Raw genomic sequence first — 72089 nt, 5'->3', positions numbered from 1 at the left:
AAAAGTAGACTGCTTTGCTATTTTTGGACCAGATCGGGAAGGGCCCCTAATTATGGGTCCCTAATTTTATCAATAACTCCTCAGCTATGTTTGACAAAAGCATACTCTACTTATTCCACCATTTTCAGCAGTGAAAAGTTTATCTTTTGTCCATAATTAATGTCCATAATTAATTTACTGCGAACTGAAAAAAAAATGGCACAAACACAGATCTCAGGGAACAACAAATTACGGCTCATCTTGTCATATGACTAAACCCAGAAAACAGCTAAGATTTGAATGATCATTGGCCCTTTAAAAATAGCCTCGGTTCGCTTGGTGAAAGGAAAAGAAAAACAATTAAAAGTAATTCTACTGTCTTAAGTTAACTTAATAATTTACAGTTACTTATTGCAGTGGAGGGCTTAAAAGAAAAATAGCTTTTTTTCCCCGATTCCGCGGTTGAGGCCTCTACAAGACGGTCGTCAGTGTGCTATTGACTTCGTGTAATCTGATCAAGCAGATGTTTTACTGCCGACTAGCTCAGACATTGCCGCCGTAAACCCGTCTGTAAAATTGTTTTTATGCAAATTTGCAGCGGATCTGCATAAATAAAGTTCCAATTAATACCTTTCTGCAAACCTCTGCACTTGTTTTGCACCGCGCTCTTAATTGTGTACAAGCAGGTTAAACAACAAAATCAATGTCGACTTTAAATGAATTTAGGTACTCTATGGCACTTTTAGTATATATTTGTTTGAGCTACAAATAAACCGCATTTAGTCATATTTTATGGATTTTGAAAACACAATGCGTGGTTGAGAGAAAGCTTTTCTCGAATACACATTTTGACAAGCCAACACGGCTAACTATTGACGTATCTTTAATTAAGAATGAGCTACAAACAATTTCAATCAGGGGTAACATTCATGTAAAAGTCGCAGCGGGCAGCGTTTTTCGGTTACAGGGGAAATAAAAGCAAATCTGCTGCTACCGGTTGATTGGGAACTACTGAAGAGTAAAGTTTCTTGCGAGAACATTAAGGCGGCTTTATAGATCCCTTTGTTGTGAGGGTGCCAATGGAAGCTCATTAATTTCCCCAGGCTTTTTAATGGGGGAGCGCTGAACATGTGGCAAGAGTTGTCTTGCTGGGACCCTTATGTGTTGCACACCTCGGCAGTTGGGAGTCAGCGCGCTGCCTTTCAGTTGTAAAACCCTTGTCCCTTTTGCAAGCTAATCAAACGCTTACCAGCACCAATTGATTTATGTGTGATTCTAATTAGGCCGGTTTTAAAATTCCATTTATGCCTGCCACTGCTCTGTGCAGTCCACTGAGAATTGCCTGCTTTTAGGTGTAAACCAGCCAGTATAAATAATTATTTGCCAGCATTTTGGGATGATGTCTGAGTTGGCGCTACTTTGCTCAAAGTGTCCTGGTGTCCTTGGCTTTCCAAATGTAAGAACTTAAGCTCATTTTCAATTAGTACAAATTACCATGGTTGTGAAGAAAGACTTGTAAACCGTGCAAGATTAAAGGATGAACATGAAGCCTGAATCACGTTTAGGAAATAATGGAAATAGAAGTAAATCAGTTCCGGGGTCAAATTGTAGCCATCCTTGAACCTTATTTTGATGGTTGTCGGCAACCTCTTATTCTTTTCTTAAATGTCATAGATTCATTTCTTATTTTTGGTGCATTCTTGTACTAATGTTGTAGAGAGTGACCTCTTGAACCTCTCACCACTTGAACAATTATTTAGAACATGCCAGAATAAATTTCCATAACAACAATGCGTAGCTCAATTGGCCATCAGAGAGCAGGCTAATCTGTGAGTTAAATCATAAAAGATGTGACCCAATAAAAAAATAAAAAAATAAAAAAATCTGTGAGCAGCCTTGGACACAAAGTCTGACCTTTGGTATTTTGGGGGTTCCTACCATAAATTTCAGACTATAAACCACACCGTAATATAAGATTCACTGTTGATATTTCACAGGAAATGTATTTATTTATCATGTATAGACCGGAATATAAGCCACAGGTTGTACCAGATATTCAGATATAACATCAGAAAGATGGAACATGCTTGTTTTTAAAGTGTATGTTTTTATTTAAAACTTTTTTCCTAACCGCTGGTTACAGCAACATTATGCCCTTAACACAGGCTGAACATGACTGCATGTTCATAAATAAGTGCAGCTGTAACATATTTTCAAAATAACACTAATACACTTAGATTGTTAGAATACTGCGCCCACACAACAGTAACATGCTTAGTTGTGTTTATTAGTGAGAGGAGGGAATCATTTTCCTGTAAAAGGTTAATGTTTCTGTCCACTGAGGGCCACAGTATTGATAAAAAATGTCATCAAGCAAACTAATTGTATTGCAAAAATACATGGGCAAATATTAGTTTTATTTTTAAAGCTTGTCATTCAAAATGCATTGAGGATTGTTATTATTATTAGTATTATAATTATACTTTTTTTCTGAATTTTCGGAAGTCCAAACATATCCAACCAGGTGAAAACATTGGTAGGTTACAGTTCTCAAAAACAAATGAAAACAAAATTTTCAATAGCAACACCTTGAGTCAAAAAAAAAAAAAGGTGGTCCCTGCCAAGACATAAAAAAAAATTCATTTTGAGACATCCAAAAAAAAAGTCATTTTGACCAATCCACTGGTTGTATGTAATATGACCTATGAATTTTTGAAAGTCCAAATTTGGCCCATTTTTTTAAATTTTCAGATTGCAGATTCACATGGGCCAAGGTCCATGTGCTGGAGGCTCTCCAAGTGCAAAATATTTTATTGCATATTTTACACACATACAGGTTTTCTCCAATATGTATTGCTGCATTATTTCTTTCATCAGCTTGCAAACATGTAGCAACTTTCTACCTAATGAATTTAGCAGCTACGCAGCCTCAACACAGTCCATCCGAGCTGCCATCCCGTAAATTAAATTATGTCTATAAGCATTAAAGCTTTGACGCTGTATTTGGGCAGCCCACATGCATCCATTTGCTAAATTCTATCTAACAAAATTAAAAAATAAAAAAAGCATAGACACCTATGGAAAATGGGCTTGGCGGCAGCACTTAAAGGCAACCACTCCAAACAGTCTGCTGACTAATGCATTTCTAATCATTCTTCTGATCAATGTTAGCTGCCGTACAATAAGATTAATCAGCCGTATGCAAAGCAAGGATCACCTTGAACAAGAAGTATCTTTATTATGCGTAAGTGCGCAGGAAAAAAGAAATGTGCACCTGCATTATTCCTGTTCTTTGCCGTCGTGGGTCATGTTGACGACGTTTCAGCTCCCCTCAGCTGTGTTTGGGCATCTGTGTACAGCTATCCCACTGCTGAATGCCAGTCTGATTATTCCAAGTAGAACAGAATATTCAAACAAGGCCGCTAATTCATTCGTCCGGACGATTCTCCAGAGCTCCGGCAGCTGTTGAGCAGACCGACAGATTTCTCATTACAAGCCATGGGCGGTGTTAAAAACTCTGAAAAGTTGTGCAAATGACAAGTTTTTTTTGTTTTTTTAATTTTTAGCACATACATTTTAAACTCCAAAGAAATTTACATTTTCAGTAGTGTACTTGTTCATATGTTTTATTTAAGTGCCTAATCTGTCACCAAAACCAAGACTGCCATTCAAAATGAGTCAGAAATTGGGACTTATCAAACCTATGTAAGAGATGTTTTTGTAAAAATGATTCCAGCACAAAAATGCCCCCTCCCCCCGAAAAAAAAAAAAAAAAACTTAAGCATCCGAAAATTCAGAAAAAAATATAATAATAATACTAATAATAATAACAATCCTCAATGCATTTTGAATGGCAAGCTTTAAAAAAAACTAATATTTGCCCATGTATTTTTGCAATAGAATTAGTTTGCTTGATGACATTTTTTATCAATACTGTGGCCCTCAGTGGACAGAAACATTACCCTTTTTAACAGGAAAATGATTCCCTACTCTCACTAATAAACACAACCAAGCATGTTACTGTTGTGTGGGTGCTGTATTCTAACAATCAAAGTGTGTTAGTGTTATTTTGAAAATATCTTACTGCTGCATTTATTTATAAACATGCCTGTGTTAAGGGCATAATGTTTTAACTTGACTGTTGGTTTGTCAGTTGTGGCTCTTGCATCGTTATCACTACGACATCATCAAAGGTAAAAATACATACAATACCTTACGTCACCAGTCATTTAGTCTGTTTCAACTTGTAAAGCATTGTACTCCTACTTAGCTTTCTGCGAGAGTGGCTAAATTAAAAGCCGTCATCTTTGCGGACAACATTGAGGATCCTTTTTACGTTAATCACATCAATCAGAGAGCACCACTGGAATCAGGCGGAATCCTCATGTCTCTAAAATCAACTCCCAAAAATCACATTGCATTGCAATCCGAAAGAGAGCAAGATATTTTAAATACCTCAAACTGATCAATAATTCATACAAAAAAATAAATAATATGTAACGACCATCTGGATTGACCGATATTACAGATTAAAAAAATAATAATAATTTCACCAAAATGTGATTGATTTGAAAGGAGGAAAAAACTAAAGTACTTTGTATGAAAATAGTTTAGCAAAATTCTTAAAACAGTTTTTTGTTGTTGTTGTTTTTTTGGGTTGCAATGCTCTTACAAAGAAATAAAATCATTCATCAATGGACATGTGTTGCAAAGATAATCAAGATTATACTGACACGAGGTCCTCTTGGTGGCCAACAGAGGCAAACATGCAGTAAACATCTTACCAGGAATGAAATAACAAAACAAAAATGTAAAGCTTTGTGAATACACAATTAATCCAAAGTATTATCGGAAGAATATTTCAGTCCAACACCGTTTACTGCAACCCAAGAATGTTGAAGCTGAGTCTCATCTACACTTGTGCACCTTTAAGGGACATTTGTAGCATTTGATGATCTAATCCAAGTCACTAAATCCACTTTATATTATTATTTGCATTTTTGAGCCATGATGCTAGCATCAATGCTAACATTAGCGAATGCTTTGTGGAGGTATTGAACAATTGATGTAACACTTTCTTAAAACCAAAAGATGTAAAAGAAACATTTGACTTATTTTTCATTGAATGTTAGCATTTGTTATGTTTTTATTTGAAATGTCATGTCACGAAGTTGAGCAATTTTATGTTTTAAACTTACCGTGCCCAATGTGAACCAAACCACGTCGCTGTCGTTTTTTTAAGCTAAATCATCTGCCGTAGTGAAAAGACTGGATAAGTAAAGGTAGACAAAATACGGTAAAACTTTCAGTAACGTTGTTACAATCAGATTACAATAAGCTGTGAGACCAAATGATACATGGGCACTGACAAGAGCATGTCAGAGATCAGCTCGTCCGGCAGAAGAATTCCTCCGGGCCGACGTGAACAATGGCCAGGTTTGTCCGTCAAGGGTACACCTGTGAGGGCAATTACTCCATCGCACAAGACACAGCACTGTCAACTTCAAACGGGCTACATTCCTGAGGCAGATTAGAGCAAAATGATGTTTTATTATTTAGGGGGCGGGGGGGTTATGAATTGGAACTCGTCTTTGTGGTGAAATCCAAGACAGTTTGAGATGGTGGCGGCACGTTTGGAGTTTTTATGAAAGGCCAGCAGGGAGGATCAGATTAGAAGGCCAACAGCGAGTGGCGCTATCATCTCTCGTCTTCTTGTCCGAGCCTGTAGAGAGCTTAAATTAAATGGCTGTAATAAATGTTGTGGAATGGCTGCCCATCAAAGGGAAAAATGCCGCAGAGAAAGAGCAACACAGTGGAAGATCACAAGGAGCGATCAAAATGGTCTTGTTTTCATTTCAAGCTCAATTATAATGCTGCACCCCAGAAACAATTATATTGATGAATGTTGCCTAAGTTACTGTAATTAAATTATTCCATTTAATTAAGGAATTATAGGGGATTTCTCCCCTGAGAGCCTTCCATAGCCTCATCTGCTGTTTCCCAAACAGGAGAGGGCTAATGTTGTATGCTATGGAAATGATGCCTAATGAAAGAGAGGCACGTCGGATAAGTATGCTGCACGCTGCTTGTAACACAGCCAAAAGACAGATTAAATAAAAGTAGGCGAAACATATTGATTCATATTTTTCAAGGGCAAAAGCATCTAAAAACTCAACTTGATTGCAACTCAACATGAAAGAGTAGCACTTAGGGATTTGAAAAGTTATATTTTTAGAATAAGCTTGTGAATACAAAAACGTTTTTCAGTAATAATAATAATAATAATAATAATAACAACAATAATAATAATAATAATAATAATAATAATTATAATAATAATAATTATAATAATAATAATAATAATAATAATGAAGCCTCACTATCTGAACGTTGTAATACAGCAACAACATACCAACAGGAAACAATTAACTGTATAAAGTAGTATCATATAGCTGAGCATATACAAGCTAATGATAAAATCACCAAAGTGGAACATATTGACTTTGTTACTTGGATAATGGAGTTGTGCAAAACAGAGGTTGTACGTAAAGGACGCCGCAAAAAAGATGAACTGTAGCTGACTATTGCTCTCTAGTGGTGATGTCTGGTAAATGCTGATTGTAACAATACAGTACTTGATCCATGCGGTTCATGTCAAATATTTATAGTTCCCTGTATACATTTTCGGCACGCCATTAAATATTAAAATATACAAATAGATAAAGGATTCAAAATAGTCTAAATACGGTATCAACATATCAGAGTCATATATTTTTATAACGATATGGTAAAAAAATTAAATAGAATAAATACAACTATATATCTTTTGGTTTAAAGGTATCAACAAATAAATAAATACATTTTGTCATTACAGTAGTTAAAATAAAAGCAACAAATACACAACTTAAAAAATTCTTAAATACATAATACATTATGTATGCCATTACTCAACAAAACATGGAAAATTGGAAACATTTTGTTTCCTTATTAATCAAACAAGCAAATTTTATCACTCTATTATTCTAAAAGACTCCTTATGACACAAATTCCATTACCGATACATTGATTTCAAAATCACACAGCTGGTCGTATAAAATACAATGCCGTCCAAATTTTAAATGCATCGTCCACTTTTAGCAATTTTCAGCAATAAAAAGTTATTTCATCTAAAATTAATTTGACTGCTAAATTATTTGTCATGTACAGTATAGTTAATACTTTTAAAGATACTTTTTAATACTTTTTGAAACCGACTCAGAAAATGATTTATCACAGGTCAGCTTGTGAATGTCACATGATCAACTAGTAAGCCGTAATTGTTTGTTTCCCAAGCCTACAGCACAGATAGTCATTTTCAGATTTTAATTTATTACCTGTTCCTGAAAAATAATTTCGCTATAAAATAAATTATAGACCAAATATTAACTTTTTCAGATTTTCAGATTTCAGAAGTACATTCTTCAGGCATGTTTCCATTTGTATTTAATTAATTCATTCATTCATTCGTTAAAGACAAAATATTAAGTTTTAACAGCTGAAAATGGCTAATTACCGTAATTCCCCAAATATAACAGACACCTCTAAAGATGCTTCCTCAATGTTGGGGTCAAAATCTGTTATTTTCCATTTTACTGTGCATAAGAAGCACCAACCCTTTGGCGACAATGTTAAGACTATAACAAAACAGAAAAAAAATATCATCTTGTGTAAACTCTCCAACTACACGTTCAGACACAACCAGCAAATGCAACTCAAAAGTGTGTTGTTTAAACACAATCGGCTTCATTACATTACCGCTTATCACTCTTTATGCAGCCACCGAAAACACAAATGTGATTCCGCCTGAATACAGGTGCTCAGGGTTTAAGATGATATGCACTCTTCCTCATGGGAAATGTAGTCTTCCTTCTGGCAAACCTCCGCTTTTGTCCATGTGGTATGTTAACCAGTCTCAACTGTAGTTTGCTGGGAAAGGCTCAAAAAAATCGATGAATGGATAACTGAATTATTTCATGGTTTACTTCACTTTATAGTTCCTTGGCAGTTAATATTGTTCAAATTTAATTTAAAACACTGACGGTACAGTTAGTAGCCTGGAACAAATATATTCCATGGATATTTTTTTGCTATGGGAAATTTGGTTTGGAAGTCAACCAGCATCACAGGAAATGGATTGTTTTCCACTTTGGAGATTCAGCTTTATGAGATAATTCCATTTGGATGACATGTTCAGTCAAGTCAGCTTTGCAGTGGTTACTCGATACCCTTGTACTGTATAACGTGTGTGGGAACCAAACAAAAAGCCTGACAAGTCAAGTCTATTGTATTTAGCTGATCTTTAAAGCTGCTGTCACTGTGATCTTAAGAGTGCTGCAAGGTTGGATTAGTTCTCAACTTTTTATTGCTGAGGCAGGACTATAAGAAGAACAAGGCAAAAGTACCAAGTGAGCGTGTGTCAAAGTTTATGCAAGAAGTTGTCGACTCTATACAGTAAATGTGAGCTTTTCATTTTTATTTTTATTTTTACTCATTAATACACTGGAGAAGGCCCTGCAAAATCTTACAATTGAGAATAAATGGGGATACATTATCAAAAAAAAAAAATCATCATCTTAAACCTAACAACTTTTTCTATGTACTATATTACACACTATACCAGTAAATTCAAAATATGAACATGAACAAAAAAAAAAACCCACAAGATGAGCGAATGAGACAAGACAGGATTTTGGCAAACATTTCCAAAACAATGGCCAGTGTAAATCTTCCAGGTTTCAAAGATTTCTTTTAATTGAGAAGATGCAAATATACACATAAATGTACACATTAACAGGCCTGTCTCTTTTGTTACAAGCTTCAAGTACTGTATTTCAGTATTCAGATAAAATAAATTTTATATATATATATATATATATATATATATATACATGTAAGTATATCATCTCATGCTGTGCAGTGACGAGAAAGCTTGTGATGTTTTAATTTTGCGATATCTCGCCATACGTGTTTTACTGGTATGGGGGGGTGGGGGAGGGACAGTAAATGAGCTAACAATAAACACCTACATTATTCTATACAAAATGCACTTAGCATACTGGTACATCCAGAGTCAACTCCCTCCGACACTACAACATTCCTTGCAGTGAACGGCTACTTACACAAACATGTGCCACAGATACATAGCATCTGTCCAAATATAGACACAGAGTCATTTGAGCATCTGCTGGTTGCTTTATGGGCTTTGTCGTCATGGGTCATCAACGCTTCACATTCTGCCATCAAAAGAAAACAAAAAGGTTTTTTTTTTTTTTTTTTGCAAATCACAGAAATTGAAAGGTTTGCAAATACGCTTTGCTGTATTGGGCATCACGTTTTATGCATGCCTCTGATGGACCAATTTTGTACAGATATGGTGTACTGAAATATTTAAGAGTGTTTGAGCATATGGAAAGTTGTCCACGTACTTGTATTGATGGTGCTTTACCTTCTGGACAGACCACCCGGCTCTCACTGCCCTTTTTTTTTTTAAATACATTTCCAAATCCTTACTAATTCAGGCTCCAATAACGTTAAATAAAGGCTTATCATATTTCGCTCATTTAATTTCTTGTGAATGTTGTTAAATATAATCTGTCCATTTATTTTTTATGGAGCACATCATGTACCAACATCATAGGTATTTTTTTCAGACAGGCTCCAAACAAGATGAAAGTTATCATTTCCTTGATTTGTCTTCAAAAAAGCAATTTCAAAGTGTTTGTTTTCCCTCCACTTAGGACCTGGCAGCATGAACATCTGCCAGACGTTTTTAGTGTCTTCAAGCTTTTTTTTTTTTTTTCAAAGTGGCTTTTATGTATTTATTATTTTGAATTAATTAATACAAACACCAAATAAAGCCATTTCCCAGTGGGAGGATGTTTTTTTATTGGTTACTTTCCTCAACAAAACTCACTTCTGTTGTGTTGCCGATACAATAGTTGTTTTTGTAATGTTTTATATCATGTATATACCATCATTTATGTAGATTTGCAATCATACCTGTCATGGATTTTGGGTTGTGGGTTTATTTTGAGGGGTTCTGTTCCTTTGTTTCCGTATATAGTTCCTGTTCCCGCTCCGGTTGCGTCTTTCTGCGTTTAGTTTTGATGTAGTCCACCTGTCCGTGTTACCCGCCCCTCGTGTCCTCCAATCCGCTCCCTTTGCCTGTTGTCCCTGCCCAGCTGCCGTGTGTTTGTTTGATTAGAGCTGTATGTATTTAAACCTGGTTTTCGTTACAGCCCGCGTCGGAACATTGTCTCTGTCACGTCATGTCATATTGTCTCTGTCGTGTCAGGTCATTGTCGTCTTGTAGTCCCGTCTCGTCTCGCCCATCAGTTTCGTGTATTCCTGCCAGCCTGCCCGTAGTGTTTGTTTTCTGTTTTTCCAGCTTGCCTGCGCCCTTAGTTTTTGCCGTCCTGTTTTTCCCGCTTTTTGTTCCCGTTCGTTGTATTAATAAACATGGATTTCATCAACCCCCTGTCCCGACGCTCCCCTGCTTTTGGGTCCTCCTCCTCTGCAACCATACCGGCCTCCTCAACCGCCGTACTCCCCCGTGACAGAATGATCCGACCAACGCAGGACCCAGCGGGAAGCCCGCGGCGGCGGACACGACGCCGCCGCCCCGCCCGCATCCGTTCTCAGCCCGCCGGTCAGCCCCGTTCCCCCAGTGTGAGACCTCTTGTTTTTTCTTCCGTGTTTCTCCCCTCCGAGTCCGCGTCTGTCCCCGCTTCTGATCCGCCCCCCGCGTCTGTTACTTCCGCGTTTCCCTCGTGTTCCTCCGACCTCCCATACGACACGATTCTGTCCCCGCACGTTTTTTGTAGTTCCGATTTTTCTGATTTGCGTAGTTCACCTTCTGTCCGCACACCCGATCACCCTTCCTCTCCTGTTCGCGCACCTTACTGTACGTTGGACTCAGATTTTTCCGATATCGAGGATTGCCCTCCTTTCGTCACGTTTCGTTCCAGTACCGGTCCGGATTTTGTTTACCCGCGTCCCTCTTCCTTCGACACTTTTTATCATATTCCGTATTCGAGCCCGTGCACCTCTTATGATTTTGATTCAGATTTTGATTTTCCGTCCAGCCAGTCATTTTACAGTCCGTCCGAAGACTCAGATTCAGAGCCCCCATTTGACCGTGACCTTTTCGTGGGCTCCCGGTTGGCATTTCGTGGCCGCCGGTGGAGGGGCCCGCGAAAAGGCCACCGCCCCAGTTACCACCAGAACCCATCTGTTCAGTCTCCTGTCAGTTCCGATCCGTTCCCTCCTGTCTCTGTGTCCCCCTCTTGCCGCGCCCTGCCTACTTCCTCCTGTCCTGTACCACCCTCTTCTTGCACCCTATCCCAAGCTCCTGTCGCGTCTGTACCACCTGTCTCTGTTCCCCAACCTTCCTGCCGGCGGGCTGAAGCGGCACCTGCCCCTGTCCCTGCGCCAAGACGGCTACCCACCCCTGTCCCTGCGCCAAGGCGGCTACCCGCCCCTGTCCCTGCGCCAAGGCGGCTACCTGTCCCTGCGAGCCGGCGCCCGGCCTCTGTGAACCCTGCGAGCCGGCGCCCAGCCTCTGTGAACCCTGCGAGCCGGACCCCGGCCTCTGTGACCCCTGCGTGCCGGACCCCGGCCTCTGTGACCCCTGCGAGCCGGACCCCGGCCTCTGTGACCCCTGCGAGCCGGGCCCCGGCCTCTGTGACCCCTGCGAGCCGGGCCCCGGCCTCTGTGACCCCTGCGAGCCGGGCCCCGGTCTCTGTGACCCCTGCGAGCCGGGCCCCGGTCTCTGTGACCCCTGCGAGCCGGGCCCCGGCCTCTGTGACCCCTGCGAGCCGGGCCCCGGCCTCTGTGACCCCTGCGAGCCGGTCCCCGGCCCCTGTGACCCCTGCGAGCCGGTCCCCGGCCTCTGTGAACCCTGCGAGCCGGTCCCCGGCCTCTGTGAACCCTGCGAGCCGGTCCCCGGCCTCTGTGAACCCTGCCCGTCTGCCTCCCAAGCCAGTCGCCCGTCTGCCTCCCAAGCCAGTCGCCCGTCTGCCTCCCAAGCCAGTCGCCCGTCTGCCTCCCGAGCCAGTCGCCCGTCGGCCTCCCGAGCCAGTCGCCCGTCTGCCTCAGTCATCCCAAGTCAGTCTCCTGGCATCCCCGCCGTTTCTGATTGGGCCCCCAGTGTCTGTCTCTGTCCAGCCGGCCGTTCCCTGTGCTGCCAGCCACGGCGCCGCAGCCTCAGCCTGTTGAGCCACCAGCCACGGCGCCTCAGCCTCCTGAGCCGCCAGCCTCTGCGCCGCTGCCACAGCCTCCTGAGCCGCCAGCCTCGGCGCGGCAGCCGCAGTCGCCTGGGCTGTCAGCCATGCCACCATTGCCGCAGACGACAGAGATGCCAGACGGTTCCCCGTGGTCGCCCCTGTCCCAGGTCAGTCTCGTGCTCTCACTCGTGTCTGTGGCCTGCACCCAGTGGCTGTTCCCTGATGGCACCCCGACGACGCCTCCGCACCGGCCTGACGGCGTCCAGCCGACGCCTCCGCACCGGCCTGACGGCGTCCAGCCGACGCCTCCGCACCGGCCTGACGGCGTCCAGCCGACGCCTCCGCTCGGGCCTGACTGCGTCCAGCCGACGCCTCCGCTCTGGCCTGACTGCGTCCAGCCGACGCCTCCGCTCTGGCCTGACGGCGTCCAGCCGACGCCTCCGCTCTCGCCTGACGCCGCCCTGCTGACGCCTCCGCTCTCGCCTGACGCCCCGCCTGCCGATCTTCAGGGGCAACCGGGATACAAGCCTACCTGGGGTGGCTTGCTGTTCGCCATCGGGCGCCCAGGTCGCCCGCCTGACTCGGCCCGCCGGGCACATCTGCTCTGGCTTCCTGGCCGCCCGCCTGATTCGCCTCGCCGGGCGCCTCTTGTCTGGCGTCCGGGCCGCCCACCTGACTCGCCCCGCAGGGCACCTCCCGCCTGGCGACCGGGCCGCCCGCCTGACTCGCCCCGCAGGGCACCTTTCGTCTGGCGACCGGGTCGCCCGCCTGACTCGCTCTGGCGACCGGGTCGCCCTCTGGACTTTCCCCCTCGGGTGCATCCCGTTTGGCACCAGGGGTGCCTTTGGACTGTTTTTGTTTTTCTCCTGTGCCCTCCTCCGGTCCCCCTTCCGCCCACCCTGCCTCGGTTTTGTTTGCTTGTCGGTTTGTTTTTGGGACGTCTGGGATCCGTCCCTTGGGAGGGGGGTTCTGTCATGGATTTTGGGTTGTGGGTTTATTTTGAGGGGTTCTGTTCCTTTGTTTCCGTATATAGTTCCTGTTCCCGCTCCGGTTGCGTCTTTCTGCGTTTAGTTTTGATGTAGTCCACCTGTCCGTGTTACCCGCCCCTCGTGTCCTCCAATCCGCTCCCTTTGCCTGTTGTCCCTGCCCAGCTGCCGTGTGTTTGTTTGATTAGAGCTGTATGTATTTAAACCTGGTTTTCGTTACAGCCCGCGTCGGAACATTGTCTCTGTCACGTCATGTCATATTGTCTCTGTCGTGTCAGGTCATTGTCGTCTTGTAGTCCCGTCTCGTCTCGCCCATCAGTTTCGTGTATTCCTGCCAGCCTGCCCGTAGTGTTTGTTTTCTGTTTTTCCAGCTTGCCTGCGCCCTTAGTTTTTGCCGTCCTGTTTTTCCCGCTTTTTGTTCCCGTTCGTTGTATTAATAAACATGGATTTCATCAACCCCCTGTCCCGACGCTCCCCTGCTTTTGGGTCCTCCGCAACCACGCCGGCGTTCACACCCGCCGTGCACTCCCGTGACAATACCAAAGATTTGGGCCAAATGCCACTATATTGTCTGAGATTATCACATCCGTTGTTGATGCTGAGTTTTCAGGTCCAACTGACAAACTAAGAATGAGCACATAAAAAATATTAATAACAAAGGTCAAGTCAGCCAGATTTATTGAATGTGGATATAATGTATTTTTATTATTTTTGATGGACTATTTTTTACCTCTTGTGATTTGTCACAAGCCAGTGGAAGAACAATAAGGAATGTTTACTTTTCCTTTGACACCCACCCCCCCACACACACACCAAAAATTGAAATCAAATAAATCATAAAATTGTTGAATTTCGCACAAGGTTAGCTGATGGATAAGTAGATCTTATTTCAACATTGTCAGCAGTGATAAGTTAATATTTTGTCTGCATAATTTGATGACTGAGTTATTTCGCATGTACAATGGATACATTTTCCGCTTACATCACGTACTTAAGCCTCATGTAGGGACCAATCACGGCTCACCTGTTTGCTGGTTCCATCATGTGACGTTGGCAAGCTGAGCTACGACTGGTCGTTCCCCAAGCCTTGAGCACATGTGATTTCATTTTCAGTCGACCGCAAAGGGTAAAATCTGATATAAGTATTAACTTTATATGAAAACCAATTTCGCTAGCAAATTACTTACAGACAAAATATTACGTTTTAAAGTCAGTGTTGATTTTTTAGAACAGAGGGACATTTTTTTAATTGGAAAACTATAGGCGCAATCAAATTTTGAGTTTTGCCTCCTAAAGAAAAACATCATTTTACACAAGTGTTACATATAAAATGCAATTTTATTAACCTTCATGCCTTCATTCATATTAATATACATTTATATGTTTCAACATATTTAAATTTCACAGCTCCAACCAAATGAAAAAAGAAATACAGAAGTAGAAGCCAAAGCACAGACAAGATAGGCTACTTAAAACAACTCTGAGAAAGAAACAAAGAATAACACAAAAAACGGGCACCATGTTTTCAAAAATTTGACCCCACCGCCTCCCCGACAAAATCAAATGAAAAAATATACAGTTGTGTTGTTATTCCGTGAGCAAAATCTCCCTTTTGAAGCGGTTTGCTGAGCGAGATCACATTTTCATTACTCGAGATCGGAAAAAGGAGATCAAAAGCTATTTATTTACACTACACTCACTTTACATAAATACAAGGACAACCATTTACTGTACGAAATATCTGCAAATCGAAACATAGCCGCCGGCTTCAATTCTCTTCCAAACCACAAAATCAAAAAGGACATTGAAAGTAAAGTAGATATAGAACTGATAGACTCAGTCATTAAAAAGAAGAAGGCATCGATCTACATTGAGAAGGATTTCTCATTGTGTGTGTGTGTGTGTGTGTGTGTGTGTGTGTGTGTGTGTGTGTGTGTTTCTTGCAGGATCATAAAATAAATTTGAGTCAAATAGTTTTTGTACGAAAATGTGCAATGAACAGTGTGATGTTGGTGATTGGATGCGACAAACGTGTCCAATCATCTCGTAAAAAACTCACTGTCATTTAAACATCAGAGGTCTGATGTACAATATCTGTCTGTCTGTGCTTTTTTTTTCCCTCGATTGTTGCTTTGTGACGTAACAACGATTACATCAAATCATGCTGCATGGAGCAGTAATATGACGAGAGGCACTATTCATTAACATGATTATTAGTATTGTTATTATTGCATAACTTTGACCCTGGTTACCGTTACAAAATTATGCTTTATAAAGATGTTGAAGAGAAAATATAATACACCCTTTCTGGTCAAGTTACTATTTTTTTCAAAACACTGCTTAGATGAAACAAATTCATATACTGATTGGCAATTTTGTTGATATGTGCACCTGTGTATACAAAGAGATCATTGCAAACACTTTTTAATCCTCCCCAAAAGATTTGATTGAAAATAACAAAGGAGAATTTACCAACAATAACAGCTGTATGTCAACCACACACGCTTCATGTTACGAATTGATCAAAATAATACCTTTACCCAATTCACTTTTTTATGTTCATGGTTTGTCATCTTGCAAAATACTGTTTCAATTTGTAGGCTGAATTTGAAATTGGCTCAACATTTAAAAAAAAAAAAAAAAAAGTCTTACAGTTGCGCATGTCGGGCAGCCTGACATTTTCTGAATGCAATTGTGTGTGTATGAAAAATAACAAAAACAACTTTGTACAACGTTGTACATGATTGAAGATGACTTCTGAAACAATGCAAAAACTACTGACTAATTTTGGACATGTGGTTAAACTGTTTTTCAACGTTTCAGTTTTTCCTTTTTCTTTATTATTCTTTTTCACTTTAGGTTGACAAATGTATCATTAGAGCCATTTAGTTGTGTTGAACTGGTAAAATATTTAAGATGGTGAAAAATATATGACTTTTTTTTGTTGTTGATCGAACAGCAAAATTTAGCAAATGGCGAAAAATGTTTGCAAACTGTTTTGTAAACAGTGATTAACTTGGTCATTTTTGATATTGGAATGGTGTGGTTGACAAACAAATAATTGGGATAATGGATAAACTTGAAGAAATATAACTGTTGAACCAAAGGAAAAGGAAAAAATAATGATACTAAATAGTGAAACCTCTTATTATTTTTGGTGAAGTAAGAAAAAAAAAAGAAATTATATGGACCACTTTGTCACAAAGTTGTTGATTTTTCTCTCAGCGTAAACATTGCAATGAAATATCAAACAGCAGTTGTGTGGCACAGTTGAACAAAAATATCGGGTGAAGTCAACATTTTATTATTTTGTGTAACCACTAATCCAAACCAGTGAATTTGAACAGCATTTAGTCCAATATCTGACTGTGTACAACAAATTAATCTGAATGACATTCTCTGAAAAAAGACTTATGTATAAATCCTGCACCTCGAATCAAAGAGCCCTCTTTAGCCAACGTATATACAGTGTACTGTATATTATATATATCCGTGTCTTAAAAACATCATCACATATATTACAAAAGCTTTTTGTACACAAAGAAAAGCAATATAATTGTGTTGAAGCAACCTTCAATCATAAAATGTCGTATATATATATATATATATATATATATATATATATATATATATATATATATATATATATATATATATATCATATGAATCATAAAATATGATAATGATGATTATTGTTGTTTATAAATTGACATCTTCAATAAAAATCATTTGACAAAATTATATGAACAATAATAAACAAACAAGGTGCTGATATTCTGTTACTAACAAAACATTGATATGTGCACAAATTATATACAGTACATAAATAAAGCGAACATATACATTTTATACATGGGAGGTTAATACGGATGTGAGGATGGGTGTTTATGAGTGTTGAGCTTGTTCAAGGTGCTAATATATATATATATATATATATATATATATATATATATATATATATATATATATATATATATATATATACATATACATATACATATATATATATATATATATATATATATATATATATATATATATATATATATATATATATATATATATATATATATATATATATATATATATATATATATATATATATATACACACATATGTATATATGTACACACACACACACACACACACACACACACACACATACACAAAAAGGTCACTGGTTCATTTACTGGCTTGCTCCAACAAATGCATTGACTATCAAAGACTATAACACTGCAGGCATAACAAGTGCATCTCTGTATTTCACGTTGGGAAAAAAACAGGTTCATTAATTTTACTTAAAGTAAGGTAATTAAGGTAAGGTTAGGTAAGTCATGTGGTATGGACAAACAAATTGGGGTGGATTGGCTCATACAATGGAACGTCCAATTTTGGAACATTAAAACAATTTTTAAAGAATAAAAGAAAGAAAAAAGAAGAAAAATTGAGAGATTCTACAAGTTTGCAGCAAATCTTGCTAGACTTCTGGAGAGCTCTTTTCAGTGAACACGCCTTTAATGATTAAATGCAAGCTTTTGGCTGTGTCTTTGGCTTTTAATTGGTTCTTTCACACCCAAACTTCTCAAGGTTTAAATTTGTGAATATTATTTAAACAAAAGCCTATTGTTGCCACCATAGAAATGGTATCTATATTAATATATTACATTTTACTTCAAATTTAATGTTTGCATTTTTACATTTTAATTATTAATTTGTTCCGTTTCATGGCTCGAATCGAACATTTTTAACTTTACAGCGACTTTCAGAGATGGCGATGAATTATTGCTAATTTGTTGCTATTTCCATTTTCAACTGTTGACAGTGATCATTATTAACATTCAATACAAATGTAATTTCATATGTTTTTATAGTAGTCTGACCAACATTTTCATCTCAAACTCTTAATTCATCTACTATTACTCTTTTACTACATTTGTGATATATAGACCCAATGGTTTTGTCCGTATCATGTATGCAAATGAGAGCAATGTTAAAAGAAAATGTCAACTAACTGTAGTTGTCTTTACAATCCAAACAGGTTTATAGTTGATGACATTCAAGGCAGCTAAACTTTGTGCACAGTCAGGAGCAAAAAAAGAATTGACATCAATCACCGAGACAAGCTCTATTCACAATATATTGCTCTTTCGTGTGTGTGTGCATTTGCTGCTAACTGTGTAACACTTCAGCCATTTTAAAGTCAAGTGCTGCTGTGCAAAAAAAAAAAAAAATCCAAAAACCAGCTGAAAGAAGAAAAGAAAGCAGAGTCAGTGTCGTGATTGTTGTAAAGGTCTCCACGATGTTGCTGAAGCCATTTAAAGCAAGTGAAGAAATGAGACGAAAAAACGACCCCCCCCCCCAAAAAAAATAAATCCCAAAACATTTAACCCACAAAAGTTAGTAATACATTATAATTACAAACATTTGTCCGTTGGTTTTTCTTTACACAAATTTAGTGAGGACTTAAAAGGCCCCAATAGGAAAAAGATGATTTAAAGAACGTGATATATATATATATATATATATATATATATATATATATATATATATATATATATATATATATATATATATATATATATATATATATATACTGTATATATATATATATATATATATATATATATATATATATATATATATATATATATATATATATATATATATATATATACCGTTGTAATCATTAGGATTGCACTTGATCTGATTGCTTCATCACAGCACAGAAATCCAACAAAGAGGCTCCTTTGTTTTGTTTTTTAGTTTGTTTGTTTTTAATGTTGTTTTTGGGGGGTGAGCCCCTTGCCCCCCTAAAAAAAATGGCTTTTGTGTCAATGAGTTTGCGGTGGTGCATTCAAAGTCCATATGACATTATCGGCTATCATATGGCGCCCCCTGCTGCCAATCCGGATGTGCTTCGAGAGAGCCAGCACCATTTTTAAAAAAGGGGACTTGGGGGGGCATCCACACTCTGGGGTCTTTCACATTATAAAGACAAAAACTATCTCGCCATCCAATTAGAGAGTCCTTGTTAAAAACTTCCAAGCAGTGCTGTAAAAGACAATAAAAGATCCTGACTGTTCCTTCCGAGAGGATCCCCATTGACCCTGTTTTCTGTCTTTTCCCGACATCTTCCTCCCATGTGTCCAGGCCAGCTGAAGAACATTTCCCAGGGAGATCCGGCTCCCCCGTGCGTGTTGGTTCCCTCCTTCCCGGCTGATCATTTCTCTTGTCTCACACTAGCATGTGTCGACGCCGGTGCAGGGCTAAGTGGTCCGAGCGGGAGAAGCTGCGGTCGCAGTCCGCGCACTTGAAGGGCTTGACGCCCGTGTGCTTCCGGTAGTGGCGGGTCAGCTCATCTGAGCGGGCGAACTTCCACGTGCAGCCGTCCCACGTGCATTTGTAAGGCTTTTCTCCTAAGGAGAAAGGAACAAAAACAAAAACACACAACTTAGCACCTTAGAGCAGTCGTTCTCAACCTTTTTTTCAGTGATGTACCCCCTGTAAAATATGTTGTCAGCCAAGTACCCCTTAACCAGTGCGAAGCAATTCCGGGTTAAAAAAAAAAAACAAAAAAAAAACATGCCTCTAATTTGTTAAACTTTAGATCCTTTCAAAACGTCATTTGTATTAGTCCACAAAAAAGTGTCTGCTTTTGGATCATAGAAGAACTATGAAATACAAAAGGAATAACTTAATTCTTAATAAATATTTGTCACTAAAAAATAATCAGTATAAAGTGTCAGACCTGTCCCACCAAAAAAAATATGTATAAATAAAATTGTATTCACAGATAAATATTAAACATAAAGCATCCTGTTTTGAGATTACAATAGAGATATGGTCACAAAAATAAATCATTTGCTTAATTATTAATAAACATTTGTCCACAAAAAGAATCAATACTAAGTATCAGAACTGCTCTCAAAAAGAAATAATTATAAATAAATATTTGTCCACAGAAAAATATTCAACATAAAATCCCCTGTTTTGGGATCACAGTAGAAATCTCTTCACAAAAACACATCACGAACAATGATGAATAAATTTTTGTCTATTTTTTTTTTACTATCATGAAATTGAATAACTTACTGAACTTAAAATTTGTTTTTATAAACGTATATTGTCCTGAAACAACTAATTAATTTAATAATTATTTTTAAAGATTTTTTGCATATGTGTTTGTTTGTTTTATTTAAAATCTTGAGTACACCCTGAAGTTCCTTCAAGAACCCGGTCCTCAATCCTTGAAAGCAGCAAGCCTTTATTGCATATACAAAAATAAATAAATCAATAGAAATATGTCCAGGCTGGTAGACAAATGATCGCAGAAAAAATTGTATATATTTTGGTGATGACCTATACTGTTAATTTAGTGTAACATATTTTTGTTTGTGTTTCCGCTAATTTTAGCTTGTTTGCATCAAAATACTCAACATGTCTGCTGTCTTCGGTTTGTGTGCTATATTCTCCCATGCCCAACAAAAGTGTTTACAAAAAATATCATTAGCTCATTTATTACTTTGCCTGTCTAATTATGGAATGAAAAGAGCAAAATGTAGCCTAATGCTGCAAAATGTTCCCTTCCAAGCAATTAAGGTCACAACTAATGTTAGCGGTAGTGCTAACAGCAACAAGCGATACTGTCAATCAAGTCACAAAATGATGTTGCAAACAAACAAGTTCTTAAGTTCTACGACACTGGAATAAAATAGCTTCAGTTCCATTACAGTCTTGAAATATTTTATCCCCTATATATATATATATATATATATATATATATATATATATATATATATATATATATATATATATATATATATATATATATATATATATATATATATATATATATATATATATATATATATATATATAAATAACTCAACTCTAAGGATCACTTTAGATGGGTGGATGTGCATCATTTTTGAAAGCCACTTACCTGTATGTGTCCTCCTATGTGCTTTTAAGTGGGAGCTTTTGGTGTAAACCTTATTGCAACCGTCAAAGTCGCACCGGTGGATTCTCCGCTTTTTGGAATCGGGCGACTCCGACCTCCGAGGGCGCCGTATGCTGTCAATACTGAACGGCGACATTGAACTGTAACACAAAAGAGAGAAGGACGGTTACATTTGGTAATGTCATGTAGTAACTATTTGATAGATTTCAAGGTAAAAATAAGTACACTTTTAGATAGTTTTGAGATAGTACAGACAATAAATAGTAAGAGTGGAGTAAACTATCCAATATTAGGTAAATGTACACTGTACAGAAAGAAAACTATATCTTAGAAATTTTTTTCCTAGGATAGACATAACTGAATGCACGTGTGTAGTGCAATGTCCAGTTACGCCAGTAGATGGCAGTATAAGCTTGCACTGTCAAAAAAAGAGGAGCGCTTTCCTTTTCGTTGCAACCATACTGACAACAATCCATCATGTTTTATTTCTCACTTTAATCCTGTAAGGTTAACGACTGCCGCCTTATTTCCGTGGTCCATAATCGTGGCAATTCAACACCCTTAAGAGGTCAATATAACTTTAAAGACGTCATTTGTCACCGTTCATCGCAGCAAGTTAAAAGTCACGTTAAGGTTAGGGCTGTGATAAGCATGCGTGTTTTTAGTGATTGTGTCGGACTCGTGAGACACAAAATGTCTCACAAAGGACGGATTAATAGTTTTCTTTTATTTAGAGCAATTATAATTGATGTAGTCTAAAGTTATACATGCTCAAAAAAATCTTGAAAAAAAAACATCTTTACAAGTTGCTTCTGCGTTCCAATGCAATGATCTAGTCCATATTCACACAGCACTTGCGCAGACTCAATTAAATGAAATAAGATAAATAACCTGTGGGCATGTTGTGAGAAAATAAAAGCAAAATTGCTAAAGGTTTCAACTTGTGTCACGGTGAAGAAAATTCTGAGAAAGAAAACAAAAGACCCATTTGGAGTAGCACTGCTGTCTGTGTCATCAGACGGATGCCGCAGAAATCAAATGGAGAGTGACGAAGATGCGAATAATAACGCGGTCAAAATAGAAAACATCTCAAAAAGTTGGTGATGTTCATATCAATGACAAGAAAAGTGTTGACATCATTCGCGTGTTACATCAGAACTATTTGGAAGGAGTTGAAGGACACAGTAGCACGGGAAATATTTCACATTCACATGGTTCAGTTGGTGAGAAACATTATTACAAAAACACGTTTGTAGTAAATGATGAGAACGGCCATATGATTGTATTTGCCTTGGGCCACCAAATGAATGAATATGCCGCTGTATATACTGCATTTCAATGTGCTTTTAACATGGCCGAATGAGGAAGCATGAGAGAGGAAGATCAAGGGGTGTTCTCAGCCGCCAGACAGTTCACCCAAGGGACTGACGCCACCACAGCAACGCCACTTCCTGTTTCCCCCACCGTCTTTTACCATCCTTTTTTTTTTTTTCTCAGATCCACAAAAAAAAGTATATATATATATATATATATATATATATATATATATATATATATATATATATATATATATATATATATATATATATATATATATATATATATATATATATATATATATATATATATATATATATATGTTGCACACAGCCAAGCAGATGAGAATGCGGTGGCAGACACCTGTCGCTTTTGGCAATTTGCCAAAGTGAAGCTGCAAAGGAAGTGCTCATGCCTTTCATGCTCTACATTCAGCTCCAGAATACGTATATTATTTATTGGTCATTTTTGCAGTTTTGTTTTAATGTTTATAATTTTTCACTTTTTTAAAAAATATTTTAACCTAAAAATAATTGATTTTTAGTGGATGAATGAAAAAGCTTTATATACACCTACCACAACAAAATAACATCCATACATCCATTCTTTAGAGCTGCTTACAAGATGAACAACCATTGACGCATTTACGCACCCAATCACAATTCAGTATGTCCAATACACCTGCCATGCATGTTTTTGGAGTGTGGGAGGAAGCTCAACTCAGGTCCCAGAAGTGTGAAGAGGACATGCTAACCAATGTGCCACCCTTAAAATGACATAATGCAGCCAAATTTGAACCAAAAAAAAATATTTTAGTTAAAAGAAATGCACCCTAAGAGCACATGCACTCAAAGGCAAAGGGTTTCTAAAAAACAAAGCTAAGCTCAGTCGAGCTGTGGACCAACTGTACTACAGTCCTATTTAAAAGAAGGACAAAAACATGCAAATAGGTAACTTAAACTACGATCGTATTATAGTTGTTTCTTTTAAGTGAGTTACTGTATAAAAGAGCCACCACAGCAACCCGCATGAAGAATTTCACGATAATCAGGATATATTTGTTCATCAATATGAACAGCTGGTTTGATTTTGTTGTTGTTTTTTAACCATCGCTACTCAATTCAATTCAATTCTACTTTATTATTCCCTTGGGAGGGTTCCCTCGGGGAAATTGGGTTTCCAGTACAACATAGCACCACAGTAGTACAGGAAGAATAAAGTGCAAGCTCATCATAAAAGAAAAACGAGTAATAAATTAATACAAGAATATAAAAGCAAATACATAAATATTACATTAAAAAAAACATTGTGATACACGCGACAGAAAGACAATGCAGTATCAGTCACAGACAAAGACGACAGCAAGAATGTGCTGTGTGCTAAAATTCTAATTTGATCATTTTTGCAAATTTAATAGCTTGAGAGAAGGAAGAAACATGACACTTGTTAACACACGCAATGTGCAATGACTGGTGCGATTTGTATACAGCTAACTTTCAAGGTCGAGAGCTGCTGCAGAACAGAGGAAATTAAAATCAAAACAAATACAGTAACATCCATAGAAACTAATTAGAGGAAAACCACGCTTTTACAAGTACAAAGTGAGCGATTATCTTAATCCATTAAACTGCAGACGTGAAACACTTGGATCTTATTTTAAAGTTACACTGTGTAAGCTTTAGACTGTTTTTCATAAAAAATGAATAAATCACATTTTTACAAATGTCAAAATAAGTGTGTTCTCAATGACTAACAGTATGTTTAAAATGTAATCATAGATCTAGTTCTCATTATATTTTGTTACATGGGGGGTGGCACTCCTCCAGAGGTTGCCATGTCTGTTATAGCTACGAACAGCAGGAGGAGGAGTGTATTTTGCTGCATTTACCTTAATGCCCCTAGGCTCCCACAAGCACATGTGAGAAATGACACATATTCCCTTTAATGTATCTGCAGCATACCTATCAATTGGTGCTACTTTGCTCATGTGAGCCCTGATGCAAAGCCAGCCTTGCTGCTTCCAAACCTTTGTTTATTTGTGTCTCTAGGGAAACTAAGGAAGTTGCACTTGAGAAGCTTTTAAACATTTCTGACCCCTGTTCAAAGACCCCTTCTTTCTGCTTTCTTTCTGCTTTCTTTCCAAACTAGAGGCTGATCAAAATGTGTTTGTACTGTATATGTGTCATCCCAAACGGGTGGTCTGGATCCTGCTTTGTTAACACAATAGCATCTATGTGTTTGGCAAAAAGGAAAGCGGGTCATGCTAACGGATGAGGTTCTCACGCTGCATCTAATTGCGGCTTTACGGAGAAAACAGGAAGGGACGTGAGAAAGTGTGCCTCCCGTTGGCCATTGTGGTACCTGTCAGAGGATATGACTCCAAGCGCTGCTGCCCTCCTGCCACCTACACATTGCACTGTGGCTCCGCCATTTCTTGAGTAACACGCCAGAGTACTGTCGACTTAGAGAAGACAGTACACCCAGAAGCACGACATGCCTCGCATTCATTAAGTCCTTTAATATTGACTGAAATTGTCTAGACTCCAGCTCGACATTTGCACACCAATGAGACTTTACATAACTTTGCAATCAGACAGAAAAAGGTGTCAAGCATACAATGTTAGAACTGAAGGAGGAAAAGCACGCTTGTTTTATGAGCCACAGCCTCTCCCGGATTACACTAAATCCTTACTAAAATCTGTAATCAATGTCACCTGAAAAGGTACATTGTGGTGTAGAGGCCTATGAATGTGACAAGCTCTTTTGTCTGAACACATGTACACATATATTAGGGTTATAACACAAAAACGGTGAAATGCCAATCGAATCATCTGCAGGGTTTCCTCTAGGATTCTTCAGGTGTTCGGGGCAACCATGGCTACGTAAACAAAAGATACCAGACTGAGTTTTGTGCTGAACATTTTTCTTTTGGGGGGGGGGATCTGAATGAGTACCATAAGGGCGAACAAATGAGTACCATAAGGGCGAACAATCTTAAGAAGAAAAAAATAGATTTTTCAGACAGATGTTGCGATTGATAAGAAATGTAACTTTTTACTAAACAAATCAAGGTTCAGTGGAATAACCACAATGTAAATTTAAAAGGACATATAAAAAACATGACAGAAAATGACATCACACTATCAAATCATTAGAAGCTATTCAATCATGCAAGGACAGTAAATAGGTTTTATATAAATTTATATATCAAAAGCTATTTCTATAAATAGGTTAGTGAGGCAGTACTTTTTATTGGTTTTTAAAAATTGTTCAAGGCCAAAACAACTGTACTGCTTGCTAAACATATTTGAAAAAGTGCACGTAAAAAATGTTTTATTTTCAATATGATTTTCTTTCCCCTCCATATGTTTGCGAAATACTTAAGGGCTTTAAACAAAAACAACTAAATGGCCTGAAAGTCATATCATAGTATTAATTGAAGTGTTTATTCTTAACTATAATGGGAGGGCTACAAGGGTAAAAATCAAGAGAGTGTTTCTGATTGCATTACAGGTATCTAATTGTGAAAATATAAATATCTCCTTAAAAGGGTCAGAAAGTATGTTTTTTTTCTTCTCTGTGCTTCCTTTCACTCAAAATTTGCATTTTCATGTAGACAAGTCTTTGGCGGCCTGCAGCACCTAAATTACTGTTGATGAAACACTGTGCGGGTATTATTACCTGAATAAAATAAATAGTTAATATTATAAAACACAGATAATTCGATTTCAATATTAGTTCTATGTATATTTTTACATAAATAAATAATCACTGCAAAATAAAATAGTTATGTAATAAAGAAATAAATATACTGTACATTAGAAAACATTTATTATATCATATCTATTTTATTAACACTGAAAAACAGTGTTGTATTGTATTTAGCTTTTATCTGTTTTTACAGTTTTTTTTGACTGGTTTCATTCAAAGTTGAATATACTGCACATATACTTAAAAGAAACTGGATCGAGATGGTTTCATTGTGTACAAATAGCTGATAGAACAAAAGTTTTTGTTGTTGTTGGGTTTTTTTTTACACCAGTTATCATCCCAGCTTATTTGTGTCAGAATTTTGAACTATGATAATGGCAGTGTTCGAATTCCAGATACGTCAGCCTGCACGCCACTAAATCTTTTCTGAAAAATGATGGGAATTATGGAAGGGACAAGGTCTTCAAGTGGGCTGAGGGAGACAGCAGTCCCCCCACCAGTTCTTCCGACTCTCTTTACCAGAGCACCACCTGTTTACCCTTGGCGCTTCTTCTAACACCATTGGACCTTTTCTTATACTAGGCAGCAGTTCTCCGTGTGATGAGCAAATCAAATTTCTCCCTGGTGAAGTTCAGTGTATTCCCCTTCCTGCTATGTCCATGCTAGGTGCTCCACGTTTAAAAGGATTAAGAAGGGAAGATTTCATTGCTCGATTGAAGCCAGCTGCGTTGACGCCTAAATGGCGCTGACATCCTCTGTCTGCGTCGGTCTACAAAATTGCCAAATCTCTGTTTGCCCCAACCCCGAGCACATCTGCGCCATGCCGTTGGCCAGACAAAAATAGGGAACATAACATTCATTATAAATTATTAATAAACGTTATCACAGGCCACACCAAATGGCAAATCAGCTTTTGGCACCAAAGTTTCAGCTCAAATTTCCCATTACGATAATTTGACAACAAAAAAAAATGCAAATGGAACAATAAAACAAGCAAAATGACAGATGATGCATCTGGAAATTAAACGTAAGCTTTATGGGACCCTTAAATTTGTTTTGGGGTTGATGCCAAGTAACAATTTCAGCTTTTAAAGGTTAGATGATGTCCTGATATATATATATGTTAAACTGTTACATTCTCAAAGTCGCAACATCGTCGCTCATGTGTGATTAAAGTTTTGATTCACACCAGAACCAGTAGTAACTAGTTGGTTCTGACCGCGTGGCCTTCAAATCATTGAAGACTGTAAATTTTCCAAGGATGTGACTATGATTGTGATGGTTGTCTATAAGTGCCATGCAATTGGCAGACATCCAGTCCTGGCTATACCCCACTTCACACACAATGTCAGCTGAAACCCAATGTCGAAACTCCATGATCCATGTTATATGGACTTTTGGGGTCTTTGCCACTCCCAACTTGAGAGAGTCTCTCACACACAGACACACACAAGCCCATGAGCACACACTCATCCTAGTCTCACTGTTCTCTTTTCAGCTGCCGCCCTCCAACAATAGCCTATCCACTGTTCCCCTGGGAAACACATGAATATGGAGGAGGTTCCTGAAGAAACCTACTCCACAGTCCAAACATTCACATTTTACACACCTTCTCACACTCCTCTCTCATTTCACTCTTATTAATATATGGATACCTGGAATGAAAATAGTCCCCTTACACTTCTCCTCTGTGATGCTCTGCATGATGCTTGCGTAAATGTGGGCGCAGAATGAAATGTATCCTTTCTTTCAACCTCACAATAGAGTCAATACAGGCACACGCACCGTGTCAACCTCTGCATATGTGTGTAATTCGAGACGGATATGTTTGTTTGTTTCGCCCCCGTCTGTGTGGACAATGGGTTGACCTCCTTGTGGAAGCGGTTCTGGAACATTGCAGGAACATGTGTTGACGTACAGCAGGGGTACTTGGACACCTGAGGTCTACTGATGGGAGGGAGGGACTAAAGGGGCACAGCCTGGCTGGAGGATGCTTGGGCAGAGGAAGGTTAGGGTCGGCCAAACTCTGTTCTCCTCTGAATTGGCCAGTGCCATGTGTGTGTGTGTGAGTGCGTGCAGGCAATTTTATCTGAATGTGCTGCACAGCAGGGCCTAACTTGCATTTCACAAAACAACTCTTTACACAGAGATCCCGCAAAATAAATACATTAACACCCTAACACATAATCTAGCAATTAACTGCCTTTTTCAGTTACACAAAAGCCAGCTGAGCAAGTTTTGCCGTAACTGTGTAATGTATGTGTTCACACAAGCGTCTCACAATCATTTATTGTGAGGGTAAAAAAGTGGTAAGACCGTCATAATATTTTTTTGAAGAAACAGAGCAGGAAAATTGTACCAGAGCCATTCATGCACTTTCACACAGAAAGCCTGCATTGCACAATCAGATAATTAGATTAAATCAGCTCTAATGTCTGGTGTCACATAAAATGTCTGACAGGGGCTTTTTTTTTTTTTTTTTTTTTTAAACAAGTGGCCAGGAGAAGTGAGTGTCAGGTGTAAAAATTCACACCTCTGTTCCACCAGTAATACCTCACTTAGAGCTTGAGCTAGAGACTACCTTTGAAACTAAATATTTTTTGGGTCAAAAACGTGAAGAGCAAAATTAAAAAAAAAAAATCCCCTTTTATAAACATCCCACAAAACTGGCATAACCATTTTTAACAGAACCTAGTATACAGTGGAAGTATTGCCTCCTGTAGCAGCTGCTCTTTGTACATCCTTCCTCTACGAAGCCCCAAAATGTCCCTTTTTCAACAAGGGAAAAAATTCTTGGGTTCATGGACTTGATTGATTTCATTTGATTCACAGGTCCAAGTTATTCTGCTAAAAATATGCATGTGGAAGAGGAGCGAGAATATATTCTGCTGAAATTCACCATTATGAGATAAAATGGCCATTGAGGAAAATAACATTTTTTAAATATATTTATCATTAAGAAATGTATGTCATAACAATATCACTTACTTTACAGTTTTATTATGTAATTGTTTGTTATTTATCCAAAAGATTTTCTCTCCATATGTTGTATTTAATTCTGACGCAGTTTTAAGATTTCAAAAGCATGATATTATAAAACCGGTGTGAGTAAACTGGAAATTCTGTTGAATGCCCTACGAGCTACTGCAATCTACACATTTCAGGGCCACCGCTACCCTTACCCGCAGATATGTTTTGAAATTACAAACTGTAGTTGTCTAAAATAACTCACTGTATATTGTTATTAGAGAGATAATACAAGCATTTTCTCTGCATGTGCTTAACTCCTGTTGTCATGCAAGTGTGTGTGAAGTTGCATTGAACTGTCTGAAATTAGATTAAATCCTGTCATTTCCAAGTTCAGAAGTCATTTGGTAGCATCATGATGCCACATGAGAAAGATTAGCTCGGTCTGGGAATACTTTCCTTGTAGTTAGACTAAATAACCATCTGATGGGCATGAACCTGAGCCTGGCCAGGCGAACCTTTTGGAACGTCCAACAGTAAAGTAGGGGGGCGGGGTCCCGACTTCCTGCTTGCCATCAGGAGAGCGTCGGAGCTGTCATCCGCTGAAGAGGAGAGTCTTTTCATTCAACACAGATGGGCTGGCACTGCCGAGGCGCGCCATGCCCAGGGGCTGTAAAGTATGCACACCAAGCGGGAACCGTATATGCCGTTGCCCGGCAACACATCATATGAAGCCCAGTCTGGAAAAGTAGTTTCAGGAAGACTAAGTTCTTTTATGTCAAAAGAGCAAAAAAAAAAAACAAAAAAAAAACAGCGACCTCTGTGCTCTCATGAAGGGACATATTTCCAACATTTATAGAGCATTCAACCCGTCCTTGAAATTGATATTCTAATTTAAGTTTATAGACGTTTTAAAACTGTCACCTCGCAATGCTGTTCGCTACACCTGCATCGTAGAGCGCATCAAAGTGTTAATTGTCACCTTTAATATGCCGCAATGGAGTTCACAATTGAAATCGTCTGAGAAGCTATTCATGTACCGTACTGCTGTTTTAGTCAGCAACAAAGTTGAAAATGACGGAATGGGCTGAATATTAGTCAGGAGTTTATCCGTAGTCACCTTTACAGATACCACATCCACACCACTGTGTCTAATGTTCAAGATGTCTACTGTGGCATAGGGTGATATCTGTCCAAAATAAAAGGTGAAACATGTTGTCTGCTTTAAAAGCGAGGCATTTGTTGAAGTTCAACACTAAGTGTTCCCGTGGCTAGGGCACAACATACATGTCAGATCCTCCTGGAATGCTAATTTCACTTTTAATACTGCACAGGAAACATGTTTACAACCTGAAATAAGACTCCAAATTTAATTAAGCTGATAGACCGGGTTTACTTGATAGATGCTTACTGTGTTGGTTATCAGAATGTGTTTGAATGATCCAAACTCATGTGCACAAACAACAATATGAGGTGAGATCATTTACGAGTGAAAAAGGAGGCATAGATTTTTGAATGATGTATTTGATATAGGGATACCAAACTTATGTAGCCATTTGAAGCAGTATAGAGTTAATATTTGGACTATGATTAGTTTGATCACTAAATTATATTTTATGTGCAAATAATATCATTAAAATTAAATTTTGTTATTTGCTGAAAAAGACAGATAAACAAAGAGCTTGTGACCCTAGCTTGTGAATATCACATAGCAAAACCCAGATGTTGTTAGCTGAGCCTTGAGCAGTTTTTGTCGACAGCAAGTGGTAAATGTTTTTTTTTAATGTATACATTGCACACTTAAAAAGAATTAAGTTTTCAAATTATTTAAAGGAAAAAAATAATCACTATGTACTGCTGAAAATCGCTAAAAAAGTTTGCCTTTAATTGAGTGATGCACTTGGTATACAGTGATCCGTCGCTACTTTGCGCTTCGCCTATCGCGCCCTCAGTGCATTGCGAATTTTTGGGGGTGGAAAAAAATTATATTTCATTTATTTTATTATATTTATGTTTTGTTTACACTCATATTCTATTTTACAATTATTTTTTTTCTTTTTTTCCCTGGTCAAGTTCAGTTTCGGCTGGGGTTGCACAATTATGTCCAAAATAATAATCACAATTATTTTGGTCAATATTGAAATCACGATTATTCGTCACAATTATCCATCATAATTATTCATCATGTTTGGTCAAACATGTCTATATATTGCACTTTTTCAGGATCCAAACAAGGCTTCAAGGCTTGATACTAAAAAATGACAAACTCACATGGCAAAAACTTGGCACACAGGACAACACAGCTAACTAACTTCCTGAGTGCAAATCAATGAAAACAATGAAGCCTACTTAGAACCAAGCACATACTACAACAACAGGAAACAACAGGCCATTTCAAACCGAATTTATCCAAATTTTTACCAATCAAATTTTCCAAAATGGGTCTCATTTGACAGCCAGCAAGGTATATATTAGGAATCAGGTGAGCAACTCAACACTAGTTCACTCTGGTGCTGATGGGAGACTGATAAAATTACCAGATTCACTCAAAGTGAATATGGATTTAGCAGTCAAAATGTCATTTCGGTCATTTCAAACTGAATTTTTCTAGCTTTTTGCCAATTGGATTTTTCAAAATGGGCCTCAATTGACAGCTAGCACTGTATATTAGGGGGTGAGAAAAACAGAGACTTTTGTCATGAAAACATATGGGAAACATTGCCATCTAAAGTAAGGCTTTTAAGGTGGAATTGAAAACTGAAATCTCGGGAGCGAGGCCACGAAGCCGACTTCGGTGCCCCACGTGAACACTAAGCGCAGAAAGAATACGAGCGGAATCTCGCTGGCATGCATTATGTAGCATTTTATACTTGGCGCGTCTTTCCCCCACAGTCTGCCAATATTCTCTCATACTAGTGGCAGTAAATGGAGTCTACAACATACAAACAACACTATTCTATAACAGAGGGAGAGAATCCGAGTAGATTCAAACGATCAAAATTTTCCAAGCTTTTTTTGAAACAGACTTCTCATCTTGCCCCGGTGTGTGTGCTCACCAGGAGTGGTTTACGGTATTTAGGTCATGATAGTCCTTTTCGGCCAAATCATCAAGGTGTTTGTACCGGCAAATTTCCATAAGTGATAGTTCATCCGCTATGTTTTCTGCCCAGCGCTTCTGTGCGGTAAAGAAATTCCAGAAGGTACGCGTTGCAGAAAATCTGGACCCCGTAGACACCGCGCGAAAGGGTGTAGTTGGCAAAATTACGTCATTTTGACACGTGGAGTCGCGTAATACTCACTCTTGTACAGCGCGGGCTATAGACAGTGCAGTGGAGCCGGTCTCATTGACGCTGTCCAACGTCACGTTTGGCAGATCGTCGTCATCGCTGTCACACTTGATGTGACGTGGCGACAGGCCGTTGTGTTCGGCGTGCACTGTGAGGGCAAGACCAGACCATAAAGGTGGTGTGAAAACAACAAAGGTAATATTTGTTTTTTGATGGCATGGTCAGAGAGGTACCATATTTATTTAATATAATATATTCTATAATAGAGTAGAATAGCATCAAATAATATCATCAGCACATTACAAGGTAAAATAATACATCGGTTATCACAACCATTTATTTGCCTGCTGGTGCTTATCTCAGCTGTCTTCTGGCATTGGTCAGGGTAAACACTGAACTGATGTGTCGCCAGGTCGTATGAAATCGGCTCGAGGCCTTCAGAGTAGTAGTATATACAAAAACAAACCGTGACCCATGACTTTATTTGTGTGTAAATTACTGACATCCAGGTCAATTAATCCCTTACAAATATAGGAGTGCATTACTCACCGACTTGTTGCTTATAAAATATAAGTTTTTCTTTGTGTTGGGTCCTCAACATAAACCTATCTACAAATTTCATGATATATGCCATATGGACGATCATTTTCGGCCGATGTTGATCAGTCGGCCAAATTAATCGGTTGAACCCGAAATATAACATGATAAATTGCCCTTTATACTGTACTGTACGTGCATGTATTTTTCCCACAGGGATTTTTTTTTTTTCAACTTTCATGTCAACTTGCATCTTTAGTTTTCTCAAGCTGTTGCACCTCACCTTCAGAATGATCCACCCATTCTACGGTAAAGTGATTAAATATTGATTATAAGTCATTCAGAAAGAAATAATACAAAGAGATTCAGTCAATAGAGAACATATTGTCCATTGAGGTGCTCCTATATGAATTTCAAAGCTATCAAGGGTCCTTTCGGATGGCACTGGAGCTATTACAGCCCATAATCAGAGCGGCAAATAAAGCAGTAGTGACTGCTTTTAAAGCTTTCTACTTCTACAATCTGAAGAGGGGGGTGAGTGTGGGAGAAAAGGGGGGGGTCACCATCTAGCCCGGCCTATGGAAAGCCTGCAATTAGGGAGTGCAATTAGCTAGAAATGTGAGGCGGGGTGAGAAGGGGGGTGAATTTTGAGCAAGGGACACAAAGGAGGCGTGCTGGAGAGGTGGGCAGATCACCACATTTCTTTTCTTTCTTTCTCTTTCTCCTGTTGTTTCCAGTCATGCCCTGTTTCCATGGCAACCTGCTGCCGGAGACAGAGAGGCAGCAGTGAAAAGGAAGTGTATCCGCCCTCTCTTAAAGAGGATGGCCGACCTGTGCGTGTGGATGTGTGTGCGTGCGCTTGTGGGCGTGTGGATGTGGGTGTGGGCAAAGTGTTTTTGTATCAATGTTGAAAGCTTTTCATACGACTTGCATCACTGCACCCCGCTGTGTTGCTGTCATTGGCTTTAAAATGACTCAAATAGGTGGAGAGGCTTTCAGGTGCATACTTATTTATTCGGTCGCATAGTTAATGTATGGTGTGCTACAGTATATTCATGAGGGCCTTTATTATGTTTCCCAGGAAAAAAAAAATGCCTTTTGAGAACTGCAATATAACGTTCATGCAAGGGTTTATTAATTCCATGATCAAGCTCGTTACTCAATTTACTCATATATGAGCATACACGATTTTAAAAAGTAATCTATTTGCGTTTTTTTTAGTTCAATTTAGTGATCAGAATTTATTATGCAATTGTATTTTCAAGGTGCCCATCCCCATGTTTTTTATTTTTTAACAAAAAGGCACAACTATTTAATTTTTATCATAATAAACAGTTTTATTTCACATGTTTTACCTGCATAAGTTAGATGTTATAAATATTGTACAAATAATCTATAAAGTTTTCATTTTCCATCCGTTTACTCAAAAACAGGAAATTGTCAAATGTGGTTTAGTCTGTTACATCAGGAAAAAGATTAAAATATTGAAAACTGCTTGCCAAAGTAACATCGAATGTTACTAATTTGATTTAACACAATGATAATCAACGTGCTTTCACAGGGCACTAAATAAATCAGAGAAAGTTTACTGTCCAGCTGTTGAAGAAAATTCCACAACTTTAGGTCTCCAAATTATTAAAAATAAATATTGATTAGTTTCTTTATCGATTGGCTCTCTATTAATCAATTAATTGTTGCACCTCTAGTTATATACTAGGATTATGCTCAAATTAAGGTAAAATGAACCATAAATGAATAAGAAGAAAAGACCTTCTCTAACTTCACTAAACTTCCCAGTGTTCAAACCAGCAGGAAGTATAAATTGTGGAATACAACCTCAGTAATGTACAGTAACTCAACTCAAAAAAGAGCAGTCCTGTATTTGTAAGGGCATTTACTTTAAAATGAAACTGTCTACTAGAAACTGCCTCATCACAGGTCACCACCCACATCCACCTTAAAAACCATGCACAGTTCAAGAAAGCTGCTAAATCCATTATATTTTGCACAATCATCTTCATATCTATAGTTTTTTTCACGCCATCTACTCCATAATATGCTCAAAATATAAGTCTATTTATTTACAGTATTAGTGGTTCATTATTGCGACCCTTATCGCTCTTTCACTGTTTTTGGGGGGGGATTTGTTTTATTGCCTACTTTATTATTTGCTCAATAATGGATGTAGTATGCTCGAGGAAGTGAACAGAATAAGAATATCATTGTTTGGTATTGCAATGCATATGACAATAAAACTCTTGAATCTATAATTTTAAATCTAGCTGCTATCACACTAAAAAATGCTATATTCATCAGGTTTTTTTTAGGTCAAATTGGTTTTGTTTATGTGTGCTCGCATGTGAGTAATGTAAGTGGCACCCATCTTCAATTTGCATCCACACCCTGTTTTGCAAGTCTTGATTTTCCCGTCCTGATTTTTTTCTCCCTTAGAAATTCACAACAAGTATCTCTGAGGATGACCCCACCCAGAGCTAATTACACACCCGTGTTTGTGTGCTTGCATGTAGGCTACGTGCACCGGCATGAAGCCTAAATGACCATCCAAGCAGAATGTGACCAGAAAGTAGCCACTTTTAGAAAAATGAACACTCGCTCTGTGTATGGCGCGAAGGTGGACAAGAGCGGCCAGTGTAGGTTCCCTCCCCGTGGTTGGCAGTAAAAACCCCACCCGAGAGAGAGAAGCGGTCACACCCTGCATGACATTGGAAGTGCTGCAGATGTTTGCTGCTTCGCTGCTACAAACAACATCCAACAGCTAGCTTGTTTACCTCTGAAGGGCAGCATCATTGCCTGGGGTGCCACCTCTAGAGCGGAACACAAACAAAATGCTGCCATATTGGTTGACGCAAGACACAAGGTTAGCATCACAGGTGGGAGCAAGTCACAGAACAGTATGCTAAAATCTTTAGGATTCAAGCGAGTCCCAAGCGAGGGTGGCGAATAATGAAACGAGTCATTATAATCAAGATATTGCCTGGATGAAGCAAGTCAGAAAATATTGTCCGCTTTACTCTCGTTATTTCTACTTCCGTTTGTTAGGTTGGGTACACACAAGGATTTTATCATCTTTATTCATTTATGCATTACCACATTCACAAAATCATTTTTTAAAGGTCCTATTGCAATTGAGAGTTGCAGACATTGAATGATGTTGTTCTGTTTTTCTCCATTTTAATCAAAACAGCTCTCTTGTTTCATTTGATGGTCGGTTTTATAACAGACTGGTGAGTAGCCAGGTTTGCACACATTACATTAAAAAAAGTGCCATTCAAAAACAGTGCACATTTGTCTCTGTCCTGGTTGCTCACTCCATTTATGGCCAACTTATTCCAAATTTAGACTTGTGCACGTTCAGTGTATTGCCGCAACATCGATATGTACTAAAAGAGATTCAGCGTGCTTATGAAACGAGGTCAGGCTCTCAAAAGGTCCCTAACTTAGCCAACTATGAGCTGTTATTCATTTTAATTATATTATGTGAAGATGGCATGGTGGAAGTGTGGTTATTATGCCCGCATAACAGTTCAGAGTCTTGAGTTCAATTCTGACTCACTCCGGCCTGTGTGGAGTTTGCAGGTTCTCCCCGGGCCCATGTTGGGTCCCTCCGGCCAGTCCGGATTCCTCCCACATTCCAAAATCATACACGGTATGTGTATTGGACACTCTAAATTGTCCTTAGGTGTTTTTGGGTGCCTGAATGGTTGTTCGTTGTTTCGTGCACTGCAATTTGCAACCAGTTCAGGGTGTCCCCCCCACCTAATGACCGTGGACAACTGGGACAGGCACCAGCAAGCAAGCAACGCTTGTGAGTGGGTATATAAAATGTATGGCTGGATTATGTGAAAGTTAAGGCAGTTTTAGATGGTTAAGGTTGTCGTGTCAATTTTTAATACTTGTATGTCTGATTTGATTGACCATACTTACTGTAAGAGTCTGCCATGTATCATCAAAACATTTCCTTTTAAGCATAGAATACAGTGGTTAAACCGTACAAAAAATTGTGTAGCGTACAGTGTGTCCGGAAAGTATTCACAGTACTTCACTTTTTCCAAATTTTGTCATATCAAAGGTGTTTATCCACCTTTGTTACAATTAGAGCCGCAAGTATTTGAATATGATGCCATAAGCTTAGCACATCTGTCTTTTGACAGTTATGTCCATTCTTCTCTGCAGTAATTCTCAAGCTACACCAGGTTATATGGAAGATGTCTGTACACACAGTTTTTTGGTCCTTCCAGAGAGGTTCAATCAGATTCAAGTCCGGGCTTTGGCTGGGCCGGCCCAGGGCATAGACAGAGTGGTTCTGCGGCCAATACTTTGAAAGCTTGACTGTGTGTTTTGAGTCATTGTTAAAAAAAAAAAATTGAAAAAAAAGGAACCTTTGCCACAGTCTAAGGTCAAGAACACTCTGGAACAGGTTTTTATCCAGGATATCTCTGTATATTGCTGCATACACTTTTTCTGCGATCCAGACTCATCTGCCAATTCCTGCTTTTGAAAAACATTGGCTTCATTACAGGGCTTCGCACAACTTTTTAATACTTGTATGACAGATTAGAATGTAACTGACTGCCGTGCAAAATCAAAATAATACCGTACGAAAACTTGTATAACCTATTTTCACACGTGTGAGAGATTCTATTGTATTTTAGTTGTATTAGTTGTATTACAAAAGTTGTATTAAAGTTGTATTAAAGAAAGAAGCACATTCCAATGCTTACTGGGTTGGCACGTTTCCACGAATAAAACAAAACCCACTTTGTGATTACTTTCTTTCCTCTCTGTGAAGCCAAACTGGGATAACATGAAGATTGTCAACGTTTACACAGGATGACTTGTCATGTATTTCAAGTCTAAGTCAAGTAGTGTCAGTTTGGTACCAAGTCCCAGGTCAAGTGAAAGTCATTCCCAGCTTTTTGGCAAGCAAACTGTCCCCTAAAAATAGCAACTTGAGTGAGATTCAAATCACATGACTCGAGTTCCCATCTCTGATAATTATCCAACCAAGTAAATATTTTGTTACTTGCCCGTTTCGAAAACTGTTTTTGTACACAATCAGACGTGGCTGAACTGTGACATAACGTCACAAATGTTTGCCAGTAATGGCTTTGCACCATTTGCAGTCTGGACGGGGACGAGTAACATTCCTGCTCTGGATAAATAATGAATATTCAGCAATTTCTAGTACTCTAACAACACAAATACTGTACACTAGATTCCATATATTTTCCTCATAACTTCTTTCCCAACAAATGGAGATGCAAAGATGTAAAGGTGTTTTTTTTTTGTTTTTTGTTTTTTGCCATGTGAAGTGTGACTGCAGATAAGGATTGGTATCTCTCTCTTTGTTTTTTTTTTTTATATCAGGCACTGATGCTCTTGGTTATTTTTTTCTGTTTTAGACTAACATGTAATCTGCATAAACACTGTCAAAAAAGAAGTTTACAGTTATTGAAAGTTCATCATGCTTTTTTTCTTTATTAATGTTAAGATTGATAGTTTTTATAGATAATAATCTTATTCAGAGGGAGCGTGAAAGGTTTTCTCCTTCTTAGAGGGGGCTTTGCAAAATATAATTGAGAAGCACATCAATAAATACTAAAACAAAGTTGTAAAGTTGGCAAAACTGAGTGGCAGTGTGCATCATCACATGCCCTAACTCCGCCTGGGTTGTCATGGTAACAAAAGTCATATTTCACATTTGCATGAGAAAGAAACAAATGAGTGAGCAACCTTTTTCTTCAGACACCTGACAACAGTTTTAAATATTTCTCATTCAAAAGGCTTAACTTAATGTATTTGGGCTGGCAGCTTTTTTTCGACAGTAAGCGGCACATTAGTCTCACCTTTGCCCTGGCTCTTGGCGTCGTCCAGCAGAGGTAGCATGATGGCGTTGTTGAGGCTTGAGGGCGAACGTACGGCCGTGGTGTACATGAGCGGCAGCGACTGCACCACCACCGGGATGCGGTGAACGCGGCCGCCCAACTTCCCGGCGCCCGGCACTCCCAGCGGGCTGGATGGAGGCGGCGGCACAGAGTGCAGGATGTGCAAATATGGCTGACCTCTCATCCCGGGCGCCACCAGAGGGCCCGGCGAGAGTACCGATGACGCCGAGGTGATGACCGATGGCGAGGACGAGGAGGACGACGATGACAGTGAGGACGGCGAGAAGGCGGACCTCAGCGGGGAGGAGGATGACGTGGTGGTGGAGGAAGAGGAGGAGCGGGGCTTGTTGATTGACAGGTCCACCGGTTCGGTCTGCATATGGAAGTGCAGGTCATGGGCGAGCAAGTCTTCCGGAGGCTCAGGTTTCACTCTGCTGAGGAAGAAGGGGACGCCGTCCATCGCGGAGAATGGCCGCACTTTTGGTGACTGCGAAAGAACACAGACATTCATTTGTTTGGTTGCCTTAGAAATACAATTGAAACACTCTTTAAACATGAGGATTTGGATGTCTTATCTTTGCAAAAATACCAATGTGAAGATCAGTTGGCACTTTGGACTGAGAGAAAAGGAACATAAACTTTTATCCCAGCTATTCCAATGAGTCACAAATCATTCAGTTGAAAAGCAAATGTTTGGTGCGGAAAAGAGTTTGCACTAAATTAGAATATTCTATTGTCCGATGACACTCAAAACCAACGGGATGTCTTGCTATGATGCTGCATAGGGAGGCATCACCTTTACGCTCCACCTTAGAAATTGTCTTAAACCACTCAGGGAAACATGTAAGTAACATAATGAAGATAAATGCCACCCTCAATTCCCACTGCTCTCACGCTTCGATTTCTCCAAAAATCAATATTTTTCTTCCCATGGCCTTTTGTGTTTGAAGGAATCAATTTAGAAGTAATGAAAAAAACAATGACTGAAATAATATATTTGTCAAAAGTCAGTCAGGTGTTGAAATAACCATGTTGAATAAACCGATAACTGACTGGGAATTCCTTGCCAGATATGGAGTTGGAGATGAATTCTCGCGGTGTTTGTGAGCTTGCAAAACCTCGAGTGTCTATCTTGTTACGAATACGCTTATTTGGTTTGATTTAGTCTGACTGTGTCACACCAGGACATTAACAAATTGGCTCTGAAGTCAATCATTTGAGATTTTGGCTGTGCTTGGAGTTGTCCTGCTGAAAAATGAACATTTGCCCCAGTCTGAGATCAAGAACATTCTGGAGCAGGTTTTCATCCAGGATACTTTTGCTAATTGCTGCATTAATTTCTCTTTCTATCCTGACTAATCTACCAGTTCCTGCTGCTGAAAAACATCCCCATAGCATGACCTTGCCACCACCATGCTTCACTGTACCGATGTTATTGTTATTATCCATACGTAACACCGAGCATTCGTACCAAAGAGTTCAATCGTTGTCTCATCAGACTAGAGAATTTTGTTTTTTCCTGCTCTGAGAATCATTCAGGTACTTTTTTTCTTTCGTAAGGTCACTTTACCTTACAGACCTGATTGGCGGATTGTTTCAAAGATGGTTGCCTTCTTGGAAGGCTTTCCTCTTTTTTTTTTTTTCTGTGGCCTTCCCCAGATTTGTGCCTCCAGATAATTCTGTCTCCCAGGCCTACAGACAATTCATTTGAATTCATGTTTCTGCTCCGAAATGCACGGTCAACTGTGGGACCTTATATAGACAGGTGTGTGCATTTCCAAATCATGTCCAATCAACTGAAACATCTCAAGGATGATTATTGGGAAAATCATGGCAAAGGTTGTAAATGTTTATGTAAAATGTACGCAACGCGCTTGCACCTTTTTGAGCGCAGAATTGTTGAAACGTGTGGCGCTTATTTGTTACGTGTGAGTCGGATGAATGCGACCAGGCCGTTCAGACTTAAGTCACATGTCAAAAGATCAGAGACGTATCGGATTTAGTACCACATATCTAAGTGGCCTGGGTCGCATTTGAAAAAAAAGCTGTTATTTTTAAATTAACGGCGCCTTAAAAAGACTCCAGTTCCATCGTTCATAGTGGAGAGCCATTCAAAAGACTCGATTCATTTTCAAACGTCACATCACCACGTTGATATTAATGTGGAGAACTCCTTTGAGTGATTCACATTTTCAACCTGTCTCTTGCCAGGCTAACCTGGCAAAAGGTTAGCGTATGCCACATGTGATTACAGTAGATGTCCTTCAAAACCATTTAGATTTCTGCTACATCACTGCACAGTAATTTATCCTTACAGAGACATTTCTGTCAGTTTGGAAAACGCTAACATGATGGACGATGTTGGCTCAAGTGAAAAAATAAGACCACCTGTTGTTTTCAAAACGTATTCTTAAGGAAGAATAAAATACAGTGAATCCTTGAATGTCAAGGGAATTCACTCAAACATGTTTAACAGAAGCCTGCATTGCTTTGTTATTACGGTCTGACTGTGCACCTAATAATAAAGACACCATGAAATCAAGTGAATTGGCTGTTCGTAATGAAGCAAACGCCCCCTCTTTTTTTGTCACAGAAAATACATGTTATTCTTACTAAGATATTGGGAAATCCATGTCACTTTTGACCACATCTAATATAAATAAAATCAGTCAACATTACCTATTTGTGTGTGATGGGATGGGGCCAACCCTTTAAATTATGAAAAATATTTTTTGTTCTTTTTCAAACAAAACCTTTTCACCAAACACGTTAAACAACGTTTATTTCTATAATTTTCAGTAAAACTGGGACGAAATGAGGGGTAAGTTGCAACAATTAGTTTCTAATAAACTAATGAAAGAGTTTAAAAAAAAAAGGCATATATACTAAAAAAGAAAATGTGTGACTACGCGAAAACTTAAGCATGAGTATGCATGAGTAGGTTGACTATTTTGTAAATGATTTTGTTGTTATAGCCAATAAGGAGATTTTGAGTATAAATTACATTCACCCATAATGGAAAGTAATCCATCTCTCCAAGATCTTCTCATTTTCAACAAACAAAACATTAATGTCTCAAAACAATGAATGAAAGTTTGGGAAGCTATTGCAATTGGGCATTTCAAAAGTTATAGTATCCATGCTGCGACCATGAACTTTTTGGGGGGTAAGTCAAGACGCCACCGTGAAAACTGTTACCTGTGGCCAACACTGTACTGCAAGATTTGATATCAATCCAAGACTAAGGTCCAGTATGTGAGATACTTTTTAACTCTTAAGGTAGATGAATCATCATATTGGCAAGTGTGTATTGAAACTAAAGTGTCAACTTACTGTATATCGACAAGTACGAATACCAGCTTTGGTGTCTATGTTATCGATATTTGAATTGATACCGTCCACTATCAAACACTTGCAACCTTTCATCCAACTACAATGTCTCCAAAATCAATAGTGTCATTACTGCGCTAAGTTTAATGATTAGTCCAACTGATAACAAGTAGAGATGCCACATTGAGCCTCTTAGTTGGACATATTTTTAAAGTGATAGCATTCATGCTCAGGCTATGTGCAAAACACTCGCGAACACATGGCGACATTATAAAGATAGTGTCACTCAACACTTGTAACCTTTCATCATCTCCTCTCTTTCCCTCTCTGCGTTGTTCCGCCTCTCGTTTCCTCCTGTTTTCCATCACTCCCCCTGAAATGTGCCTCTGTGTATTGCCCCCCCCCCCTACCCCACCCCCCTTAAAGCTCCTTTGTGGAAAAAAACATCATATGGGCTCAATTTCCTGCCCGTCTCCCCTCTCTCTCTCTCTGTCAGCCCCACTGTAAAACAGGCGCTCCGATGTGACCCTGAACGCATCGCAAACTTGTTTCCCCACAAGCTGTCTTGGGTATTTCAAGTGATCTTTGTCTACAGCGTATCACGTGTGGGAGGGGTGCCACAAGTCTTGATCCTAACAGTGAGGCCTTTCACAGGCCCATTGGGGAGGGAGCTCAGCACTTCTTTCTTTTTTTCTTCTTTTAACTAATCGTACACGTAAAGCTTATTAAATCCAGAAGAAAAAGCCAGCTATGAAAAATGTGCCCCGCCATGGATTTTCACCCCCACTTCACATTTCATTCTGCTTATGTAATGCTGGCTGCGCGTAGTGAATTGAGATTTTTTTTCCTCTTGCAAGTAGCGTGTGTTATTTTTTTTTTTTTTTTTTGTACTAGCCTACTATTTATACCCCAAGCTTGTATACTCAACCTACAGGAAATGTTACAGGCTCATGAATAGAATGAAAACGTTTGTTTACTCTGTAACACTCTCGCCAGTGAAAAAGAAACCCAGCCACCATCTTGGACGGGTTCACCTCAGGTTCAGCTGTGTCGGGTCAAGGTTTATGGTGTGTGGTTATGGTCCGCTTCACAGAACCACCCACTAAGCATTCTCACTAAAACCAAATATGTGCCCAAAGGACCTTTAAAATTCACCCATCTTAAAGCATTCTGGAACATCTCTAATCCCAAATCACTAGTGTTGGTATTATTCCTATCCATAGCAATTCAGATGTTTCAAAGGTGATAATGACCATAAATGAGAATCAGTGTGTATTGGGAAATATATCTGAATTGTGTTTGTGTATATGATTGTGTTTATGGTATTTAACCATCTAATTTTCAGGGCTGCATAAACTACTCAACATCTTTGGCCTTTTAAACTGTACAGAGGATGCTCAGTAGACCATTTCCCTTCATACGTCACTTGTGTAAAGACGGCTTCGACAAAATCTTTCTGGAGACCCCCATTTCAAACAAATTGGACACATTCATATTCAGTTGTGTCAAAAAAATTAAGCATTGAAGCTTTAAATAGTTTTATTGTTGCAACATTACAAATGCAATCTATTGCCAAATACTAAAAAGTCAAGTTTGTAAAAAAAAAAAAAAAAGGAAAAAATCTCATTCCATCTTAAATACAATGGAGTAATTTATCTGCAAGGATAACCTTCTTGGTTAACCCTTACCCGCCCTCACATACACACACGCACACACAAAGATGCACTTGGGCCTCGTATCCGCCTCAGTTCTGATGCCATTGTCTTTAATAGGGGATACTAGTTAGCAGGGCATATTTTCCAACCCCTAGTAGGGGAAGGGTCTAATGAGGCAGGGCAAATTTCCAACTCTGGCTCCCTGCCACCGAAATGAAGACCACATTTTTGTCGCGGCCTGTCTGCCCTGCGACGGGGTGGCGCAGTCATTTGGGGGTGGGAGATTGGATCTTGCCGCACTTCAAAGCTGCTTGAGGTCGCATCCAGATTGACATCACTGCACGGATGGAGGGTGACTTCAGAGGAGCTAAAAAGCCTTGAGGCGCGGCAGTGAGCAGAACACCCAGAAAGACCCGGAGAGGAACCACCTGCTGCCACACTTAAGTGCTCAGATGTGGAGATTTCTTATCAGCACGTAGTACCTATATTATGGGACCAAACAGTTTCACAAGACCCAAGATAACCCATCTTGTTACAAGGATCTGGTGTTCTTCCCATTCAATATGCACTCACGAACGACCTCTGCTTCAATTCAACAACATGACCTCAAGTGATGCGTAACTGGCATCATGCATCGGTTTGTCAAGTTTCACTTCAAATGGCATGATCTTAATATAACTGGAAAAATAGCCTCTTTATATAAAGATATAGCAGATAGTCACATTGGAAGCTCTGCCTTCGGGTTTAACACAGAACCGAGCAAAGCCAGGATATTATCACAACTGTTTGTGTTTACACTGTATTGCCAGTTTGTAGTAAGGCACAATTCTCAAGCTCTGGTCATTGAGGGCCGTACTCCTTCGTGTTTTCCAGCTTCCTTTCCCCGGAACACCTGATTCAAATGATAACCTCATCGGCAAGCTCTACAGGAGCTTGAAAATTATTCTAAACATTTGAGCCAGGTGTGTTTGAGAGGGAAGCATCAAAAACGTGCGGGATATCATCCCTCGAGGACTGAACTTTGACATGAATGCAGTAAGGCATCTGTCAAACAAGCCAAATGGCTATCTGGTGTTAAACTTCGAACGTCTGTCCTGGAATGACAGTATCACTTTATGAACACACGCCGCTCACTTGCATCGACCTTATTGACCTCATTCCATGTAAGTGCTATGTTGGAAAAAAGGCAGAACAGTAATGGCAATGGCCTTTTTTAAACAGAGATCCAGCAAAAACACCACAACAGAGCCGTAACACAGCATCTAGTAAAAAAAAAAAAAAAAAAAAAAAATGGGGGGAGCACTGGATTGTCAAAGCCATGTGCTTTTATACAGCAACACAGCAGCTTGGGAGCAGATAGGCATAAAGATGTCATTGCCAGCAACTGGTATGAAGTACAAAACACTTAGAAAGCAACATTCCCTATTTGCCATGAGTGTCAATTGAGAAATGACACCCAATTTCCCACCATTCTGACATTTCATTTACACGCAGTGGCCTGATACCACCTACAAAGGTGGAATATTGGAATAAAACACTAAAACAAAGAACAACAACATAAAAAAAACCTGTCTTGACCACCTTTCATAGTGTCTGGAAACAGGATCGCATTCACTTCTTTAAAAAAAATATAAAAAACTAAGTTTGACCATTTTTGTTTACTCAAGCAAGTGGCAACAGAAAGGCTTTAATTCTCTTTAAAGCAATGCTTCTCAATTTTTTATTAGCTCCCCCAGGAAAGATAAAAACTGCCCCCCCCCCCCCCCCCCCCCCCACACACACACACACCCCACTTTCCGCGCTATGTATAAAAATTGTAGAAGTATACCCAAAACCGTATCCTTTTTTTAATATTAACAAAAGAAAAACGTAATATAAATCAGGTCAGGTCCACATAATAAAGTTGACTGAGACAAATGAAAGATGTACAAAGCTTTTGACTGGCCAAAAGTGTCCTAATTTGAAGACTCTATTATTGTATTTAGTATGTATTAATGTATTATTTTATTGTATTTTATTTAGCTTTAGTCTTCCTGTTTGGAGTCTGCATGTGCTTCCCGAGCCTGCAGCAGAATTCTCCGGTCACTCCAGTTCCCGCCCATATTCCAAAAACATGCATGGTAGGTAAATTGGATGCTCTAAATTGTGCGTAGGTGTGTTTGTGAGAGTAAACATTTATTTGTATTATTGTGCTCTACGATTGACTGGCAACGAGTTCAGGGTGTACTGCATCCTACTGCCCGAGGACAGCTGGGATCGGCTCCAACACGCCCAAGTGGATGGATGAATGGATAATATTTTTTAGATGTTATATTTTTTATAATGGTGATCACAAGTATTAATCTATGATGGAGGAAATTATTAAGTAAAGAAAAAAAAGAATTGGATGGTGTCTCCAAACCTTTGACTTTACTGCATATTTTTTTCCAATATAGAGCTTGTAAAAAGAACATTTGAAGTGATTTTTGTGGAGGTTTGCAAGAGTAATAAGTCACTTAGATGAGTTTAAATCAAAAGAAATTGAACACTAATGCATGCTTATTACAGAAATGTAGTGACCTGCACACACACACACACACACACACACACACACACACATGCACACACACAGCTGTGGCAGCAACACAAAGCCTCTGTAACCTAGCAACAGCTTCTCCATAACAAGACTACTTTATTTATAGGTATGCTGGACCAGTGAGCCCTGATACTCTACAAAGGCCATGCAAAACCTGCGTGAGGTACCATCATTATAACCCTGACCCAACTAAGAGTGAACTCTCTCTTCAAGACAACGGTGCCTGATGGGAAAAGCTTGAATCACGATGTTTAACTTCTGTGTCTGTGATTCATACCTGCAGATGGAAGGTGTAAAGGGAGTGTGTAAAGGTGTGTGTGTGTGGGGAGGAGGGGGGGTCTGATCTTCAGAAAAAGACCAGAGTTGTGTTTGTTTATGTACTCAAGAGGAAGATTATTCATGTATTTGTAAAGATAGATAGACAAGGGGAGGATCTATTGGGGAACGTAAAGATGCGGAGAGATAGTAGATTCAGAGTTTCTCATGTGACCCGGCCTCCCTGCTGACCCGCCATACCCCCAACCCAAACTAGTATGGACTCTCTAACAATCCCCCCCAAAACTACCTCCTCCTTCCTAATGCATTCCTATCCCAGCTGTGGCTCTCCTTCTCTTTCTCCTCGCTACCATGCTCTCCGACCACTCCTCATAGCCCCCACGCTCGTCGTCTCGCTCGCTCGCTCGCTCAAGCCTGGGAGTGATTATCTGCCCATTGCCAGGAGGAGGACAGAAGGAGAGGAAAGGGGGGGGTGTCTGGAAAACAACTGCTCGCTTACCCCTTGTTCCGATTCCAGGGGCTCGGCTTTGACTCGGACTGCAGGCATTCCGTCAAGCATTAACATCCTGGCTCTTCGCCGGCCTGTGAAGGGACAAAGTGGAGGCGTGAGCATGTTGAGTAAAGAAGTAAACACATCTTTCTGTCACAAACACATTTGAGTTGATTTCTGACCCTAAAAGGGTACAATCCAAACCAGAATTTAAATAACTCAACCCTCTAAAACTGAGTAGTTCACTAGTGTCACTGCTGAGGAGATTGTGTCGTATTTTCACTGTGATCATAATCAGTGGTGTTGAAAACTGGATGGTTTCCTCAACGTTTTCAAATATTTTGCCCCGGCCTAAGATTAGGAGGATAGCGTTTGGGTTTGAGTTACGGTTGATCAGACGACATTCGGTGTTAGCTTTAGCATTGGGGCAGACCTTGGCAAATGTTGGCCCATGGGCTGTTTGGGGTTCAACCACAGGCATTTGGCAGACCTCAGAAAAAGGACGGCTAATATCACGACTAATAAGACTTGGCAGTTGGTGCTCAAAATGTTAACACATTTCACAAATGAAGAAAAAAATGATGAACACTGTAGACATGATTTTTGTCAATGTTGATTAGAAAAACACACACACATCACAAGAAGAATATCCCACATGCATTGTGGCTTGTCAAAATGCATTTCAGCAAATTCCGGTCTCATCAGTCTCAAGTTATTTCAGTCATGATTGTGGCTTTTTCACTTTTTAACAAAAGCGTACCATTAGTTTTGCCTACGCCCAGTTCAGAAAGAAAAGAACACTGTGTAACCGCTGAAATAAACAGCAGGCTCGGTCATGTTCTGGGGCTGCTTCGCTAAACCCAGCACAGTGGATCACCAACTCTCTCCACACCACCGAGTTACCCCAATCGGCCCATTCCCCCCAATTTACTGCAACTTTCTTTAGAGGACCAGCATAATTTTGTATTATCATGTGTGTGCATATGCCCCCCTTCACCCCACCTATGTGTGCGCGCAATTTTTTCACTCACAGCCACAAACTCACAGCCTGAGAGTCGTGAAGAGTCATTGCCAAAACACCTTTATATAATGCCATGACAGTAACTTAGTTTTTAAGCAAAAATGCCTTCATTTGTGCTGGCGCTCTGCATTACATTGTGTGTTGCACAGGCTGTTAGACTGCATCAGACTCCACATTAAGACTGAGCATGGGAGCGTTATTGAAGTACAACGGACGCTGCTGTAACAGTATTTTGAAAAAAAAAAAAAAAAACACGAAGCAATCAAGCCACAAAAAGTGAATTACAAAGTGGCAAGGGACCTCTGTATTGCTATAAAATAATAAAATGCCAAAAAAATATACATTTTAACCTAACTTCTATACAGTAAACGGGAATACTGTATTACCATGAAAATAATAAAATAACTACAAAAATAATACGTTAACATATAATTATGTAAGGACTGAACTAGACTACAGTTTTTAAATATAAAAAAATATATATTTCTAGTTGCTCTAAAGTGACAAAACTGTAAAAGTTAATAACTGCAGAATTAAAAAAAGAACTTTTGCGTGGCAAATGAATGCATGTAGAAAGGTCCAATGATATACTTTGAATTCTGATAGTGATCTAAAAGCTGACATGAATTTGGATAAGCTGAGTCATTATGCTGTTTTAATAAAGACATTCGGCTGCCTGGTGGGCTGTTGCAGGCCGAGTTCGTCCTCCACTGACAGACAATAACTGGCTTGTATAAGTAGTTACTCAACAGTTGTTGCGACACCACCGCCAGGTCACGGTTCCTCGTGTCATTCGGGCAAAGAAAAAAAAGCTGAAAATTCACAGCAAACACACACACATGCAACCAATCGTCTTCCCGTCCCCGCTAGGAGCCCTCAGCCCTATCCGGTAGCCTGCAAATGCTGCCGCTGTAAAGGCAATGGAGCCAATAACAGCAATGTATATTCCACATTCCCCTCAGCCGGAGATGACCTTAGGTAGCAAGCCCTCTTATTATTATAGCAGAAGCGTAGAATACAAGCAGCCTCCACAGGGCTATTATTCCATTATGTCCGTCATTCCGTCTTGAGCGCCATTGCAACAACTTATGAGGTGAGGAAATAAACCGCAGTTCCAGATAAATGGTGTACAGCCCTCCTGAGTTTCTTTCCTGACCTTATTGATTGAATGGGGCCATTATCTAATGTAAAGCCATGTTTCTACCAAATGGTATTTTCTGGTTCATTCAATTGGATGCTCTGTGTAGTCTGACACTGGCTCTTCTCTCAGTAAAACATATTTTTTAATGTAGTGAAAAAGAATAAAAGTTCATTTTCATGCATTTCATTTATATTTCAAAATAAAACTAGAGGTTGGTTCAGCTTGTCTCAGTAAAGTGCCAGGGTTTGGCATATGGTCTATTACGTGAGTTTTAACAAGATTGCTTCATTCACTGAATAAATAAATAGCATTACATTGAAATGAAAAAGATGGACCCGATGTTAGTTAGCAGGTGTTCCAAGTAAATCACAAAGTTGGCGAAACTCAATTATTAATGTCCCAAAGCAAACATATTGTCTAGGTGTGTTTTATCTAGCCACAATTTACATAGTGATACAGTTTTGACATGTAGAGTGTGAAATGATTCAAGGACCTAGAAATAACTCCTGTGATCTAGGTTGCTGTCACTACTGAACATTTTTAGAATGGATTATCTCATCGAATAATCATGTTATTGTAGATTGTCGAGAATTATTGTTACTTGTATAGCACGAAACCATATTGGATAGTAATTTTATTTTGCATCAACCCATTATAGAATAATAATTTAACCAATTATTGTTTATTTATTATTTAGTGGGAAAAAAATGAAATAACAATTAAGCAATGCGTTACGAGAGGGATTGACATTGTACTCACCAAACATTTTGAAACTGGTTTTCCAAAGTAAGAGCATATGTCCTAATGATTAAACACAAAAGATCAGCTGTCTATTTTCATGGCAGACTACAGATATCAGAGAATAATTCCTGCAGAGAGACTGAAATCAGAAATTACTTGTCAATGAGTGGATTAATTTTGGTAGCTCTAATCTTTACCCCAAAATATCTAGACAGGTACCAGAAAGATCAGGTCACTTTTGTTTAATTACTCATTTAATGTGTTTCGCTTCCATTCCATTCTTAAAATTCCACTTTTAGACTGGCTTGTGCCAGCTGACCAATTAACAGACAGCATCTAATAGCTGTACTGTATAAGCAAAGCCTTCCCCAGGAAGCACCCCAACAAAAGAGTACAAACATGTATAAGACCAAAGAATATATCAAATCAAAATGCTGGGTGAACATGGGGAGATTAAGCCGCCTTTCTGCAGGCTACCGAAACCACTAATTTAACCAGAAACAAAGAGCCGATTAAATGCCACCTATCGTCCACTACTTTGCCAGTGCAAAGCTAATCCTGGTGGTGTTTGTGTGTGATGGAGGTGGAGTGTTAGAGGGGAGGGAGGATTTACCCCTTCCCAATCTTCTGCAGCCTCCACCTCCAACCCCCTCCCCACACACCCACCCACACACACACATGTACCTCCCTCTCAGGTCTAAGTCCCTCAGGTACCCTGGCTGTGCTGCTATTGTATTGTTGTCCAGCATGTCCTTCGGCTTCAGGTCTTGGTAGGCCCAGATAGCGTTACCATGGTAACTGTTTGAGCGGGTGGAGCAGCAGCAAGAGTCCAGCCTCGAGCCATGTGTTGAAGAGAACAAGGAAAGGGAGTGTGAAGCAAGAAAAGTAAATGGCTTGTTTTCTCTAATAATGTGCGCATTCAAAAATATGACCTTTTTACTTATATGTCCTTAAATGTTTTGGTAAGCCACTAATTGAAAATGCAGCATAAGCTTGAGCACCTCGAAAAAGAGACACACTTTCCATCCGCGGTCCCGCTAATCCAGCGGTGTGTGAACACCTTCATAATGAACTGGCCTGCAGAGAGCTATTCATGGGAAATCAATGGCTAGTGCATGCCGCTGCTTGTGACTGCAATGACCAAAGAGCAAACAGCGGCGAGGGAGGCCTCACGCCGCGTAACGAGCTAATGGAGGAGGGTCAGGTCGAAATACTTTGACCGATTGCTCCACCGCAGGCCCGACAAAGCGGATTCTTTGCTCAAAGTAGTCAAACAATGCATCTAATAGTCAGCATCAGTGCTCTGCAGGCGACCGTGAACTGTCGTCTGTGCAACACCAGTGGGCTCTGTGTGAGCGAGATAGCGAATGGGCGGTGGACTGTGGGGGCGGAGATGCAGGTTAGATTAAGATCACCTTTCCATTTGCTGCACTCTCAAATAAAATGGCCATCCCAGGTGTGTGGGGGAGTCAGTGGAGTGTTGAGGCATGTCATTTCTCCTTCCAAGAAGCAAAATTCCTCAAGAAAAAGCTAGCTGAAGTTGAAGTGACCAAAATTCATACGAAAACAACATATTATATACATGACTAATCCAGGAAGACAATTTTAGACAATGTCAGTGGCATTTGCTTTAACATGGGTAACAGATCAAGTCCTCGACTTGAGAATCATCAAAAGTACAGTATGATTCTTTTGATAGCAGGACCCTTATCAATTAGGGTTTTAGTCAAACTCTGGCATTGTGGAAGTACAATCAAATTCAAGAGCCATGCTTGGCTTACAAGCAATGACAAAACATGTTTTTTTCACTTTGCCCATCTTACTTCTAGCTTACCAGAATGTGTGGTTTAAATTCGGTGGCATCATAACAAAATCTGTTAAGGTTCACTGAAACTGGCTAAAACCTTTGAAAAATGAACGCTTAAAACAAATCAGTGTGTTTTTTGGCATGACCTCTGGCAACTTTTTTCTGGCATCAGTTCATAAATAGACAAGGTGGTCAGCTATCATGTTGCTTAGCGAAACGGCCTTCAAAAGCTAAACAGAATGTTCTACTGGGTCACACCAGCACAGCCACACATCATATGGCAAATCCGTCAAAATGTGCGTTGATTCATCCACATTTGTGGAATCAGAGATGACTAATGTTTGGTATGCATTTCCGGTCCTAATTCATCCCGATGTTTGTTGATTGATTTGGGGTCAAGGTTGGGACAGGATACTGTACATATACAGTGGTGTCTACTAACAAGTCAACCAACTTCGGATTTTCCAAAACAAGAGCCATCACTTGTGCAATTTTTGACTCGTGAGCTAACTTTCACATCAAGCGTACAGTCTTCATTACAATTAATTGCCACTATCAGTTAAGTTTGAAACTAAACACACAAAAAAAGGTTTTAGTTATTGTATATTTAATCAAACCATTTCCCTTTTCCTTAATGAACGTCCACCAATGTAATGCTAACACACAATGCAAAACACTAAATACTGGCTACAGAAACCAGAGTTGATCTTGTGGGAGGTGTAGATGTTTGGATATTTTGTAAAAATGGAAAAATTTAGATAAACAATTTCTTAATGAATGAATGATTACTAAGGACCGATACAATGATGAAGAGGCATTCCCCAAGACCTCCCAACATATTATGAACGGGCAGAGTAACCTCAGTTATCATGCAATGTTACCAGAACCAACCTGGCACGATTCTCCACAAAAGCAGGACACTGCAGCAATGGTGTGTGCTTTCACAAAGCGAGGCAGCATCCGGGAATCATGTCTTTAGATGACGTCTTCAAAAAAATTTTCAACACAACTATGCAGGAGAAATGAGTGTCAAAACAGCTCTTCAACAAACTCAGTTGCCAGTAAATGGCAGTCAATCTCATTGCCCTAATTCTATGTCGCTGCCGTTTATAGACAACAGTGACCCAGAAAAAAAGTGAACAAATTCCACTTATGATGGACAGCGTGAAAGGAACTTTCTCTACTACCTCTGAAAGTGGTTGGTTGACTCTGTCCCCAGTTTTCTGTTTTCTTTTTTTTCTACAGAAGGAGCAAAACCATCGCTACTGTTGTCGAGACACAAAACAGGGCTTTTTTTTTTTTTTTAAATCATCATTCAAGTTCCGTAGTTTGTCGTCATTTAGGTTATAGGTGAGCTGGAGCGTCTCTCAGCTGATCGTATAGACTCCACTTGTTGCCAGCCAATCCAAGGGAAGATAGGTCTTTCTTCTGATCGACTTGGAGACTGGTTATGTTTATTTTTGTTTTAACTTGCTCATTGTTGATAAGCTTCAAACTCCTGATTGCACAAACTCGAGTTCAAATGCAGGTAAAACTGTGAAACCATGACCAAATTGGCCTTAAAACCAACAGGCCTTAAAAAAATGTCTAGATAGTGTTAGCTTTAGCATCTGTGATACTAGTTTACAAAGAACACTTTGGATAAAATGAACAACAGATTTGCTGTGAGCTTCCGCTGATCGCTTCGAATAGCAGAAAACACCAAACATATGTACTATATGCGGGTTGCACACAGCCCCATGCTATCGCAACACAAGCAGGTGAAAGGACCCACCCGGCTTATATCCTGGCTTGCACCGCACTATTTCTTCAGGTGAAAGTTAAGCTTGAATCAACTTACTGAAGCAGATGTAATAAATTGCCGCCTTGCCTGCCCTACCCTTGCATGCGCTTACCAGCCCAAAACAGATTGTGCCACCCAGCCTCCATCAGTGCTTTTGTTTCCATGTCGAGTGCCCGGGGGCGGCCAGCTACATCTGTGTCGCAGAGGCTGGACCTGCTGCCATTGGCCCCGAATGCAAGGGAGGTCAAGAGGAGTGATGAGGCAAGGAAGCGGGCAATGAATTATCAGGGATACATAAAGGGAGTTGATAGCGAATGGGAAGAGGCAAGCTGGGGCTGGTGAGATGGTTGAGGAGCTCAAGGGGGGTGTAAGGAGGAAGGGGGGGGGGGGGTGAGAGTCAGAGAAGCGAGAGAGGGTAGAGAGGGGATATGGACTACAGCCAAGGCCCGGTCGAGCGCAAAGCACACAGTGCAAGAATGCCAACAGACCCCCCCCACCCCTCTTCCCACTGCCTCCCACTCAGTCCTCCACCCCGGCAGAAAGAGAGAGAGAGAGAGAGAGAGAGAGAGGAGAATAAGACATGAAACCACCCTCTTTTTTGAGGGGGGGATTGGTGCAAAAAACTAAAAAGAGCCGAAATTGTTTCCCGTGGAGCCCCTCCTGATGTGACACAGTCATAGCGGGCCTAGCAGCTCACTCCTACACTCGTTCTGTTCAGCAACATTTAGAAAGCTGCCTGATTTAATGATTTATTCACAATGAAGGCTAATGTTGAAGGCACTAACGCACAGTCTGACTGGATGACGTCGGCTTCTCATGTCTCAGGGTTTGTACTGTATTGGCTTCCGTTATAGAGGCTGATTCAACAGAAAAGGAACATACGTTAACCTTGAACCCATAGTGTATGCCAGATGGACTGAGTCGCTTATATCAAAGTTCAAATCGGTACATTTGAACAGTCTACTCATCACAACCTGATCCTCAAACGTTATTTTTTTTGTTTGTTTGTTTGATTCTTCTTCTTTACTTGTTTTGAATGACTTCTTAAGTATCATGCTTGAAATGTCAAAGCTTAATCCGGTACATTGTGTTTTTATCATCACTTTATTCACTACAATTTTTAAGACTTTCAGAAATCAGTCCCTTGTCAGAAAAAAACTACAGTTTCAATTTGAATTGCTAGCTTTTATTTGAAATAGTTCACAAAGTATGCGAATTATAATGCTAAGTGGCAAAATATCCTTTGAAAAGTTGACTTACATTGAATGTATAACCCCCAGATGCTTAAGCCATTTAACTGTCTGGCTTTCATTACAAGGTTGGCAAAATAACTTATATTATTGAAAAAATAATAATTTGTTCTGGCGCTCATTGGATGGTTTCAGAATTTCTATTTCATAAAGCTATGTTTTGCCTACCGAGAATAGCCAGCAGTCTTGGATGCTCCAGAGACATTTTTGAGCAAGGCTCAAGAAAGCACTGGAGAAAACTACTTAGCTGTAACCAGCAGGGGAGCTGTTGATTTACTTTTGTACAACAAAAATCAATTTTGTTAATATTTTGAACAACAAAAAAAAAGCAATGTTATATCCACACTACGGCTCATCTCCTCTAAAGGAGTTCCCAGCTAGCTAACCCTATTTTCCTAATACGGGTCGGAAATTTTAACCCAATCCTTGCGAGATCAAGTTTGACCTATTGTATTTGTTGACAAGACTCAAGTGCAAAACACAATGGCAGGATCATTTTACCTAATGGCCAAGCAAGAATGTGCCATACTCACACACTCATGGGTATGACTTGCAGGCTTTCAGTTGGTCAGATAGAGAGGATGTCATTGATACACAGCAAACAGGAAGAGCTACGTTACCAAGTCAGTACAAGTGAAAGGACCTGAACACATTTGCGAGGTTAAACAGAGCAGTTAGAAAAAGTGAGAAAAAAAAAGTTAAGATATAACTCTAATGCGGAACTACTTTTTGGATGATCAGCGTCCATGTTTAGTTCTTATTTCATAACAAAGTTGCGTCAATGCAAATTTGAATGTACATACATTCTGAATGTGGCAAAGCAGTCATATTTACAGTAAACATTTGCATTTAAAACCAAACCCCTCAAGGTCATCAATAATCATCAGTTTATTTTTTGAACTTGAATTTTTTAGTGTGGCAGCCAACTCCGCACATCTCCGCCGAACAAATGTTGCCACCGACCGGGTCCCTACTGGGTTGCAGGGAGCAGGGATGAGCACATTTTCTATTTGTCCTTCATTTGTGATCTTCTACGCTGCAAATCAGACATCGGAATTTAGCACCGAGATGCCCCAACCTTAAGTACAAAACTGGTACTGAAACCAGAGTTCAGCAATGTTTTAAGACTCCACCCCTCTTTAAAAACAGCATCATTTGAAAAGAAAATGGATGAATTGGTGATTATCTCAAGAGTCTGTAAATAAATTCGCCAATGTGGTCGAAATGGAAGGATCGGATTTTAACTAGTTACAGTGTTTTTTATTTGTTTTTGTTTATTTTAATTAAATTCGAATATAATCATGTGAGCACACTCATTTCTGAACACCTGGGAGGAAGCCGGGTCCATTTGTAGTTGATGCAAGTAAACAACAAACCCCTTGGAAGTTCCCATATTCTGGTGTATTGGCCTTGGTTCATAGCTATTTCTGCCAGGGGGGATCCTGTGTCACTAATCCTTTCGAGATGTAAGGGAGGGTAGCGGGGGAAGTGAAGTTGCCGGATGCAGCTGAAGTTTACTGCCTTTACTGACAAACACAATATCAACATGTCCAAATAAGACAGCGATGTTAAAGAATGAGAGAGCGAGAGAACGAGTCAATTCGGTTCATGCATGCACCCTACTAGTAGGTGACAAAGGAAACCTTCAATGGCCCCCCCGGTGACACGATAGAGGTAATAATCAGCTCGGGGCATATCAGTGCTTGCCTTCCCATCTGGCAAACACTAAAGCATGCAATTTGATTAGAGGCAAAACAATGAAATTATAATTTAGCTTTTCTTTGTAAACAATTGTGGCCAGAAGGTTGTTTTCTGGCCTCGTTAATGTAACTTACAACAAAACAATCGATAAACACTTTTTTTATCCGTCTACAACAAATTATAAGGATAATAATTAATAAATACATCTCTATTTAGAAATGCAGTCATACAGTGTTTTTCATTCCCTTGATTGACGATATGTAAAATTACAAATGAATCAATTATTATTTCTAACAAATTTTAAACACTTTCTCGAATGTTCTAGACTCCAGTTTCCATGTCAGTTATATCACACAGAATCACGCTGCCTTATAACAGAGCTGTAGAGCTGACACTGTGTGCTTCTTTTTTGTTGTTGTTTGTTTAACAGTAAAATCGTTGCCAGTTAATCAACAATGTCCAAGCAGGTTGTGTCTAATTAGTGCATTACAAAATAGTGATCTCTGTTGCTTTAAGAAAGATTCCATTAAAATTATTGATTTTGTAGTTTGCATTGGTGTAAAACTGCAATTGTGTAGTATTTCAAGCTCCTCTCATTTAGGTAAATACCAAAATAGTAAGAACTGCAACTGTTTTGAACCGCGAGCATATGAAAACCATGTGTCGGAACATTTTGCTGAGTTGGCCGCAAGAATAAAATGAACATAGGAATAAAAAAAGCACCTGCATTTCATTTCATCAGCCATGTCTAAATACGCCAATGGGGGAAATCATTCATAAATCTTTGGGGTTTCTTGTCTCTGCAAAAGTTCCCGACCTCTACAAAAACCACATCGCTCCCTTGAGAGGCTGCTCGCTCTGAGAAATAAAACTCAAAAAACTTTAAAGTGGTGTTTGGTTTTGTCTGCGCTACCATCTGTTTGTCAGACTCGCTTCTTGAGTAGAATAGAATAGAATAGAATAGAATAGAATAGAATGGAATAGAATAGAATAGAAAATCCAATTAGGAACAAGAGGTATACAAGAATAATATCAAAGAATCAATAGTAAAAATAAATAAATACATATACATTTACAACATAAGGTACGGTCGCACAATTATACATGTGGCACATAAATTTTGATCAGGGGTGTCCAAACCATGGCACAGTGGCCATTTGTGGACCAATATCCAAATTTAAGCATTCTGTGGGATTTCCTAAAAATGACTTTTGCTACTAATAAATCTATTTTAAATTGTGTAGACCTTTTCTAAACTAGTCACATTTCTCTCAATAACTCTGTGGTGTCTAAAGATAAATCATTTTTTTGAGGTGGTTTCCTCCACTTTCTATTGTGTCAAGGTCTAAAACTGTGACTGTATCACATGAATGATTCTCAAGTAACTGCTTAAAAAGTCATCCTTCAACAAATTTCTTCTGTTTTTGTTTTGAATGTAATGATGAGATTCCACTGCTGTTCAGTGATCGTGATAATTTTGGGTACAGGGTCTCTGAACTCTCTTAAATCGTGTCAACCCCGAAACTCTTTGCCTCGGAGAAAGCTGTTATTTGAAGTAGTTTGTCAAAAGAACACCAGAATATTTCAATAATATGCAAATGATTGATTGACTGATTTCTGTATGCTTGATAAATTTAAGAAATAAACTTTCAGCGTGGACCTTGCATTCTTGGATTTTTTTTTAATGTGACCTTCAGAGGAAAACGTTTTGGCAACCCAATTACAGATACTAGTAAATATGTATAGGGGTGCAGCACCAATAATCAGCTGAACTGTATGTGACTGGGTCCTCGGTGGAGCAGTGGTCAGCATGTCCGCCTCACAGTTCAGATCCCTAGTTCAAAGCCACCTCCCTCCGGCCTTCCTGTGTGGAGTTTGCATGTTCTCCCTGCGTGGGTTCTCTTCAGGCACTCTGGCTTACAACCACAGTCCTAAAATCATACATGGCAGGTGTATTGGACATACTAAACTGTCCTTAGGAGTGATTGCCTGCGTGAATGGTTGTCATCTCTGTGTGCCCTGCGATTGGCTGACAACCAGTTCAGGGTGTTCCCCGCCTACTGCCTGAAGTCAGATGGGATAGACACCAGCAATTCCGCGATTCTTGTGAGGATAAGGGGCCCTAGAAAATGGATGGATGGATGTGACTAAAGAAGAGTGTATGTATATACAGCAGTGAACTGAAAATAAAACTGAATTCTATACTGTACTCCTGTACTGGAGACATGAACAGAAAGAAGAACAGGCGGCGTCATTGCATACCTAAATTACACATTGCTCAACTTGATCAAATAAGTGTCTGCTGCTCCCGCCTGGCTGCCGCACAAAAAAAAGAACTCAAGCAAAGTAGACACACCTTGTTTGTGACCTTTGCCTATACCCACCTATCTTTGGTCTCGAGACACACTCGCTCATAAATCCACGCAAGCGTCTCGCTCATGAAAGCAGAAGAATAGAAGCCCATTCAACACACAAACTGCCACCTACAGCCACCCACAGTGTGTGCTAATTCACACTCACATTTCTCCTGCTCCAGAGAAGAGTGTGACATCCTCTTGCATCATGCGCCTCAAAAACGCTGCAGAGGAACAGCGACTAAACAAGCCGCAACCGTGACAGCTTTAACGTGAGGTGGCGTTACTCGAGGCTCACAAGTCAAAGCGATTTGTGACAGCGCTCCAGACACTTTTGTTTTCAATTGACAATCAGTTTTGATGTAAGCATGAAAAAGAAGTTAAATACTCCCTGGAATAATTGAGCTCCCACCCATGCATAAACCCTCAGACGACCAAACCCATAGGGTCAATAATCACTAACGTTCTTGAGTTAGGCAGACAAGGAGGTAGACAAACGGTCATACTCTACTCTAACGGACATACTGACAAATATTCCCCACCATTGTTTTCTGTGCAGAGGTGCTTTACCCACAAAGAAAGCGGCCAGATAGCTTCAGGGTGATCAATATGGTGAACACACTGCAGCAACTTATTATCATTTCAAGAAGACAAAACCAGTGTATCCCTGTCACTGATGAAAAATGACAAGTGAAAATGTCATTTGTGAAATTCACCTTTTGACTTTTTGAACAAAATTGTTTTCTCCTGCATGTTAACTGTTTCAGCTATGTCACTGAACAACTAGATAACGCCATAGTTTGACCTAGTGATGGGACTTCTGGCTTTTTAAATAGAACTGTTCATTCACAAACCACACAAACAAGAGCTGTTCAAAAAAAGACTGGCTCTTTTATTTATTTATTTATTTATTTATTTATTTATTTATTTATTGAAACCCTAATGTTTTACTCTGAAAACACACACTGTGATTAGAGATATATTGCAATCCATGCCATCCTTTAAGTGTTTAAATGTTGGGATATTTAGAATATTCTTTCCCTAAAATATATTAAGTAGGAAGTAAATTTAGGGCATGTTGTGGATAGCCAAACATGTCTCCATTTAGGCATATGAAAAAGTCTAAAAAATAAACTTTCAATAACTTCTTATTCTCTTTCGAAGATAAATAACTATAAACATGCAGGACACTTCATAAAAATTGGCTAACATATGTGTGTACACTGCATCTAAAATGTTCTAGCAATATACATATACAATAACTATAAACATGCAGAAAACTTCACACACATTGGTTAACATATGTGTGTACGCTGCATCTAAAATGTTTTAACAAAATACATATACAGTCTAGTCTGTAACCATTCAAGTCTATAAGATGTCTTCAACAGCTCTTCCTCTCCATTTATGCCCCTCTCTTCCATCTTTCTCCACTCAGTCCCCATGGGATTTTTTTTTTTTTTTCAGAGCTAAAAAACCCACTTACAACTGCATGGCGCCAATACGCTAAGATGACGCGCTTTGCAGAAGTTCGAGGTGGGTGGGGTTGGTCAGTTGGGGAATGACAAATACTCAAGCCCCATCGTTCTCAGTGAAGACCCGTCACATCACTAGTTTGACCACGTATCTCAAATGAGGAGAGAATTGTGATGTAGCAGAGACCAACTAAGATTATCGAGACTAGAGTGTATCGTGATGGAGGACCAGGACAAGACCAAACCTCTTAGTCAAGCTATATGGAATACAAAAGAATAGAATAGAATAACCATCCATTGGAGCTGCTTGTCCTCACAAGTGTCGCAGGCTTGCCGGTGCCTATCCCAGCTGACTTCGGGCAGTTTGTGGGGGACGCCCTGGACTGGTTGCCAGTCAATCACAGGGCACACTAAGACGAACAACCATTCACACACACAATCACATCCAAGCACAACTCACTATGTCCAATACAAAACCTACCATGTAAGTTCTTGGAGTGTGGGAAGAAGGCAGAGTGCCCAGAGTGAACCCACGTGGGCTCAGGGACAACATGCAAACTCCACACAGGAAGGGCAGGGCAAGGTGGATTTGAACTCGGGTCCCTGAGGCTATAATACAATACAATACAATACAATACAATACAATACAATATAATATAATATAATATAATATAATATAATATAATATAATATAATATAATATAATATAATATATATGTTATACATATTATATTATTATTATTATACATATATAATTATAATATAATATATTATATTATATTATATTATATTATAATATAATATAATATAATATAATATAATATAATATAATATAATATAATATAATATAATATAATATAATATAATATGTTAATGTTGTGTCAGTGTTGGCTGTGTAAGAGGTGTTCTTTTTTTGTTAATAAAGTTTAAGTAATTTTAAAATGTAAAGAATAGCTAGATTTACGTTTCTGGTGCTAAAACGTGTAGTTCTAAAATACTCCAAAATGCGACTGCCTCCGTCAAAGGAGCAATGACAGTAAAAGCCCCACAAGAGAATGCTAAGGTATGTTATCGTTGTTTCTAAGCTTCAAGTCAAAATTAAACATTTCTTATCTTGTGCCCTTACAGGGAGGTGCATTTGGGAGTACCAGCATGCTCACAATAACCTGCATGCCTCCCACCCACCACCCACATACCTCCCTTCCTCTATATGGAATGCTGCTTCACTCCTGCCCTAATGGGGGTTTCTCTCCGTAGCCTTTTATCCCCCCAGGCTGTGTGGTGCATGTGTGTGTGTGTGTGTGTGTGTGTGTGTGTGTGTGTGTGTGTGTGTGTGCTGGTGCTCTAGCATGTAATGTACAATATGTCTTAATGTGTGTTTAGCAAATGCCCTTTCCCTCGCCCCCACCCTGCCACCCCAGGATATGTAGTATGTACATACAATTTCCACAATGGCTTGCCCACTGAGCGCATCACAGCACATATGCACTCACATGCGCTCCAAAGCTCAGCCTAGATGTTTTACTACACGGTTGCAATCACAGCCATGTCGAGGCATTGATATGCTGACTCGTTTCCAGCAACTCGCGTGAAAACATGTTAGATTTAGAGACAACACTGGCACTGAGAGTGATATTTTGTACATCAGGCAATTTCGAGTGAAGAATTAAGACATTAAGGAATGTAAGGAATACACAAGGAATGTATAATCATGAGAGAACATTACAGAAAGCTCATCAAGACCAACTCTCAGCGTTTGCTTCAATTTCCACTGATTATACTCTCAGTCATTGTGGTCAACTACCAAACACAACCAAACACCCGCTAACTGAACACAATAAAACAATTAAGTAATTGTTTTAATGGGCAATTCAAAAGCCAGATGTTCGAAGCAGTGTCCCAACCTTGGCGACAAGGCAAGTGAAGCAAGTGAAGCTCCATGAAGCTTTGAAACATTTACAAACTATTTGGCTGCAAAGCATTGTTTCATGAAGCTTCATTTGGCCATTGTTCACTGCTATGAGGTCAATAACTTCCTATTCTGAGCATATTTTGGGCTTGACTACCTACACTAGGAGGGAGTTACTGTTCTTGGCTGAGGTTATAGATCTCATATACGTTATTGACCTCAGGATGTTAATGAAATAAAACTACAAAAAAAAAAAATTCCAAAATCAAGCAACTATCCTGTTGATTGGTTGTAGTGACATGTTACAGTATTCTCGTATAGTACAAGATTTGTGCTTTTTGAGCTCCATACAACTTTCTTTTAGATTTGCAAGCTCCACGTACTACAATTATGTTTAAGGAAGTCCCACTAATTTCCAAATCAACAAGTGTTTTTAAGCACATAAATAAAATCAACATTAACAACAAGAGCAACAAACAATTTCAAGATGGTCTTTGCATCTGTATAGTTGTGCAACATTGTCAAAGTACATTTCCACATTGCAAAAATGCAATATTCCTTTATTTCTGACAGCCTTAAACATAGTTTTTCCTTCCCCTACGGGGAGCTTTGACAGGGGATGCTGTTGTGTACCGAGACCGAGAAGATGTCTCTGTATGACTTCTTTTTTCGAAAGACCTCTTTTCATCGGTGAAGCCCTTTGAGACTTCGGTGATTCAGGGCTATACAAATAAAATGTGATTGATTGATTGATCGAATAACAGTGCTAAGAGGATAAGGGTTTATGTGTAATATGATCTGTGGACCTCGTTGAGGCCATTGAGGGAGATGTTCTATTAGGTACAACCCCTGAAAATGACCAAAAACATATTTAAACACAAATGGCTACCTGGCCTGGCCATTAGACTTTACACTGTTCTGATCATCTGGAACAGCTCTAGAGATATTTTGCATTGAATCAATTGTATTGTCATAATTTGCTTATCAATAAAAGACATCATTTATCGGCTCAGCAAAATATGACAAGACAAATAATTGCATTCATTACGGGGATTATTTTTTTTTTTAATTGTTTTTTTGGAGAAGTGTTGTATCAATGTATTGAATATTTATCCGAAATTTAGACTTATTAATTCATTATTAGTTATTATTTTCCCAAAGCTGTTCTCTTTTGATTTTACCTAAACTTTACTATGCTAATCCCCCAAGAATAGTGGGCGGGGTCAATTCTAGAGTGAACAAAAAAATTGATTAAATGAATTGGATACATTGGTTCCATATTCTGATTGGGTCAGTGAACCTTTCTTGTTTTTAACCCATCGATCATCCCCCAAATCCTGAATATAAAGGCAACGGGAATTTCACAGCATATAGACTGCCTTTCGGTTTTATGTCATGAAGAACCTATGTGTCAGATTTCAAGATTTGGATACACAAACGACAAGTGGTATTTTCCATCCATGGGCCCTCATTAAAATTATTCAGAACTTGCGCAATCAAAAGCATGAAATGTACATTTTTTTCCCCCTTTTTTTGACCGGCTCCAGCTCTTCAACATCACTTAATAAAAGTCTCTCTGTGGTTACCTCAATTAGTCATCCAGTGACTATCAACTGCTTCATTATTTGTTTTATCCTTTGAGAGCATGATGTGCCAAGCTGATACCTGATGGAAGCCGCTCTCACCCGGGGAGTTACGGTTCATGGCGGGAAGTCGTTTGTGTTGACGCCAAAGACCTTGTGGAATGCCAACGCTACCTAAATGGATTCCACATGTTGTTGACATAATTTCCCTTCCTTAAAAGTTGACTCAGAGTACCACGCCGACATCATCTTTACATCAGCCCTACTCTGAGTTCAAATTAAATCAGCACATTAATGGTTAAAAGCACGGGATCATTGTAGTCTTGTGAGCAACCCATATTTGGCCAGACATTGAGAATCGCGGCCACAGATAGTCAGGCCCTACATTGGCATGCTTTTCCATCCTCGCCATGGAAACATGTGAAAGCAACCTTAAATCAGATGACGGGAGCAAAGCGTTCCTCAGCCAGTTGCTTCCCGTAAGGGTGTGACAACAGACTGAGACAAGTTTTTCTTTTTTCTTTTTTTTTTTTCTCCGAAACGTCAACAGAAAGTTCTTGGCTAAATGAGCCGCGATTAAGGCGCAATCAGAAACTTCCATGAGTGTTTAAAGGTCAGCGTGGTGATAACATGTTTCAATGAAATACTTCAAAACAAAGAATCGCCTTCGACGAGCTGTAACCTCCTTAGTTACAATGCAAGTTTTGTTTTTTTAGTTGAGGGACAGATCAGTGTTTAGTCTATCGGCCGCAGCTTCGCAGGGCCGTTGCACAACACTTTCCATGCTCGGGCCACAAAAATCACATGCTGCGATCCCTCCGTGTGCACCCTTAACTCGATTTTGGTCAACAAACACGGGCTGGACACTGGGGTCGAAGGTTGAATCCACAAGAGAAAACACAAAGAGGGAGGAGGGAACATTTTGTCACCAAAACTGCCAGTGTGAAGGAACAGCACAAGGAAGCTGGCTCATGAGATTAACAGAACTGAAAGTTCATTAATAGATGTTTTGTTTTAAAATTGCTTTTGAAGGTTTTATACCTTCAAAGTTACAGATGGTTTCCCTTTGACACAGGAAACGATTAGCCTGTACTAGTTTAAAATTGTATGCTAAAGAGAGAATCTGAATCCGACTCTATTAGTTGCAGTAAGAAATACTGTATAAATCTGTACAAGTCAACATTGAAAAAGTGAAAATGTGGTCAGCCTAGGTTTCACCGCCGTACTACTTCAATTCTGTTGAATTCCAGTCTTCAGAAATATCTGAGCACCACACCTGGGAAAATCTTAATTGGCCTTATTGATGGACTTAAGGTTGATTTGTTTCGACTTTTTACCCACATCTACTAAGAAACAGTAGAGTGTTGGTCAAGAACAAGCCAATGCGCTGAAAAAAATGTCCCATAGAGAATATATGAATATAAAAATAAGTAATTTGAAGGTTAAAATTTTGTCACTTTACTGTGATATTAACTGTTTAACAATGAAATACTCCAGCCGAGCTACAAAACATTACATTACATGACATGTAATGTTAACTTAGGTAAGTCATTCAGTGTAAGATAATACAAGTCTTACATCTCTTAAGGGCATCCTAATTTTACTTTTTGTGTTGGCAAGACGGCTCTTCCTTTCAGAATTTGTAAAATATGAATAAAAAGAGTGCAGTGTAAGATTTTGTGAACTAGAAGTGTGCAAGATTGGAGAGCCACAAAAGGTTTTTGTGAGAGGAAAATTAACACCTCATGAACTGCAAATGCTTCTTGCCAATTTTATGGACATTTTGTTTGGTTTCCAAAGCGGGTCAGTGGTACTGCAATTTTAAAGGTTGCACTCGATGAAGTCGACAATTTTACTGGCGTCTCAAACGTTAGAATTACCAATGTGAAGCTCCTGTCCACTTCTACATCACTCTCCCTTGGCGTAAAGTCATACCGAGAGCTGCAGTGTTTCTGCTAATCAATGTCTATACACTCCATGGACCCCCAAGCAGGACAACGATCCAGCGGTTGGTCAATACAGCAGCAGTTAACCCGGCTGATTAGGGGTAAAGCTGGGCATTTCCAACGAGAGGACAGAACTTCCTGACAGACTGTCTGTCAGCAGGCGACCAATTTGTGTGTCAGACAAGGAGATGCCTCTTAGCGGTGGCTGATTAAATGTCCTGGGCGGCCGAGTGTTGATGGACAGATAGAGTCTATCCATTGGTGATTGCCTTTTTAATTGAGTCCCCCACCACCACCAATGCCATCAGCACCGCCACCTGAGCTGATCGCAATCGTAAGCCTGTGTACAGTGAAACGGGTGGGGGTTGAGTCACAATAGGAGCGAACGTCGAGGCAGTCACAGGGGGGATCGGGATTGGAACAGTGTCACATCACACGGTCTACCATGTGCAGGCGGCACGGTCCGCAACAACCACGAGAGCATGCCGGAGAATTATGGCTAGATTAGACAATTGTGCTTGAAGTTTGACTCCTCTTCGCAGATGTCGCCTAAAAATTCAAAGCATCGTTAGCGAACGCACAATCGCTTTATTCCAGAAGTCAGGTTCGCGCTTTAAATTCCAGCCGCGGTTGCATCGGATCATCCTGTCATCGATGCCCAGAGTGGATGAATCTAATTTTGCTGAACGATCTATTTTTCATTAGTGTTTGGAAGAAATATTATTATGTCATTATCACTAAATACGGGTAGTTTTAAAAATTGTATTACATTATTTGTAGTTTTGGATATTTGGAAAACCTTCACAGTATATAAACCAATTTATGATTTTTATCATCATTGTTTCTATTGCGGGCCACTGAAAAATGAATGGCGGGCCACAAGATTGGAATACCCATGTATTAGACCAGTGATTCTCAAAGTGGCGTCCGCAGACCCCCGGGGGCCTGTGAAATAATTTGGGTTATTAAAAAAAATATATGTACTTGTGTTAATTTTATTTTATATGAAATTGTGAAAGTATTCATGACTCTTCGATAAAACAATAAATTCAACCAGCGCAAAATATTTTTAATATTGTAATAATTTTGAAAATTGTCAAATTACAATCCAAGTAATCCACATCATCATCAAAGAGCTTGATTATTTAGTCACTAAATATTTGGCAGCAATATAAGGAGGCGTGCAATTTGCACTTTATATTTTGTGAACTTCAGCATGGCTGAAAAGTAACACATATACTTTGTTGCTGTTCGGTTTAAATTATTTTTTGTATTTTGTTTCTGCAAACATTGGCAATGCTGGTCCTTGGAAAATTTGCTTTCATAAAGGGGTCCGTGACTCCAAAAAGTTTGAGAACCCCTGTATTAGACCATGCATTAGGTGCACCTGGACAAGCTTACAAAATGAACTCCAATCTAGGAACCTAATTATGACTTCTGCCCTTTTAAGTTTAATAATTAGTTCTGAATGGAGTCAGAGGTCTTTATAAGTGGTGTAAAGGCAAAATTTGTGAAACACCTTTCAGTAAACTAGAGCGGAATCTTTAAAGTGGAAAAAACATTCATTCATACAGATTAGCATTTGATAAAAATTTGGTGGGTACTATAACAACGCGTCTAAAGTCCCATATCTCATCAGTCTTTAAAATCACGATCCTCAACTCTTGTCGTTACAAGACTTGTGCATATGTTTTGCCCTTTCTTTGCTTTTTGTAACACATATTCCAGAAAGCTTCCAAAGGAGAAGCAAACAGAAAAAACAGGAAAATTCCAGTGAGAGGGTATATACCAATGTTGCTTCACGTTTTGTCACATCAAAGAAAAGGTAGACCGCTCTGTTCTTTACATATTGCTAAACTTCATCACACGTACAGTCTGTGAAAAATTGAGAATCTGAAAAAACGAGGTGCACTAACTGCGAGGAAAATAGATTTATTTTTTTTGCATTGATTCAGCTAATGCAGGTTATTTTGAGACTCTCATTTCCCAAAATGAAAATATAAAAACACTATCAATATGAACCTGGGATTGAATGTCTGTACTCCATAAAGATGTATAAATACGTCATTGGGATTGACTGTGCTAATAATGGTAAGATTGTATTCTTTGAGTTTTGTTTTTGCACTTGTAAAATTTTACTTTTGAACATCATCTGGACTGCTGATTAAAGGTGTAAGATGGTGAGGTTTAGTTTTCCACAAAACCATCTCCAATGGTAAAAATTGTTCCAAAATGAAAGCCACCCTTAGGATTTATTTTAGTTTTGTTTTTTTTTAAAGAAATATCCCCCAAAATGTTTCCCAGAGCCATGTCTCATTTATCCACCATTGCCTAATAATGCAATCAGATGATTTAGATGTCAGCTTTGGTATAAGAAATAATTTGTTTTCCTGAAAAATGCTTCCAGGCTTGGGTGTTAAACATCACAAGATTGTCAAAGCACTGTGCAAGGCCCTCAGACACAGACAGCATCTCCACTTTGCCCCTGCAGGGGTTCTTTGGTTTACTACAACATACATCGTGTGTGTGTTTTATATTATGAAAGGGTGTATTCATTTGGTTTAAAAATACATCTAAAGAAGTTATGGTAGCTACTATTTTTTAATTGACCGTCTCAAACTGATTTTAATATAAATATTTACTGTTATTGAATACAGAATACAGAACTAGCAGTTGACAGTGGATTCTGATTTACGTACAAATTTGCCTCATGTCACTACATCAGGGAATGAACTAGATTGTAAACAGGTGACCCTTGTACTTCCGCTTGTGAAAATAAATACCAGGTCCACCATATCCGTGGTCCCAATGTTGGTGGCATAAAAAAAAAATCTAATTTTCCGAAATTAAAAAAAAGAAAAATGATGGTTTGAACGGGCAGTGTAAAAATAATGGGCGGGAATGGTTAAAAGGAATGTATGTTACTGTTAAACTACTTAACATCTACATGTTGTTTTCCATCACTTTTGTTTGTCGTGCAAGTGTACTAAATGTTGTAGCCAATAAGTGGCTATAAGAGACTTCCACGAGCTGATCCCCACCGCCTACCCCTAATATGGAAATGTATTTAAGTGAGAGTTCAATTGGACACTAATAATCACACTTGCTGAACATGAAGTGATCTGCAGGGGGTCTCATCTCCACACACACTCACACGTTGCATTAGTGCGCAAACACACACACACACAGCTGTCACGCAGTTACAGTCGTGGCGAAGGCCTCTCGCTACAAACGTCGGGGTAAAGTCACAGAGGTCAGCGCTCAGTTTCCACATCAAACCCTGGAGCAGGGGCAACCCTCCCACCTTTCTCTCGCCCTCCTCCCCCTTCGCTCCCTCTTGCCTGCCCTCACTACGTTTACAAATGCCTTTGCTGTCAGCTCTGCCCCCCGCCGCCACCACACACACACACACACACACACACACACACACACACACACACACACACACACACTGTAATTGAAAATAACAACCAAGCCCCCCCCCCCACCCCTTGGCCTGGTGGTGGTGTCTCTCTCTCTCCCGGCCACCCTGACAGCTCGCCATCAATACCAATGACTATTACCCTACACTGCCGATGACATCCAAGACACCCTGGCCTGCAACACTCTTCCCACCCTAGCACATACCCCCCACCCACCCTACCCCATCCCACCCCACCCCACCCCGTGTCCTTCCTCCCGCTACCCGAGCCGCCCTAATGTTTAACCCGTTGCTAACAGCCGCCGTCTCTAAGCTGCCACACAGCAGGCTGTGGTAGGCAAACAACACACGCACACACTGGGCACACAACTCTTTCTAAGAGGGGGCAAACTTTTCCACTGTGCTTCCGCACAAGTTTGGCGCGTCTTTAAAAGTTGCCTCGCGAAAAGGGTGAATTTCAACTTCACACTGCAAACATGGGGTGTCGCGCTGACACATTAGGTGAGCTGTCATCTCTCCTTGGGCAATGACAGCTGAAGCCATGCACACGCGTAAGGCAAACGAAGCACAACAACAATAACAAACAAGCGAGGCGGCTGAGAGAGGATGGTAAAAGAAATGAGAGTGCACACAGACCTTGTCAGAAGCTGCAGAGCCGTGGAGAGTGTTTTCCTTTCCACGGTCTCCTCTCCCTCTCCGCGTCTCCTCTGCTATCAGTGAGTATGGACGAGTGTGAGTGTGTGTGCGTGCATGTGTGTGTGAATGTGTGAGTGTACGCTCAGCTCCCTCCCCTTCTGCCTCTCAGCTGCTGCGCGCAGGCAGGCAGCTCTCAGGAAATGAATGGGGAGCGCTGCACAGAGTTGTGTTGTACTTGCAAATGACTTAACCCCGCATCACATGATCCGCTCAAATGTAGGCTGGACCGGTGGGTGGAGGCTTCATAAACGCGCGCACACACGCGCACACACGAAGAAAGAAGACAATATACTCTAAGCTTTAACAGCATGCGTCGAATTACACAGGGGGGCCCCGCCAAATATTATTGGGGGGGGCTTCCAGCAGAGCGAACGGCCTCGGGCAGGACATCATGGGTGTGTTTCAAGAAGACGAAATGATTCTTTTTAAAATAACCTGCGAGGTGTTTAGCTCCTAATATATTAAATATGACATTTTTGAACAAATGCAAAGACCGACTATGATTTAGTGCTGGATTGTTCAGCTGTAGAGTTGAACGGAAAGTCAAGTCAGAACATTTCTTCACTATAAAATGTTCTGGGCTCATCCTTTTGTCGAAGTACGGCCTTCTGATTATGAATGCGTTTGTGGAATGTGGATTAGGCAGCAAAATCCACCCGTTTTGATTTGGGGTGGTAATTATGATTCCATTTAATTCCTATTTTGGGGGTTATGATTCGATTCTGAGTCCCTTTTTGATTCAAAATGTTTTGGTTTATATTTGATTTATTCTTTATTTTCATTCATTGACACAACCAGAATTGAAGACGGAAGCCTTGTTATAAATTATATATATTTTATATATGTATGAAAACGATATGAGGATTCATAATGATACAGAACCGTAAGAAAAAGACTCTTGATTCTTTTGTGAATCTTTTTTTTTGGCCGCTTGCTGTACTCAGGCTGAGCTGTGATTGCTCATTACCTAAATCCTAAAAAACTGTGATGTCATTATCAGTCGTCAGCAAGTGGCAAAATGGTGACCCCTTGACAATAATACGGACCATTCCGTATTCCACAAATGCAATAATATTCAGAAAATATGCTTGGACTACTGATGCCATATTTGTGATTTAACTTCCCCTTTCAACTCATTCACCTTGTCAGTTCTCCAGATTTTTGGGTGTGATTACAACTTGTCCAAGGATGCACTTGTGCCCTGGCATCACTCAGCCATACCCAGTACTTGGGCGTACACTGCAAAAAATGTGGAGTAATATTAACTAGGATTAGGTTTTTCCACTCATGATCCCCAAGCATTTTTTACCACGTTCTTGTGAAGTACTTGAATTTCATTCATTACTCATTAAAAAAAAGTCTTGAAATACTTGATCGCAAACTGTGTGAACAATATTTGATTGACAGGTGAAGGTTAGGTGTGTTGCAGAGAATATTGTTGAAGCTACATCATTTGCTACTGATTCAAGCCTTTTATCAACAGACAATTTGTTCTTCATGGCTTTCACTATAGCCTTTTTTTATATTATAATCACACCAACTCGTCTCCTATTTGTGACATACACACCGTCATTGATTACTAGAAAAAACTATTGAACATTTTCATGTTTTTATTTGTGCATGTGAATCAGAATCCAACATTTTACTAAAACACATGTTATTAAAAAAACATTTCAATCACCTTGCTCAAGTAAGTTTTGTATTATATATCATATGTGACAATTTATAAAGTAAAACTACAGAAGATAAACTGCTCTCATGATAGCTGTGCTAAATCATTTCTTCACAAAGCCGCAACTGTCAGTTTTTATTGAGTCAGCATGTTGATTTATGTAACTGATGAATTTAGTAGGCTGTTAACATGTCAAATATTTTATTTACTTTTTTTCACTCTATAAAGATTAATACGTTGGATCATACAGATAAATGTTATGCATTAGACTGTCATATTTGTTTCCCTTTATTGAAATTATTTTAATAATAATTTAATAATCGATTAAGGTGCAGTATCAATCACTTGTT

The 72089-nt window shown here is 39.5% G+C and overlaps 1 protein-coding gene across 1 annotated transcript; it reads right to left on the bottom strand.

The window, feature by feature from the left end:
• Positions 1-18915: 18915 nt before the first annotated feature.
• Positions 18916-70195, bottom strand: klf12b (Kruppel like factor 12b). The gene is made up of 6 exons (XM_088415423.1): positions 70008-70195; positions 47249-47331; positions 38875-39400; positions 32483-32618; positions 21171-21328; positions 18916-19644 (listed from the first exon to the last, which is right to left on the bottom strand). The coding sequence occupies exons 2-6, from the start codon at positions 47312-47314 to the stop codon at positions 19463-19465; spliced, it is 1068 nt and encodes a 355-aa protein (XP_088271549.1). The 5' UTR covers positions 47315-47331; positions 70008-70195; the 3' UTR covers positions 18916-19462.
• Between the last annotated feature and the right edge of the window lie 1894 nt (positions 70196-72089).

The sequence above is a fragment of the Hippichthys cyanospilos genome, chromosome 5, assembly GCF_059441005.1.
Source record: "Hippichthys cyanospilos isolate Australia breed blue-spotted pipefish chromosome 5, RoL_Hcya_1.0, whole genome shotgun sequence".
Lineage (NCBI taxonomy): Eukaryota > Metazoa > Chordata > Actinopteri > Syngnathiformes > Syngnathidae > Hippichthys > Hippichthys cyanospilos.
The sequence above is the reverse complement of the archived record's forward strand: the minus strand, read 5'-3'. Positions and strand labels throughout refer to the sequence as shown.

Bases quoted from the DNA above. Each gene is read 5' to 3' on its own strand.
- klf12b (XM_088415423.1), bottom strand. From the start codon at position 47,314: ATGTTAATGCTTGACGGAATGCCTGCAGTCCGAGTCAAAGCCGAGCCC. The intron at 39,401-47,248 runs GTAAGCGAGCAG...GTTCTTTCGCAG, and splicing joins CCCTGGAATCGGAACAAGGG to TCACCAAAAGTGCGGCCATT. The intron at 32,619-38,874 runs GTGAGACTAATG...TTGCCCTCACAG, and splicing joins CGCCAAGAGCCAGGGCAAAG to TGCACGCCGAACACAACGGC.